Below are 72089 nucleotides of genomic sequence, written 5' to 3' on the forward strand. Positions count from 1 at the left end.
CTTTCTAAAAAATAACGCGTTAAAATATTTTTTAAAAATTTTGTAATTTGCGGTGTGCGGTGCAGTGTCAAAGTTCCAGATAAATTGCGGTGTGCGGATAGATGAGTCAGTTGCGGTGCGGTGTGTGGATAAAAATTTTGGGTTTGCTGCATCTCTAGTGCTTTTATCCGCTATTCTGCTTTTATGCAGTGCATAAGTTTGACTGTAATGCTGTATGATCGGTTGGTTTTGAATCTTTATCCTCGCTGGCAAAGTTTGGTGGGTTGTTCTTAATAGTTTCGCATACTTGTAGAGACTTTTGACGCAGGGCCGGTTACCATACTGGAATTGGCAGCTAGTGAAGTTTTCTGATTGTTGCTGGGGAATCATTCCATCTATGAGGTTTGATTGATTGAATCTTTATTCTCGGACTTGGAAAGCTTCAAACTACATAAAATTGATGCTTTTCTACCAAAAAATAAACTCTCCTTAAACTACTCTAAAAAAAGCTACATTATAATTTAAACAAAGTGCCAAAGCAAACCGTTGAAACTAACTTCAGGTTGTGTATAAACCAAACAGTGAAGTATCTGGGAATCCATGTCGATGAACATCTAACCTGATCATCACACATTAAACATTTGTTACTGCAGTTGGCTCGATATTCTGGAATTTTTTATCGCCTTTGTAACTATGTATTAGAAGAAACATTGCTCATGTTATATTATAGTTTAGTATATAGTCGTGTTCAATACGGTATTACTATATTGAGTACTGCAAGTAAAATGCTAATCAAGGAAGTAGACGTCAGACACAATTATATTATTTTTACAATCAGTAGAAGCATAGGCGTCGATTTTTTCTTAGAAGAATGGAATTCTGGGTGGGCGAGAGTTTTCAAACAGATTTCATTGAATGTGTACGGTGTTCGCAAATTCGCAATGGTTAGTCTTTCTCACAGAGACTGTGTTTAGCGTCGCTGCAGCAACTAGGCCTTAATAGGTTTGATGTTTGCTTTCTTGCGCCTTGCGATCTTATGAGCGCTGCTAAACTAAACAAACTTCTTTTATGTTTTCCTTTGCGACCTAAAAAGCGCGTGAATCATAAATTGTTATCTTTAAAGTGGCGCCTTCGGATTTGCCGCAAAATGTTCGGACAGGTGACTGCTGACTGAACCTTCCTGAGCCGGAAGCTAATCCGGCAGCATGCTAACGTCAAATGGAGCAGGTAGAGATCCATGGCTCATGCTGCTTCTGCAACTACCGGTGCATTGCCCGAGACATTCACTTTACCACTGTCCATCCTTGAAGCACTGCTTTCTTCATCAATGTCATCTCTACGTTCATTCGTTCTGGACATGGCTTCTTCAGCGTTATCATCTCGACGCCTTTTGGAAGCTGGTTTTAAGAATGCGCAAATAGATGTTTGATTTTGCTTCATGTTTAACCTTTCAATAATGAAATGACAACATCGCGCGGTGCCCCAATTTATACCCAGCAACATGTTTCAGTTTGTGAGAAAAGATTTGTTAAAAGCGATTGTTTCAGTACGTGTTTAGTTTGTATCGGTTATTTTATTGTTATGTTCATTGTTCATTATGATGTCATATTCATATTCCCTTACGCTGACCCGGAACTGAAGTTTGATTGTGACGTAACGAAAGTGAGACCATTCGGAGAAAATATCAAACATGGCTTTCTCTCACCAGGAATTGCCAGCGTGTGGCAGTTGCCGTAGCAACAACAATGCATTGAGTACCGCCTTTTTTTCAACGCAATGTTGTTGCGGATGCGGAAATGCTTTGTTCTGTCGGATACCTAGCGAGAGACATTGCGTAAAACAAGAAGTTGCGCTGCAGTTGGTTGGATAATTCAACGTTTAACAAAAACTGAAATAATTGTAACAAACACTTCATAAGTGTCATGAAAACAGGGTGGGCAAAACATATTTTGCCCACCCTCGTTTCACGGCCGGGCCCACCCTATTTCGACACCTATGACTAGAAGTACAAAATTCAGTCACGTCACTAACTTATACAAATCTTTGAATATTTTACAACGTGAAGATATTTACAAACTTGAAATTGCCAAACTTATGCATAAAGTTTCCAATAATTATCTACCACCTGTATTGCAAAATTGTTTTATAAAACTTGATAATATTCACTCGCACAACACTCGACAACTAAATAAAATGAAGTATTTTCTTCAACAAATAAACAAATCCGTGGCACCAGGGTTGGTTGATTTAAATCAAATGATTTAAATCAATCAAATGATTTAAATCAAATTAAATCAAATGATTTAAATCATTGATTTAAATCAAGCAAGAAAAATCAAAAAAATTAAATGATTTTTTATTTGATAAAATAAAAATAAATACATCAACAAACGTTTCACTGCTTAGTGCTTCTCTGTAATACAAAAGTTATATTTAAATACTTAAGGTTATAGGCTATGCATGTTTTTAAAGGCAACTTAGTTTACTTGGCAGTTCACAAACAGTGTTGTTCACTAAACATAGTTTTTGAGCGAGTTTTTTCCACTTTTGGTCTGGTTCAATCAGAAGTTCGAAATCGATTGGGCACTGCAAAAGCTGGCGAGTTGTATTTATATATAAACTTCTCAATGCAAAATAAACTGCAATTTTGTGTCATCCGAACTTTTATTGTTTTGGTATGGTACGTCGGTAACATATATTACACACTTAAACTTTCTTTGCAAAAAGTCTGGTTGTAGGCTATGCATCATATGAATCACTGACGCAGGCCAGTCACCGAGATTGACAGAGTAAAGTTTTCGATTGTTGAAGTCTTGTTGCATGGGAATTATTCCATGCATTAGATGCAGCTGAATGGAGATTGGAGAGCAAACCTTAACATGCGTTGCTCAAGTGCACACTCCGAGAGTCAAACCAGTGCCGCTTGATCTTGAAGTTTCTTTGTTGTAGAAGTCACGCGCTAACCAACTGAGCTATCGGGGCGGGGTAGAGGTGCTGCTTCCGACAGTACATTACGTGGGTGCAACCTAATTCGTACCATGAACAATTAGTACCGTCAGTTCGTAGCTTGAAAAGATCGAGAGAAAAAATTAAAAAAAGCCAAGTCACTGATCGCAGTTTCCGCAAACATTTTAAAAGGGTTAGGGTATCGGAGTATCAATTAGGTATCAGTATCCGCAAACAAACTGAAAAGAACGAGAGAAAAAATAGAAATTCGCTGATTGCAGTTATCGTTTTTCCGCAGTTTCCGCAAACATTTTAAAATTTCCGATAATGCACCTAAAGAGTTTGCCGAAGTCGCTGATCGCACTCGCAGTTTCCGCAAACATTTTAAAAGGGTTAGGGTTGATCGGAGTTTCCGCAAACATTTTAAAAGGGTTAGGGTGTTTCCGCAAACAAACTGAAAAGATGGAAAGAAAAAAAATAGAACAAAGCTGAAGTCGCTGATTGTAGTTTCTGTTTTTTCGCAGTTTCCGCAAACATTTTAAAATTTCTGGTAATGATCCTTGGAGTTTGCCGAAGTCGCTGATCGCAATTTCCGCAAACATTTTAAAAGGGTTAGGGACAGGGTTAAGGTTGATCGGAGTTTTTGCAAACATTTTGAAAGGGTTAAGGTTGATTGGAGTTTCTGCAAACATTTTAAAATTTCTGGTAATGATCCTAAGAGTTAAGTTTTTGTTTGCTTGCGGAAAATTTTAAAATGTTTGCGGAAACTGCAATCAGCGACTTCGGCTTTTGTAATTTTTTCTCGATCTCTTCAAGGTACGAACTGACGGTACGAATTGTTCATGGTATGAATTGGGTTGCATCCACATTACATGATCTACAATCCTTAGGTGCTGCTGAATAAAGAGTAGTCCTTAACATGCGTTCCTCAAGCACACACATTGAGAGTCGAACCAGTTACACTTGATCTTGAAGCTTCTTTGTTCATGATGCTACAATAAATCTTTGTTGTGACATTCATCATTGAAAATACGGTATAATATAACGGTATATACCATATATATATAGTATTTCAAAATTTAACTGCAGCAGTTTAGATTGTGTGGTCACTCAACCATTTTGTATTTAGTTTGTTATTAAAGCAGGCAATTTTTGTGCTACAAGTATGCTCAAAACAAAAAACCCAGAAAAACAGGTAACTGATTGAAGAAGTGATTTAGCAGCATTGTAGCCTACAATTTGCAAGTAATTCATTTACATGTTGTTTTACATATTGTGGTTTTCAATCCTTAATGTCTGTTGAAGTAGACAATTTTTCTCGCTGGTATATTTTAAAGTCCGGTAGCAAGTCTGCAATTTAGAAAATGAGATTTTTTTTCACAATGTAGCTGGTTTCTTTTCATACAAATAGCTTGGATATTAAAGATGATAATTTGAACCTGCTTAAGAGTAACAGTACCGTATCTATCAGAGTACGTCGCATTCCTGTATAAGTCGCACCCCAAAATTTGGCTCAAATATTGGTACAAATTTTTTTAGCAAATTTTATTGAAATGGATGGAAATATCAAGAGGTGTTCAACAGGGCTGTGTCATGAGCCCAGATCTCTTCAATTTGTACAGTGAACTCATCCTTAGAGAACTGGAAGATATTGATGAAGGAATTAATATAAATGGAAAACTTATAAATAACATTCGATATGCAGACGACACAGTCTTGCTTGCAATGTCACAATGTGGTTTGCAAATTTTACTAGATGCAGTTCAAACATCCAATGAAAAATATGGACTAAAAATAAACATTAACAAAACTAAAACTCTGGCAGTCTCGAAACGTCTTCCTAAACCAACAATTTGCGTATACTGCAATGATAACAAAATTGAACAGGTTCAAAAATTCAATTATTTGGGCTCAATACTGAATCCAAGCACCCGATGTGAAGAAGAAATTAGACGACGCATTGCATTATCAAAGTCGAGTTTCAACACCATGACAAAAATCTTTAAAGATCGAAAGCTCTCCAAAACTTTAAAAATTCGTTTGTTAAAATGCTTTGTTTGGTCAATTTTGATGTACAGATGTGAAACCTAGACGCTAACAACAAAAACCCGAAAAAAGCTTGAAGCTGCAGAAATGTGGTTTTACCGAAGAATTCTTAAAATTCCATGGACAGCTTTTCGAACCAACAGAGCAACAGAGAAACCAACAGAGAAACCAAAGAGAAACCAACAGAGAAGAATGCAGGAGGAATACCGAGAGAAGCAGAGAAAACTATATATGTGTTTCGTCGACTTAGAAAAGGCATTTGACAGAGTACCAAGGAAAGTGATGGAGTGGGCAATGAGGAAAAGAGGTATACCGGAGGTATTAGTGAGAGCTGTGATGTCTATGTATGAGGATGCAAGAACAAAAGTGAGAGTTGGATCAAATTATTCAAACGAGTTTTTTGTGAAGGTTGGTGTACACCAAGGATCAGTTTTGTCACCTCTGATATTTGCTATTGTGGTTGACGTTGTAACTGAAGGAGTGAGGGAGGGCTTATTGAGTGAAATTTTGTATGCAGACGACCTGGTCTTGACAAGTAATAGTATGGAGGGACTGGAGAGAAAGTTTGAGAAATGGAAAGAAGCATTTGAAACCAAGGGTATGAAGGTGAATCTTGAAAAAACAAAAGTGATGGTGAGTGGAGCAGAAGGAACAGTTGTTGAGAGCAAAGTAGATCCCTGTGGAATATGTGGCAAGAGAGTGATGAGAAATTCAATGCAATGCAAGGAATGTGGAAAGTGGGTACATGCAAGATGTGCTAATGTCAAGAGAGCCGCAACAAGATTGGCGAAGTGTTTTGTTTGTGGGAAGTGCAGTAAAGGAAGGAATGAAGTGGAAGGCCATGATGATGAGTTCTGCCATGGCATAGAAACAGTGACAGACTTCTGTTATCTGGGTGATCGGATTAATGGAAGTGGTGGATGTGAAGCAGCGGTGACAACAAGGGCAAGATTGGGCTGGGCAAAGTTCAGGGAATGTGGGGAAATGTTGTATGGCAGAAAATTCTCACTAAGGATGAAAGGGAAAGTATATCAGAGCTGTGTGCGGCCTGCAATGCTATATGGTAGCGAGACATGGATATTGAGAGAGAGTGAACTGGCAATCCTGAGAAGAACGGAAAGGTCAATGGTGAGAGCAATGTGTGGGGTGAAAACGAGAAGGGAAAAAAGGACTGAAGAATTGTTGGATATGCTAGAGATGAGAGAGACCATAGACCAACTGGCAAGGGCAAATGGAGTAAGATGGTATGGACATGTGATAAGGAGGGAGAAAGGAAGTTTTCTTAGAAAGGCACTAGATCTAAAGGTGGATGGGAAGAGGAAACGCGGTCGTCCAAGAAGAACGTGGAAACAACAAGTCAAGGATGAATTTAAAAAAGTCGGACTGAAGGAGGAAGATGCAAGGGACAGGGTGAAATGGAGAAAAGGGATTAAAACAATTGCTGCGCGGAAACAATCGGCCACCCCCACTAGTGGGGAACAAACCGACGATGGATTATGGTGATGATGATGAGAGCAGTTCTCCAACAGATGGGCCAGGAGCAGCAGATAATAAGATCTAATAGAAATGAGATCTATAGAATGCGATGCTCGCATTCCTCGCACGCAAAATACAAACGCTTAATAGCAGCACTAACGCGTGATCTGTAGCATTTGTTTGTCAGAAGTTCAGAACCTTGTGTATAAGTCGCACCCCAACCTTTTTGGGCAAGATTTGGTGCAAAATTTTGCGACTTATACACAGATGAATACGGTATATATATTTTAGTGTCTTGACAATCGGTTCTGCTTGTTGTTGCGATAAAATGGAGTGTTTGACTGTCATGGATGACAAGACCATCCGCTGAGTGTTCTTTATTTGTCTTATTGTAATATAGATAAATATTGTTTGTTTGTCGTATCCAGGCTTTCACCCGGTGGTTGAAAATTTAGATTAAGTGGACCGGAAGGCAAGGAAGCTGGTTTTTTTTTTTGGGGTCATTTTTCGGTCATTGACCGATTTTTTAGCAAAATGTCCGAAAAAAATATAGTCAATTCGGTCAAAATGTCCGAAAAAATGTATAGTCAATTGACTATATATGACCAAAAATGACTAAAAATGACCAAAATAAATAAAAAATGACCGAATTTTTTCAAGTTATTTTGGACAAATGACCGAAAAGTCTCAGCGAAAAAAAAAAAACCAGCAAGGAAGCCAATCTTCGTGTCCACCTTCAGGCATGCCTTAAAGTGTCCTGCCACAGACACAGCCGCATGCTCTTGAGCGGTGTCGAACCGGCGCCCTCTCGATTGCCGTTCCAGTGTTCTCACCACTCGGCTATGCAGCCGACATAGATAAATATTAACAATCTAGGTTGGTAAAAAACCTTGACCCCAGCAGGGTTGATCTCTAAGTGGTCAAAACTGGGTTTTGACCACTAAGCGGTTTAAACCTCGTTTTAACTGGTCAAAACTAGGTTTAAACCGGTCAAAACCCTGACCTGACTGGTCAAAACCCTGACCTGACTGGTCAAAACCCTGTTATGAGTTGCTTGATCGTGTTCGCCAGAAAATCACTGAAAATGTGAGGGAGATGGTAGAAGGTGAGGGAGGAGGGAGAAGGTGAGGGAGAAAGAAAAGATGAAATTGACTGGTGAATGAAGCATTTGAATATACTGGAGAGACTTGTTAATTCCAATTGTTCAATTGAGGTGTTCTACATAAAGTAGATAGGCATAAGGCATCACAACTTGTTCCTTTTCCGATAATCCTTTCTTGGCTTGACGTGTACTTTGCTTCAAAGAACGAATCATAAACTATCCTGTCTTTAATTTTTAAAGCATCTTAGATATGCATTCGCATTGTTTTCTTTTAACTGGATAAAATTTGATAGCAAATGTTTTTCATAAAAAAAAAAATTGTTGGAATAAATTCTTGTACTTCAGTTGGCTGTGCAAATTGTTCATCGTTCTACCAAGCATTTTTTGGTTCATCAGAAACTTATTTTTAGAATTTGAATTTTCTCAGTAATTAAAATAACCAACTGATTGAAATATCAAAAACAAACAGAGAAGTTGAATATTTTTTGTTCCAAATCCAGCACTTAGGTTATGTTGATCAAAACAAAATATAGTTGAACATCATTACTAATAACATGGAGGGTAATACTTTTAATTCAATTGAAAAGCAACTTGATTCATACACTAAAGGGGTTTTGACCAGCAATAGGTGGTCAAAACTGCCTGGTTTAAACCAGGTTTTAACCGTTTTTTACCGGGCAGTTTAAACCGCCCCGGTTTAAACCGATCAACCCTGGACCCCAGAAGTTAAAATAATAAAAAAATTTACTCCAAATTGAAGTATTCCTGTTCTTTTCACATTTTTGTGTGGAGTATTAAAAATTTACTTTATAGAACTACATTTTAATTGTTCTACTCCAGAAGGGAATTGTGCCACGGAATGGCTCGTTTCGGCTAGTTTGATTCGGCTAGTCTGATTTGGCTAGTCCAATTCGGCTAGTTCCCTATTCGGCTACAGTTTTGAATTGCAATATATTTTGTATTTTATTTCACAATATCGTTTCTTTTGCATTCCGACAAACAAAAATAAATTGAAATGAAGTTTAGCGCAAAATGTTTGAACTATTAAATTGAAATGTTTGCTCACATAAAATCGACATGTAGTGTTTAAAGATAAAATACTTTGCGAAAGAGATTTAGATCATTAAAACGAACTTAAAGAACGCCGAAAGCGAAAAACTGCCTACGTTGCTCTTGCCCGCAAGACAGCAGTTGATTGCACGGCTTTCTCTGGAACGTGAATTACTGCTGAGATGCGCACGCTCACAGCCACACACTGCTTATCTTCCCGTGCAACTTCAAAGGAGCAACTTCAAAGTCAAAACGCGTGGTAGTGAAAAAGTGAATGCGAGGTTGAATGTTTATTCTCATTTCACGAGATATCCAAACGTCCTTTCAATTTTTTTTGACTTCAAGCATGAAATCGATTTTAGCAAGCTTTATTGAGTTGAAACTACGACACAACAAACAATTACGTGAATACAGCTTAAAGAAAAAAATGCATTTTTCAGAACTGTCATCTGTGTTTTGCTTCAATAAGCACTGTATTGATATAGTGCAAATATATACATTATACATCTCATACACTCATCAATATACACTTATCTATATACACTTATCTATATACACTCCTGCACTACCGTAGCCACTACCACTACCGTAGTATAGGTCGATCTCGTGTATAAGTCGAACACCTACTTTTGAGCTGAAATCGGCGATATTTCCTTCTCCCGTGTATAAGTCGAATAGCTTAATACCGACACTATCATTCAATGGTTCATTTATTGGCATTAACATATGGTGAGGAAATTTCAAAGCAGAGCGTAGAGTAACTTACGCTGCTGGAATAGTCACGTAACTATTCACGGTAATATTAAATAAACCAGCTAAATTAGACACGATATTTTCTACAAGGTCTTCCCGCTGTGAGATCAATTATGATTCCACAGAACGCATTGTTTTGTTCGCAATGTTGTGAAAATTAAATCGAAAACCGATAAAAGAAAAGGTGTTTAATGGTCTTGGTTGCAGATATTGCTTGCATTAACGACATCTTTTACCGCTATTATCACCTAGCCATCCTGACATCATTGTTTTATGCAGCCGCTAAGGTTTGACATCGACTTCAACGATCGTGGAATGTTACGTAATAAGAACGATTCTATCCTACACGCAAAAATAAAATTAAAATTGATCTCTTAAAACAGCTCTTCCTGCTGTTTTGTCTGATAAGCTTTGCATATGGCTCAACAAGTGCATAAAGTTTAGAATTGACAAGAAATCATTCAATTTAAAAATTAAGTTTGAATCGTTGTAAATAAACGTATTCAAAACTTTTACTTCGGCCGATAACATTTCACACTCTGTAATCTACAGTACGTCGACGATGATTTTGCCGCAGCAAAAATGCGTTCATTTTGAAAACTGCCGAGCTGGTGACAACAGCTTGTCCCGTGTATAAGTTGAACTTGTTTTTTTTTGAGGTGAAAATCACTTGCGAACATCTCAACCTATACTCGAGTATCCGTTGTTAACGCTTTGAAGGTAAGTAATTAGCAAAACGAGGTTAATAAAACTGAAAGCGTTTTTCAACTCTGCTTGAGATCATGATTTTTTTGTGTTTTATTTCGATAGCTTCACTGTCTTGATCATTGTTATCCACTCGCAGGAAAAGGAAATGAATCGGCTTGTTTTCCAACTGTTCCAATTATGAGCTAACAATATCAAATTTTTTACGACTAGGCGTACTGCATGCGCAAAACTAATCGTTTCAAGCAGCGGTCTTAATAAATTCGGTTTGCGACCTAGGTGTCAATATAAACAAGACAGAAAGCTTAATTAAAGACTATTTTAATTGAGTAAAATAGCGTTATGGTTATGATGTCATCACCTTTTTCGCCCCCCAAAGTTTTTTGAAAAATCGGCGCCCATGTATCCTACGTCACCGTCTGTATGCAAACTTAGAATATATTAGAATCCTCAACTATTACAAAATTCCAAATCCAACGACGCCTTCTGTTTATTTAGAGCAGGCCTTAAAACTCGTGTTTTTTTCAGACAGCCTTCGTGGCCTACCGAGAGCTCCTTCTCGGCGGCCAAATCTGCATGCTTGGAGGCCAAAATACAATAACGATAGCACAAGTAAATATCATTAAACTTGCAACAATGTTAAAATGATCACTTAGTGAACTTGTTGAAGTCTGGGTGACGTCCTGCAATAGAATCGTTGTACCACGCATTAAATGCTTTATTGGGATTGTAATCCGGTATTGCGGGACCATCTAACGACCCTAAATTGTTTTCACTGCTTACATTTCAGTAAATTGTTTCAACTGCATACCGCCTTTCATAAAACCTGACCATTTATTCCGTTATGATGTCACCATTGAGGGTGTGAAGTCACTAACCCACAGCGTTCTCAACTATGAAGACACGTGTTTTACCCACGGATGTCAACTAACCTAGTTCTCCTTTTTAACAACAATTCAATGTCCGACAACATTAAATCGATATAAAAACGACAATATTGCCAGCCGATGTAAATTAGCACTTCGGATTACCACTTCGTTATTGAAACATCAGGATTTGCAAACAAGACTTACAGCGCTGGTGATCGCAGCTGGATATATTCAATACAACAGTAGTGACTATGATGCGCTGACCAAATTCTGCGTCACTCTTTGATGCTACATATTTTCGACATTTAATCCACGATCATTCTATTGCAAAATTAAATAATTGGCTAGAAGAAACCATCGGCCAAACTTGGCCGACGGAGGAGGTAGCACATGTGGTGTGATGGCCGCCGGCTGCTTTAAGGCTTGTAGAGAATGTTGTATTTTATTCCACAGTATTGTTTCTTTTATGGTTGAAATTATCGAAGCTTTAGATGAGTGGGGTTTAGACCTAACCATTGAGATCTTAAAACTAAAAAGCAAATTAAATTTATTTTTGAACTATTAATATTTGCTCAGATAAAATTGGCATGTATGCTGCGTCGCCGTCTGCATGCAAACTTAGAATATATTAGAATCCTCAACTATTACAAAATTCTAAATCCAACGACGCCTTCTGTTTATTTAGAGAATGTTGTATTTTGTTCCACAATATTGTTTCTTTTATAGTTGAAATTATCGAAGCTTTAGATGAGTGGGGTTTAGACCTAACCACTGAGATCTTAAAACTAAAAAAGCAAATTAAATTTATTTTTGAACTATTAATGTTTGCTCAGATAAAATTGACATGTATCCTGCGTCGCCGTCTGCATGCAAACTTAGAATATATTAGAATCCTCAACTATTACAAAATTCTAAATCCAACGACGCCTTCTGTTTATTTAGAGAATTTTGTATTTTATTCCACAATATCGTTTTTTTTAGTTGAAGCTATCAAAGCTTTAGATGAGTGGGGTTTAGACCTAACCACTAAGATCTTAAATCATATTTATGACACCGGAAACGTCCCTAGTGATATGGTACCTATCATGTCGATTTTATGTGAGCAAACATTTCAATTTAATAGTTCAAACATTTTGCGCTAAATTTCATTTCAATTTATTTTTCTTTGTTGGAATGCAAAAGAAACGACATTGTGAAATAAAATACAAAATACAATTCAAAACTGTAGCCGAATCGGACTAGCCGAATAGTAGCAGACCCACTGTGCCATACTATGCCAACAGCAGAAGATATAAAACGTTTTCTTTATTAGGGTGTGAAGAGAAAGCATGTTGAAGATGAAGACGATGCTTTAATAAAAAAATCTGCACTTGGAGATCTTGGTGAGGAATATGCTTCTGGAGATGATGAGTACTCTTATGACGATGGACCTCAACAAGATCGCAGTCGGACTTGTCCATACTTGGATACAATTAACAGGTTCTGTATTCATAAATAGAATCTATTTAAAATTCAAGAAATATATAAAGAAAACAGAATACAGTACTGCACTGCTAACCACTAGGTTTCATGAAAACATTTAAAACAGCTGAAGTGTTTTCATAAAACCTTGGTTGTCAGAGCAAGGTCCGGCAATCACCAGCATATTGAGCTATGTGTTTCACTAACGGTATTGGCACATTGTAGGTTGTAGCTTTCATACTGGTTGTGAGATTTGTATATTCATTCTATATGAGTATACAAATTATATAATATATACAAATGAAGAGCCCATTTCCAAAACCACTTACATCCACTTTCAGTGATTTTGAGAAAACCACGAAAAACGTTTATGACAGTTTAGCTTGGTAAATGTAACGCGCTTTTGATTTCTGATGATGTATAACTACCTACTGAATTGAGACATGACGTTTGCCCAGATCTAAGGAATATTGGATTGCAGGGCTGCAACTAGAGAGAAAACTAACAATTATTTGTAGAAGTGGATATATCACAGTTAGATTGTTAGAATATTAGCTTAGTGTAAATTGACAGCGCAATAATCCAATTCTGTGTCGTGCAAACCGACCTTTTTCATTCTATCTGCGCTTGCTACTCACTATCAAAAAAAGTTTCTCGCGCTTTCGAAAGTAGGCAGCAAATTGTTTGCTCTCCAGGCCCACATTTTAAAAAGTAGTCCACACAAGCTTAGGGCCTGGATACACGTCAAGTTTGACAAGATTGTAAAGAAAATTTAATTGCCGTCTTTTTGATACCAAAATTATAAAATTGGTTTAAGAATGTGTGAAGTTGTGACCATACAAAGATTACAAATCAGACTAGCCTAAAGCCAGCTGCAGTTTCGTTTTGTGGGTTAATAAGGTTGCATCCTGAGTAGGGATGCCCAAAGTAGAATTTCGAATCCTTAAGATTCGAATCCATCAAGAATCAAATCTAAAAACCGCTTTTTTATCGGGTAATTGCATTCGGAAATAATACGGTAAAAGGAAACAAAATTATAAAAAAAAATTTTGAAAAAATGCTCCGCCTTCCGCAAAACGCCTGCAAGTCACGTGCGTTGTACAGACGTACGTGCCAATTCGTTTCTGCATGTGATTAACAGAGGTCCCTTACGTGTGTGTGTGCGCGTGTGGTGTTTTCAGAGAACAAAAGCAAGAAGAAGAAAACGATTGAACTTGAGAATGAGAACTTGTTAAAATGATGGCTTTGTAAAGCTTCTTTTTCATGCCGTTGTAAGCGTAAAGCTGAGCTGGTTTCCCGCACTTCAAGTTTTGCTACCCTGAAAAGTCAGCCATTTTGTTTTTATGACATCATATTGCGTGAATAAATGACGGTCTGTAAATATTTTGTATTGCGCTTAAAGGGGGCTGTCATGCCGACGAGACAGCCCCCCTAGTTGCACCCTTGTTGAATTGCTTAAAATCGCCTTTTTATAAAATTAGAAGTGTGGATATAAGTGGTTTTGGAAATAAACTGGAGAATAAAAATTACCAGAATGAAAGAAACCAACTCGTTTATTCACCAAACCAACGAAAGTAATCCACAAACCATACGAAATCAAAAAACAAAGAGTTTTTCGTAATAAAAATGTCACATTTGTGATCTTCTACCACCTATCTTCATTGAAATTCGATGGCATCATCACAGTCACTCCCATTTGCTTCACTTCGAGTTGTTTCACATACAGCCTGGTAAAAACCCACTACTGGAGTTTCCCATTCTGCCTCATTGCCTGCAAAAGCTGAAGAACATCTCGCTTTTTCATCACTTTGACGTGGTTTGTTGGAGGAAGTTCTTCCACTCAGCCTCATTTCTTTTTTTTTTGGGGGAGGGGGCTTTCCAAGTTGACCACCATTTAAATCATCGAATTCAAGAACTTGCAAGCTACATTTGATCTTGATACTTTTGGGAGAACTTTTTACTAAAAGTAAAACAACTTTTCTTTTCAAACACTTTTTTGCATTGTTGTGTGTTATTTTGAAGTCAATCTTGACAACATTAAATAGACGAGCTGAAATTGCCAAAGCACAATCCGACTTTTGCCACATGACGTTTGGCGACGAAGGCAACTTGCGCATTCACGTAAACAGTGCAAAACCGGCAGTTTCTTGACAAAATTGTAATGCTTTTTTAAACAATATGAGGATTAGACGGCTCGCCGCTCTCTGTCTCAGAGAGTACGAGAGTACGCCTGCTTCCGCATAATCGACCCCTGTGTTCATTTACATGTCCTCTGGCTCTGTCGTAGCCAGGGTTGTCGGTATTTTACTCGACCCAAAAAAACCCGGGTGGGTTTTTTTGAAAAAAAACACTTAAAAAAAACCAAAAAAACCCATAAAAAACCCAGAGCATCATATTTGTCCAGTTTTTATTAGAAAATTTAAAAAAATGAACAAAAACACTACAAGGCACTTAAAACAAACTTTAAATTAGGACTTAACCCTATATGGACAGATTTATCGTTTAATGAAAAAAAAATTTTTTTTTCTATTTTTTGAAAATATTTTAGTCCAGTCAAAACATGTTGTATTTAAAAATTTTTTTTTTTCGAGTACTTTAATTTTTTTTCAAACGTAGCAAATCTGTTACGTCAGGCACATTCGCACTACCTACAGAATTTTGAAACGTAGCAGATCTGTAACGTCAGGCGCTCTAGCAACAACAGAGCGGATAATGCCAAACAATGCATTCATTTTGCACCTATGAAAATAAAACTTTATTGATTACAAATCTAACAAAACAAAAGTTTTGAGGTCAAAAAAACAGTTGCATGATGGACGAAGTCAACAGATTTGTTACGTTTGAACTTAGGATGACTGTAGCATATATAAACATCATTTATGAAATATTTTGTTATCAACTACTCCAACAGACGTATTTTCAAATAAAACAAAAAATCCAACGCACCTGGGTGTTCTGAAAATCCAAAACTTTATGAGAGAACATCTAGGCTAAGCTGCTGTTGCTATGAACCTGACTCAAAGAACTTTGTGTTCGAAAAAATCAGTGAAGCGAGACCGCAGTGTTTCCAAAATGAAATAGCACTATAGTCAGATGCCATAGAATCAAATTCTTCAAAATTAAAACTTATGAATGCTTTTACAGTAAAATAAACTGCGATAATTTGAAACGTAACAGATCTGTCACAAATGTCCATATAGGGATGTGATTATGAAGTAAATTTCCAAGAATAACCTGAAAACGCAGTGGATATTGTACAGTACACAAAAATCAAGTAATGCCACTTTGTGTATGTATACTACATTGATTGATTGAATTTTTATCCTCGGACTGGGAAAGCTTCAATGCAGAGCTTAATCCTGGCAGTTTTGCAAACTTGTAGAGGCTTTGAATCACTGACACAGGCCCGGTCACCGAGATTGACAGAGTGAAGTTTCCGACTGTTGAAATCTTGTTGCCGGGGAACTATTCCATCCATTAGATGTCGCTGAATGGAGAGCAGTCCCTAACGTGCGTTGCTTAAGCGCACACCCCGAGAGTTGAACCAGCGCCGCTTGATCTTGAAGCTTCTTCGTTCCAGAAGTGACGCGCTAACCAATTGAGCTATCGGGCGGACATTAAAACTCATTCATGCAAGAAGGCCTTATAGTTAAACTGGTGAAAGTACTACTCTACTGTAGTCTGTATATATGATGTGAAATACAATTTAGGAGGCTATTTACCAATTACAGATTCTGGATTCTAACGCATGGCTGTTTCAGAGCATTTGCCTAAATGGCCAATGGCCACGCAATCGCTCAATTGCTCATCCATTACTATATATAATATATATATAAATGATAAAAAATATTTAAACATGATGGCATAAATGCTCCTTGCCTTCAAATCTAAAGCAAATGATGCAATAATGTGATTTCTACCACGGTAGCATCAACTTGGTATAGAAATCAGTGGATGATGCAACATCCAACTTGATCTTGAAATTAATGGATGATGCAACATTCAAGCAACAACAGCCCTAGTGCATTATTTTATTGAGTTATGCAAGCATGTACTGTGAGTGAAAGGCACTTCATTCGTAAAATGTAGTTTTGAGGTGAAATAAGCATGAATCCACCTTTTTTTGCATCTTTTTAAAAAAAAAACAATAAAACCCAAAAAAACCCGGGCGGGTTGGGCTTTTTTAAAAAAACCCGAGTTTTTCTCAACCCTGGTCGTAGCAGATATTGAATGTCACTGATTATACTTTTGGAGAATACAATTTACGAAATTAGATATACCGGTGTACTCATTGAAAAGTTTGTTGGGATGTTACCTTTTATTGGTCATGAATATTGAACATTATTATAAACTATAATCTGGTTACAATAGTTTGCATTTTCCAGTGTCAAAAACAACAAAACGTCAACCTATAACTAATACATGCTAATACTTTTGGTAGATGTATTCTATGACATGGTGTTTATCTTTTTTGTCAGTAAAAATCTCGGTTAAGTTTACACTTTACAGTTAAAAACGATTGTACCCACCAAACCATGCACTGTGGTGCCATAGTTGCCAAATGCACTGTGAAACATATCTTCGGAGTACGGTATGTATAATTTTTTCAGGAAATAATGGAAAGTCATGGCATGGTTTATAACTTCAATTGTTATTTTAATTGTGGTTTGATGACAATAATGTCTATTCGACCGAAGTTTCACAATAAATTATTTTTTCGTTTTATCACTTTGTTGTGATTTATATTCTTCATGATGTTGGATTGCAAACGTTTCACCATTCATCACTAATGAGATCCAAAATTTAATTGATTGAAAATTGCTTTTTGTTTTATAGAAGCCTTTTGGACTTTGATTTTGAAAAACTATGCTCTGTGTCGTTATCACACTTGAATGTTTATGCTTGTCTGGTGTGCGGAAAATATTTTCAGGTATCGTATATTTATTGTGTTTGTGCCAATAATTTGACATTGCATAGCCTAGCTTTTAGATTTGTACATTTCATTGCAAATTTAGATGTTATTAAATTAATAGCAAAGTGAAATAAAACATAGTAACTTTAGCGGGTTTAGCATACTTTATTTTCACACAAAATATAACATAATTAAAATAAAATAAACTCAAACGTTTTCGACACGTACGTGTGTCCTCATCAGGAATTAAATCTGCAATACATAAAATGAAAAATCGTAAGATAAATTTGACTATGCACTGTCACTGTAACGACACTCTGGACTGAAAGCACAAACTGAACAAATAATACGAGAATGATTGCGAGTAAATTATGCGGTGGGAAACAGATCACATGAGGTGTAGACTACAGGCATTGGACAAAACAATTAGAACACACACAAAAGGAACGATAAGCCACAGGCGAATAACTGCCGGTTGAGAGATGGATTGTTACGTTTGATTATTAAGGCTTCCATTATCTTAGTCTGAAAATCAGATCTGCCTCGAGAGATGATTTTAAATTGGTCGATTGAGACATTGTCAGTGCACGTTTCACAAGAGGCGATGTGCTCTTTAATTGCACTTTTCGTTGTTAGGTTTGGGTTTAAGTGCTCACCGGCCCTTGTCAACTTATACAATTTATACAGGCTTGACGTAGCCAACTTATACAACTTATACCTTTGTCAACTTATACGTTATATATACAATTTAATTCCTGATGAGGACACACGTACGTGTCGAAAACGTTTGAGTTTATTTTATTTTAATTATGTTATATTTTGTGTGAAATAAAGTATGCTAAACCTGCTAAAGTTACTATGTTTTATTTCTCTATGGTTCAACAAAGCAAACTCTCTACCAAAGCTTTAATAGCAAAGTAAAACAAAAAATTGTATTATTATAAACTATGTATTAGGTTTGTGTTATACTTGATGTTACTGTGGCAACTATTTGATGTTTGTATATATATCATATGTTATTAAACGTCCATGTTTTTAGGGCCGAGGACGAAAATCGTATGCTTACACACATAGTGTTGAAGTGAATCACCATGTCTTTCTCAATCTTTATTCCTTGAAGTTTTACTGCCTCCCGGATAATTATCAGATCATTGATTCATCACTAGAAGATATTACCGTATGCTAATTTGACAATTTGATTTTTTTTGTATCAAATAATAACATTCATTTTTTTAGTTTTGTGACATGCAATTTTATGTATTTGTCTCTGTATTTTTTCTTGTTGTGTTTTAGCCTTTTGTGCTGTGAGATAATATCATGATTTAGTGGAACCAGATGCTCTAAATGGATTTGTTTTGCATTCCATCAGTACGTCCTCAATCCTACGTTCACGAAACAGCTGATTGCACAGTTTGCTATAGAATCAAAACTGTCTCGAGCATATGATGGGACAACATATCTTCCTGGAATAGTCGGCCTGAACAATATCAAAGCCAATGATTACTGTAACGTCGTGCTGCAGGTGAGGTATATTCACGATTCGGAAAACGACGTCTTTTTTTTAATTCCTCGAACAAGCATAGGCCTAATTATATCTCCTTGATTTGGTGGCAAATAAAATCGATGGTACACTTTGTACAGGGACTTACCAATGTGGAACATTAAGAACGTTTCAAAGTAGGCTACAAATTTATTGTCTTGTCTAGATTTAAAAATGTGCTCCCGCGATGGTGGCTGATAGACGGACCAGGGTCGCGGACAGTGTTCTGCTGCATGCATACTTGTTGCGTTTCAAGTTTCTTAGACGTTACCAGAAATAGTAGAGATTTTGCTGTTAGCAGCTGCACTGGTGAACTGCTTTGCAATTTTGCATCAAATAAATGTTTTATTTCAAGGCGCTGTCTCACGTCCCCCCACTGCGCAACTACTTTCTACGCGAAGAGAACTATTCTCACTTAAAACGACCGCCCGGTGACATCATGGTGCTTTTATCACAAAGGTTTGTGACGTACGATTTTTTGCATTTTGATGCAGGATATTTCTATTAAAATTTTCTCGATTGGCAGATATACAGGACATAGCTTTAAACGCTACGTACTTAAGCATTTTACTAAGCACAGCATACAACAACGTTGTCATTATCGTGTTTAGATTCGGAGAATTGATACGAAAACTCTGGAATCCCCGTAATTTCAAGGTACGCTGTTTTAAAATTTTGTTGCACTAGCGGTTTTTTCTCCTTGCCTAAGATATGTTGTTTCTTGGTTAAATATTTCACTGTCAATGAAAGGTAACTTTTAGCGGATACTGTTAACTTGCTCTTGTAGCACAATAATTTAAACACTCCTGTAGCAGTGTAGCAGCTCAAAATTGATATTTTTGATAATCAGTTTATTGCTTGTGTTTTTTTCCAAACACCTTCCTATTTTATGATAATTATGTTGAATGAGGTCTATCACCGTGAACTACATTAGCCATTTTTATGTACTTTTTTTACTTTCACACATGAAATACTTTAAGTTTTGTAGATTTTATCGAGATCCGCCACACAGAGTTGATTATATTTCCCTTGCACCAGGCTCATGTTTCACCTCACGAGATGCTGCAGAGTATCGTGCTGTGCTCAAGGAAGCGATTTCAAATCACGAAACAGGGGGATCCTCACGACTTGCTAGGGTGGTTTCTAAACTCGCTTCATATCTCTCTGAATGGGACAAAGAAGATGAACAGCAGTAAGTTTGTAGGGGACCAGTTATCACAATAACTTCTTTTTTTTTTTGAAAAATCTGCATCGGTTGTCGTATTTATTTTTTTGTGGTAAGGTTGCTTGTAGTGCCAGAAGCGTCGCGCGCTTTAAATTAATCAATCGCAATGTTGGCAAGGCGTATATATAACATTTTTTTTCTATTCAGGCATCGTGACGAAGACTTTTCAAGGAGAAATGAAGATATTTTCGAGAAAAATCCCGAATCCCGAGTTGGTGAGTATTGACGGATCATTTGTGTTCACAACTATTGAAACCCTGACGCGTATTGTGTTCATTCAAGCAAATATACTGTAAACTTATGTTTCATTTTTATCAAATTTCTGTCCCTTAGAATTTGTTTGCGTTCTTCTGACTGACCGCGCAATGAGCGCGGTAATATCTTAATCATTCTTCTTTTATGTTTAATTTGTTACCTTTTGTTGAATTGAAATTACCTTTTTCTTTGGCTGCTTAGTGCTTGATTGGAAGGCCCTCTAGGTCACTTCGCAGCCTACCGTTGCAGTATCCACACATTCTACGTGATCGTTTATTTTATATGACTTTGCTTTTTGAATGTGTGTTATTTATACTTGCAACAAAATAAACATCAATCTAATCTATTAGTAAACCTTAATTTCAATACGAAATTTCATTGCATAAGCATTAAAGCAATAATCAACTTACCTATTGTGGTGTATTCACAGTCCGATGAACAAAAAAAGAAGCTGCTTGAAACGGAGGCATACCAAGAGAAGATGGTGAGGTCACCTTTTCTCTATCTGACTTTAGACCTTCCCTCTGCACCTCTCTATAAAGATGAAATGGAACATAATATCATTCCGCAAATTCCCTTGAGTATTCTTCTTGCCAAGTTCAATGGAATGACAGAAAAGGCAAGTAGTCTTGTGAAAGCCTATGAAACTTTTTTGGTGCAGTTTGGTTTTTTTTTTCTGTCAATGATAGTCGGTGTAATCAATACAAAACCCTAAAGTCCTGAAATAATAGAAGCTACAGAGTGTTCAAAAATAAGACAAAAGTGGAATTGCTGTCGTTGATGCGTACACGAACACTGCTGAATTCCACTTGGATGTAGTTTGCTTAGAAGTTTTTTTTTATCGATACAGGAATACAAAGGAAAACGTGACTCTACAATGAAGCGATTTGAAATCACGCGATTACCACCTTATCTCATCTTCTACATTAAGCGCTTTACCAAGAATCTGTTCTTCACTGAGAAGAATCCGACCATTGTCAATTTTCCCGTCAAGTAAGTAATTATCACAAACGGCGTCTTAAATTGTTCGAGAAATTAACTACCCAGGCATCAAATCAATTGTTTAGCTATCTGGGTAATTGTCAATTTCTGCGTTAGAAACATCGATTTGGAAGAACTTATCGCTGCTGACGCCGAAGTGCCAAACACGTGCTATGACTTGGTGGCTAACATTGTGCATGACGGCGACCCGAACGAAGGGAAAGGTTCCTACAGAGTTCACATCTTGCACCAGGTGAATCCACCATACTTTGTATTGTTGTAGGTTTGGATTACTGTTGTAAATACCATTGTGGGTCGAGATCCCCCAGATTAAATTAATCAGTTTTTTTGTTGTTGCTTGCTCTCATTTGCTTACATTGTTTTATAATATTACAACATTTGAAACTTATTATTAACTTGTTCTGCAGTAATTTTGATCTAAAGCTCTGGATAGGAAAAAACCACCTTCATGTTGACTATGCAATTAGTTCCACGAGCCAGTGCCGGTCTTGGGGTATTTCGGGCCCTGTGCGGAATATGCTTTGCGGGTCCCAATGGCAATGATCCAATTCAGTAGCGTAGACTAGGTATTTTGAAAGAGGAGGGGTGTGGTTTGACAGTCGGCGGGTGAAACCAAGTGGCGGGGGTTTGGGGGGCCCCCAAAAAATTTTGAAAAATTACTTCGAATTTGGGGCATTCTGAGAGCATGTTCAACAAATATTTGGGTATAAATATTACTGTAAAATGTTGCTGTCCGGTGGCATATCAAAAGGATAAAATCATATGCTTTCATAAGCATTTTTCGGAAATAAAGCTATGTCTCTATGTTGAGTCTGGATGCAACCTATTTCGTTCCTTGAAAAATTCGTACCCCGATTTCGTACTCTAAAATCGGAGTAACAAAATCAAATTTCGACCTATTTCGTCCCCTGAAAAGATCGAGAGAAATTTTGAAATGTTTGCGGCAATTCCGATCAGCGACTTCGGCTCTGTTGTTTTTTTCTCGATCTTTTCAGGGTACGAAATGTTTAGGGGACAAAATAGGTTGCACCCGTTGAGTCTCTATGCTTTCATCATCATCATCATCAGCTTTCTTGTTGCTAATTCCTTTGTTGAATTTTTCTATTGGAAATGACAAAATTACTTCATTTTCTGAGTAAATTGCGGGCCCCCTAATTTGCGGGCCCTGTGCGATCGCACGGTTTGCACACCCCAAAGACCGGCACTGCCACGAGCATACATAAAGTTTTTATTGGTTAGTTAATAGTTATCCCACCAGTTTGGGATGCTAACTTATTCAAGCATCTGTAACTTAACCGCTCTTTCTATTTGCTGTCATATCAGTTAATTGAAATACTTATATGTCATGAATATATCTCAGGGATCGAATCTATGGTATGAAATGCAAGATCTGCATGTATCGGATGTACTTCCCCAGATGATCACTCTATCTGAAGCGTACATTCAGATATGGGCTTTAAAAACCGACAAGCCAAAGAGTGAAGGAAATGGGCGCGTCACCTCCATGGAAACTTAAACGTCAGTAGAAAGTCGCTGGACAACTTGCTAGACTGGGTGGAGCACTATGCAGGCAGCACATAAACCACTTTCAATTCTACCGTTGAATTGTATCAATGTTTATTGAAATGTTAGGCCATGAGAAAAGTTAGCATGCTTTAACTCTACATGTACTGTATGACGTGTTAGCGTTTTTGTGGTCACCGTCACTTTGACATAAAACGTGACTCAAGGTAAGTTTGGGTGTGTTTGGTGACGCATTGACTTCCGCACTTTTATGTCTGTTGTTCGATTCTATCAAACGGCGGGTAGTCAATTAACTTACTAGGATTGCTAGATCAATTAACATGAACTTGTCTTAAACTCACGTTGGTTTGTGCTCACTACGGCAAACATGCCAATAAATTTTTTTTATATCCATACATTTGTTTTCAGTAGGCTATAGAAAAGATTGCTTAGAAATCCCTTAGTTTAGCCTACACTTTCCTGCTGAGAATTACTTTTTAGGAGAAGCGCTATGATTTCGTCTTATTTAGCCTACATATAAAGGTCGATAATTCTGTATGTTAACAAGGTAAAAGAACTTGATTTGTGATTTAAATAAAGTTTGAAGTAGCCTTGCCAAATCCATAATCCAGACAAATGACGGTAGAACAATAACCTAACGTCCTAAAGTGTAGCGAGCGCACAGGGGCGTAGCTAAGACAAAATTTCAGGGAGAGCAAATAAGTACAGTATTTATTGCACTTGTCCGCTATGATGTTGTAACAGAGGGTATGTGTGTTTGACATATTTAGGGCAATTTCCGCTCCTGCGACAGCATAAGGTTGCTTCATTGGCGCAGTAAGAACACTTTGGCCCGCGAAAAAACTAGTTCCGCTCGAGTAGGCCTACATCGCATTGTGTTAATGTAGGGCCTTGTAGGCTAATGATTTAGGCATTTTGTCGACAGCAGTGGCCGAGTGGTTAGCGTGTTGGGCCCGCAGTCGAGAGCCTGCATGTTCGACTCCAGCCACCCGTACTTGCTGTTGTTTCTCTGGGCAAGAAACTTTACGATAATTGCCTCTACCCAGTGATCGATTTCGAGTAACGGGTACAGTAGTACCAAATTTAAGTCATAAGTAGAGTAGACAACCGGAAACAGTCATTGCCGTCGGCTGCAACGTGGGTCAGGTGTACGTCGGAAGGCGTACACCAATGCATAGCGCTCAAGTCCGCTTTCCCACAATGCAGGGTATAGATATGAAGAAAAAAAAACTAATGTTGATACATATATGGCAACTTTTGTGCTATGGTGCGTTGGTTCCGTGGTAGGTAGGCTAATCAGGCTAGTTTCATTTCTTTTAATTTTTGTTTCTTACCAGTTAATTCTGTGATCTTTGAGCTTGTGCGAACAGAAAAATACCTTTTCATCTTCAATATCTTTGAAAGCTCTGCGATGTTCTTCAACCCGGAAATTAGGCCTATGCTACATTCAGTCTAGCCAACTGTGGCATAATTTGCACAAATGACAATCACTGCAAAGAATTTATTCCACGTAGAACGTAACCACTTTCATATTTTCGGTCACTGAAGTTATGTAGTCTATGTTTCACTTTTTCTCTTGCCTTTAATCACACTTTAGTGTATAACATTGGAAATTTTATTTCGTAAGCTTGGTCTACCACATCATTCGCTCCGAAAATACGCATTATCGTGGTGCGCGAAACGTTAGTGATGCAATAACACAACTCATGTTTCTGCTTTACTTGCGCATTCATCAGAAGAACGTTGTCAGCTACTGTAAGAAAAGATTATAATCCTTATTAACATCCAAACCTTTTGGTAAGTTATTCTGAACACTCATAAAAAGGAAATTTATCTATGAGAAATCAATCATGCAAAATTGTTAGTATTTCAAACCTTTGAATCTGTAAACTTCACCTGTCTTGCTGTCTATAAACCATTGTGCTAGAAGTTCTTCTCACAATGCGGAACTCGAGCGGCACATCTGTGGAATGAAAATTTCGTGCTCAATACGATGCATGTGAAAGAAAACGAAGAAAGTGTTGCTGAATATAGTTTGAGATTCATCAAAGGAGTGTCATGCAAGAATATTGTTTGTCTGTTTTTAGCTTTCACGTGACAATCTTCAAGAAAAATGATGCCAGGCTTTCCATGCAAGTCTCACTGTCGATTGCAATTCTCTAGAACCTTAATGTTTTCTTCAAATTTTGGAAATAAAGTTCCTATCTTGCAACACTAAGATTAATTTAAAGCTTTTCAATTCCAGGGGTGTACGGGACCTGGATCTTACTTTTTTGAATCACTATTTAACCGGTTCCAGTCTTTCAATCTGAAACCCTATTTGACCGGTTCCAGTCTTTCAATCTGAAACCCTATTTGACCGGCTCCGGTCTTAAAAATATATCTTTTGTAAAGCTTATCTTGCCTAAAAAATCACTACCGTACGGACAGTAGGCTACTACCGTCGGAACTTCCAGTCATTTAGTTGGGGGCAACCCTAGATATATTGCACCAACGCGAAAAACACAAACTGGAGGTGAAAAACACCGAACCAAGTGAAAACACAAAGTCAGTAGGCATTGAGAAAAAGGTAAATTGTCGCTCAAGCGTGACAATGTATTGCAATGATGACATCACAATCTATGTTGACAATAGCGGGTCAATAATTTCGTGAACAACTCCAGTAATGTAGGCTAGGCTATATGATGCCAGTCATATAGTGTTTCAGATTAAAAGATTTTCAATTAAAAGTGTTTCAGATTAAATTACAAAATCAAAAATTTGAAATACTAACGATTTTGCATGATTGACTCCTCATAGAGAAAGTTCCAATAAAACTATTCAAAATTTTACATTCCCATACTTTTTTGCTTGCATTGTGCAGCAATAAATGTCCTTTTTATGAGTTTTCAGAATAACTTACCAAAAGGTTTGGATGTTACTCAGGATTATTATCTTTTCTTACTGTAGCTGCAGTTCAGTTCATTTATTTGTCACAAACACAAACATGAAAAGAATACAAAGTATACAATAATCGGTTGTGTGTCATATGACGAGGAGACTGCGAAAAGACCAAACGGTCATCTAGTCAGCAGCCACCGCAAGCTTGGTGATGTAGGCCTAAATAACATATATACAGTAAATACACAAACACACATACAAAAAAAAATCAAGCATTTGGTGATACAGATACACATGTTTTCATTATGCAGCGTTCTTCTGATGAATGCGCAAGTAAAGCAGAAAAATATGATGTACCGATTGTATTTGTTTGTTTGTCAGAACAGACCCCCGACCTTTCTAGCTCGTTTCGCTCGTCGCTCCTTCTTCTTACCTTTCCTAGTAAATGTCCCCACCAATTTTAGAGAGTGATCGGTGTCCATGCCGCCTTGCCTATATTCGATTCCAGGGGGACGATATCGCCCACTTTGAGAACCACTGGTCTAAATTGTCTAACTTTGTACTGAAGCATAGCAAGACCTACAAAACCAAGTTTTTGCTTTTGGAGCTCTTCTCAAGCCCCCACATGAAAGATGCATACAGGACAGACAACTGTCACAGCATATCTGGTCGCCGTTGAGTTCCGTCTTGCAAGCATCACAAAGCCAGGCCATTTTCTGCACATTACGCATTACAGAAGCGACGGCATTCCACCCTTTAGCAGTGAAGTATTTTGAAATGCGTGTTAGGCTTATTGTGCTGTGTCGACAAGCATGAACAACTTCATGGGGTTTGCAAATGTCAGCTTTTGTCAAAAGCTGACCGGAGTGCAGACACGCATGTATTGCCTCCTCGCTGACGAACCACGAAAGCATACCTGAAAGTAACACATAACTTACATTAACAACAACGAAAACTATTAATACTACAAAAAGTGCTCAATGCTAAGCAAAAAGGCAAAGCAAAGCGAATTAAATCAAATATAGTTATTACTATCTGAAGCCTTTACAAATTGTTTCACCTTACGGATCATCAGAAGGTCTTATTCAAATAGAATCTTCTATTTGATTCAACAACAATAGAATCTTCTAATAAGATTCAACAATGATTCTATTTGAATAAGATTTCTACTAATGATTCTATTTGAATAAGACCTTCTGATGATCCCTTAGGTGAAACAATTTGTAAAGGCTTCAGATAGTAATAACTATACTTGATTTAACTTACATTAACAATGCCTTGTAAAACTATGTTATAATACTTTTGTGTCTCTGCTGCGTGTGTAAGTCCGCGATTGAACTTGCAGCAGCGTTATATTTTGGTATAATGTTTGAGGTTACCAAAACGTGGCACTTGAATTGGTGTATAGAAATGGATTACATACATTTATCTTTATCTTGAGGAAACTTTCTATGAAACGGCAAGGGCCTTTGGCCGGCTGTTGTCTTGCGTCTTTTAGGCAAGCCGATTACTGTAACCAAGCGCCCTTTGGGTCGGCCTTTCCGTTTCAACATTGGAGGCAGTTTCACTCCAGAGAACTGTAACACAAAATATATGTTTATGTATGACAAATGATATAACATTTGCGCGGGGGGTTTGCTGTCTAAATTGTACAGTATAGTATACAACAGTAAAGTTCAAAAATCTTTTGAATGATTTAGGTAAAACCAGGAAGTGCGAATAGTAGCTTTTTAAGTTCAAAAATCTTTTGAATGATTTAGGTAAAACCAGGAAGTGCGAATAGTAGCTTATGATATTTTAATATTAAGCTACTGCAGAATGAGAATTGCTGGCTGACTACATCTTGGTAAAATTAGAATCAATCATTCAGTAAGCATGACAATGTACTAGTTTATACCACTTATGGTAGCCTACTTACCGCAGACTCATAATTGCTATCTGACGGAGTTACTTCTGATCCAACATCATCAGAATTCTGTGTAAATATGCAAAATTAGTCCAATTATTGCAGAATAATAATAGTATAGGAATATTATTCAGTAGACGCGATAATGTACTAGTTTATACCCTACTTACCGCAGACTCATAATCTCTAGCTGACAGAGTTACTTCTGATCCAACATCATCAGAATTCTGTGTAAACATGCAAAATTAGTTAATTATTGCAGAATGCTTTTGGTAAAATCTGTTGCCATTCAGTAAGCACGATACTAGTTTATACTACCTACTTAATAGCCTACTAAATCGGGTCTGCTACTATTCGGTGAGTCCGATTCGGTGAGTCCGATTCGGTGAGTCTGATTCGGTGAGTTCCTAACCTCTAACCCCTAACCCTAAAACGGCAATGATAATTAGGCTACGGTACCCGATAATTAAAAAAAAAAATTTGAAAAAATCCCCCGTTAAGGGATCGGACTCACCGAATCAGACTCACCGAATCGGACTCACCGAAACGGGCCATTCCGACTAAATCAGTAGCATTCGGCTGCGTAGCCGTGTGGTGAGAGCCCTGTAACGGCAATCGAAAGGGCACTGGTTCGACACCGCTCAAGAGCATGCGGCTGTGTCTTTGGCAGGACACTTAACGGTATGCCTGAAGGAGTGAAGGTGGACACGAAGATTGGCTTCCTTGCTTTCCCGTCCACTTAATCTAAATCTTCAACCACCAGGTATAAGCCTGGATACGACAAACAAACAGTAGCATTCAGTAAGTACGATAACATACTACTTACTAGAGAATGAGTATACGTCGTAGCAAATTGAGGTGAATGATCAGCACGTTGAGAACTGTCAATGTTTGCTGGCTCGGCCTCAGAAACCTGCAACAAATTAATAATGTTATGGTTTTTATAAATTGTCGCTGTACAAATGCTAAGGTGTTTTATAAGAATTGCTGGCTGACTATATCTTGGTAAAATTAACATCATTCAGTAAGCGCGATAATGTACTAGTTTATACAACTTGTGGTAGCCTACTTACCGCAGACTCATAATTGCTACCTGACGGAGTTACTTCTGATTCAACATCATCAGAATTCTGTGTAAACATGCAAAATTAGTCAATCATTGAAGAATGCTTTTGGTAAAATTAATATTAATCAATAGACACGATGATGTACTAGTTTATAAAACTTATGGTAGCCTACTTACCAGTTACCACAGACTGATAATTGCTGGTTGACGGAGTTACTTCTGATTCAACATCATCAGAATTATGTGTAAATATGCAAAATTAGTCCAATTATTACAGAATAATAATGGTAAAATCAATATTATTCAGTAGACGCGATAATGTACTACTACTAGTTTATACCACTTATGGTAGCCTACTTACCACAGACTGATAATTGCTAGCTGACAGAGTTACTTCTGATCCAACATCATCAGAATTCTGTGTTAACATGCAAAACTAGTCAATTAATGCAGAATGCTTTTGGTAAAATCTGTTGTCATTTAGTAAGCACGATAACATACTAGTTTATACTACTTAATAGCCTACTAAATCAGTAGCATTCAGTAAGTACGATAACATACTACTTACTAGAGAATGAGTATGCGTCGTAACAAATTGAAATGAATGATCAGCATGTTGAGAATTATCAATGTTTACTAGCTTGGCCTCAGAAACCTGCAACAAATTAATAATAATAAGTGTTATGGTTTTTATTTATTGTTGCTGTACAGTGTACATTTTGTACAACAGCTAAGGTGTTTTAGCGACAGGGTTCATTTTTCAATGTATATCAGGTTTACGATGTCATCACATTATTATCCGGTTTTTTCTTACTGCCTTATGCAAGAAACAACACAATCAGTACTGCTTTTTAAGTCTTTGGTATGACCAGACCTGGAATCGATCTCACATCTACCAGAACTGAAAACACTCGGCCTTTGAGCCGGTATGTAACCAATTAAACCATTCATGTATGAAGAAATAAATTACATGCCTCAAAAGGAGTAGGCCTACAAAGCGCTGATGTGAATGGAATGCAGCACGAGTAATGAAATCAGACGTTTGTCGTTTGTACCTGTATACTAAAATACCACGTTAACTAAACGTAGGCGACGCGGCGTGGTGTGAACAATGGTCAAGCAGCACGTCCCCACTTCGCCAAGTATTCAGATCCCCGTCCGAAAACCAGCTGGGACATGGCCTCTCTAGACTTGCCTCATCAAGGTGTAACCGTTTGCTCACTGGTGTTGGACGCTATGGTGCAGACATGTTGCGTTGGGGCTTGGCAGAGAGTGCTGCTTGTGAGTGTGGCAAAATGCAGACGGCGGCCCACATTATCAAGGATTGCCGGCTATATAGATCACCCCATGGTATGGAAGGCCTAATTTCCATCGATGACGACACCAGGCAGTGGCTAACCAACGGATGCCCTGACATATAGCGACAATACGAGAGAAGAAGAACTAAACGTAGGACTAGAACATTAGCTATGATACATCTTTTTTAACATACGTACCATAACTTCTTTGCCTTGAGACCAATAGGATACAAGTTTTTTTATAACCTCCATGCGTTGATTGAAGATGTTCATGGATGCTTCACTGACAAGCTCACTGATTTGCTTCCATTTCTCAAATGCAGTGTTATACTTTTGTGCCTGTGTCTCAACCTGCTTGTTTCTGGTAACATTTGAAGAAAGATTGTGTAAATCCTTCAAGGTCACTCGTTTCCCGTAGGCATGTTTTATATGCTGTTGCAGTAACTTGTTGTTCGGTTTAGTTTTTAAGATTTTTGAAACTTCATTTTTTTCAGATTCCAGAAGTTTGCGACATTTAGGGAGGTACTGGTAACTCTCCTAAAAAATACAACCAACAGAAAGTAAGCCATTTTAAAGTGTTTTGTTACAATTGACCATAAAAGTCACATTATATAAAAACTTGGTAATAGCCTACCTTATTCAATGTATGACTGTGTTCTTCCATGAGCTTATGCACCACCAGCTTCTGTGCATCTTTTGAAGCTCTCACAACAACGCAGGCTTTACAACCTGTTCGGTATGTTCTGTGAACACAAACCATTTATCTAGGTCAGGGGTCACCAACTGGCTGCCGCGGCGGCCACGCTGTTTATGTGCGGCCCGCGAAAGGTATCAGCGTACAAGTATAACCAAAAATATTTTTCTTGAGGAGTTAAAGAGCGAAGGCAAAAATACTTTCCGGGAAGCAAATTTTTGCTTTGCATACGATTCCACAGACCGACCAATCAGATTGTAGTTCTAGTTGGGGGTCGCTTAAAGTTATTTCAATGCGATGTCAAGCCACACTGTCCCAGTGGTTAATTAAAACGTCTGTTTTTGAATTTCGAAATTGTCTATGAGCATAGGGTTGCTTATTTTAAGTTTGCAAATGTCATGTAAACACTAGTGTGCGTTTCACCGTTATTGTGTTTCATGACATCACGAGCAGTGTTCCCTTTATGCAAGTTTTTCTTGGCAAAATAGGTCGGTGTGCCAACTCAATTTATAATAAATTGGAAATATATTACATAAAAATTAAAGACTTTTTCTGGTTGTGTTATGAAAATGTTTAGTTTAGTACTGCAAAATGTTTTAATCAACAATTCTTGCCATGCTGATAAGCACCGCAAGTGACATTTGTCTAATAATAATCAAAGAAAGACGGTTTTATAGACTCTCACAAAAAAGATGAAGAACCGACTCATTGCTTTTTTAGAGGGAAGACTGTTCAGTGTTCATGAGTTACGATAGAAACGTTTTTGCGTTGATTTCCACAAGCGTTTGGTTTCATGGTGCCTGGTTTCTTTTTCCCTGTTATTGGAGCCTATTTTTCGCTGATATGTTTGCAGGTGACTATTGTTGCTTGTATTGCGATGCGTCTAACATTTCTTGGTTTACTGAAGCTATTAATTGCAAGATATCTTTTGTGAAGAGAAGTGACAACACCTCTCTTGCTTGGCGATAAATATTCTGATGAAACCGCTCGCCTCGCTATAAGTGCGCAAAACAAGTGGCCTCGTTGATTAGGCATTGTTAAAAAAGTCAAAAGTGTTCTAAAAGGAGCTTGGCCTGGCACTCTGGCAGTAGCGTTGTTCGATTAATTTTGTTGCTGCGGTATTCTAACATAAATATGAACAACATGTAACGCTGGATACTGGGTACGAAATGCGTTCTTTTCTAGCATAAGAGTCAACCTACCTAACATTTTATTAGTGCGGCCCGCCACAGCTCTCCTTAGTGCCAAAGTGGCCGGCATGCAAAACAGGTTGGTGACCCCTGATCTAGGTTGTTTAACAAAACCGGAAACCTATATTGAGCATAAGCCTATATACAATCTCAGGGTCTGCTACTATTCGGTGAGTCCGATTCGGTGAGTCTGATTCGGTGAGTTCCTAACCTCTAACCCTAACTCCAAACCCCTAACCCTAAAACGGCAATGATAATTAGGCTACGGTACCCAATAATTAAAAAAAAAATTGAAAAAATCCCCCGTTAAGGGATCGGACTCACCGAATCAGACTCACCGAATCGGACTCACCGAATCGGACTCACCGAAACGGGCCATTCCGACAATCTCAAACCAGCAACGATCCGAAATATTAGGGGGAATTGCTGTGAGCAATTGTTTGTGACAAGTGTAAAATAATAGCATGTACTTACTGCTGAAATGGTCTTTTTCCACTACTTTTACTTTTGTAATTCCGACCACCAAAATTACAAGCAAAAGTCAAAGAATGGAACATGATATTTGAATTTTCAGGAATGTTAACACCACGCTTTCGAGCATTTGTTAGCGTTCTTGAATCACGACGCCAATAAGTTGTTTGGCTCCTGTCTTCATATTGTTTAATTGCAGCAAGCAATGCATCAAATGACAAAAACTCTGATCCAACAGCTAATTTACCCATTTTAATGAAATAGTAGAACTTAATAATATGAAGCTGAAATAACATTACTTATCAGCAGGGCTGCGATTTTTTCTTTTTTGTTGAACAACCAAAAATTCTGCGTTTGTTTGTCGAATAGTAATATGAAGTCACAAGAGTTAGATAAAGTGTTTTGCTGCAAATTACCGCACAAGTTGTGTGGATGTACGTCAGAGTCACATACGTTTTTAATCGCACACTGGTTGAATGATTGCAAAGGAGTAATAAGTGCTACGTTGTGTGAATGTGTAGGCTATCTACCGGACGTGTATATTATTTGTTTTGCTCCAGGAAGAGAACTGTTGTAGCCTAAACGCGAAACCAAGGATCACAAAAGAAAAAAAGCCCTTAGGCTATCATCGTCGTTGTAGGTTCCAGCTCATGTCTGAGCATTGGTTTCGTCTTCAAATCGAATTTGGCTTTGGATGGTGATGTCTTTTGTGGCTTTGGAGGCCCAGTCTATGACAAAAAAGACGAGGGCAAAAGTCACATTGTATGGAGGGTGGGGGACGTGGTAGTTTTAGCTTTTCTTTTCTAGTGTTTTGTTTTTCTTGGGCTTTTTGTATCCTGGCTTTTTTTTACGAATTTCCATGCTTTCCCTAGTTCTTTTTCTCCAGAGTTATCTGTCACTAGCAAGTTGTCCAATGAATCCAGATCAATGTTTGCATGGTTAAGGGAGACTTTCAGCTGATCTTTGTATCTCATTTTTGGCTTTTTGGGGTCTTTTCCCTGTCTTTAGTTCAGTTCACCATAAAGCATTATTTGCAAAAACCTTGTTGGGTCCATTCGCACGACATGTCTTGTCCAGCGAAAGCAGTGTTGCAATATGGTGGTTTCTAAACAGGGCAACCTGGCGCGACCAAGGATTGCATCGTTGGTGAGACAATCTTCCCAACGAGTGCCTAGAATTTGCCTCAGTCTCCTCTGCTGGAAATTTTCAAGAAGTTGGATGTCATGGCGGTATAATGTCCAGGTTTCACAAGCATAGAGATTAGAGAAGGGTAGATGGAACGACTGCCCGGAAGACCATAGATATAGCATGGTTGTTGAAAACACGGTGGTTAAGTCATCCATGGGCACAATTTGCTGCTTTTATACGATGTTCAATATCCTCTGCACATATTGGTGCTGTTAAAAGTATGCTACCAAGGTAGAAGTAGTCCACTTCACCTCATTTTGTACCCTGAAAAGATCAAGAAAAAATAGCACAAAGCCGAAGTCGCTGATCGCAACAAAGCCGAAGTCGCTAATTGGAGATTCCGCAAAAAATTGTAAGTTAGGGATAGGGTTAAGCGGAAACGTTAAGCGGTGTAAAACTACGATCTGTATGCTATTTTGGCTTTTTTTAATTTTTTCTCGATTTTTTTTTAGGGTACGACATGAGTGTACAAATTGTTCAGGGTACGAATTAGGTTGCATTCAAGAGGAATCATGGGGCTTTTTTTTGGTGACTTCACATCACCAATCGAAGTTCCTGACAAAGTTTCAGCTTAATACAGACGAAATCGGTTAATCGAATCACCTATTTGCCAGACGTTTTGATACGATTGATTCATTTAACCAATTTACTAAAAAAAAGGTTTATTGTGAATGGGTGTAATTGTTGAGAAGATGTCTGTGCTGTCTAGGCTGCAACGCACAGTACAACTGATACTTCCTACAACTCTGCCGTCCCAAGGTAAAGCGACGTAACTACAGATTTTTGATTTTTCCACTTTTTATTGTTAAACGTTTCGCAAAGACTACATTTTTCTTCCAGCAAAGACTCAACAGCGTAACTGCAGTAGTTTGCGAGATATTTGTTGGTCAAAACGACGTAACTGCATATAAAGATCATCTATGCAAAGCCAAAGCGACGTAACTGTCAGTTACTTCGTTTTACCATAGAATCGGCGTGGTGTGAACAATGGTCAAGCAGCACGTCCCCACGGCGTGGTGTGAACAATGGTCAAGCAGCACGTCCCCACTTCGCCAAGTATTCAGATCCCCGTCCGAAAACCAGCTGGGTCATGGCCTCTCTAGACTTGCCTCATCAAGGCGTAACCGTTTGCTCACTGGTGTTGGACGCTATGGTGCAGACATGTTGCTCTGGGGCTTGGCAGAGAGTGCTGCTGGTGAGTGTGGCGAAATGCAGACGGCAGCCCACATTATCAACGATTGCCGGCTAGATCATCCCATGGTATGGAAGGCCTAATTTCCATCGATGACGACACCAGACAGTGGCTAACCAACGAATGCCCTGACATATAGCGACAATACGAGAGAAGAAGACCATAGAATCCAGAGCAAATAATCTCAGTTACGTCAATTTACAATAGAATCTAAAGTTAATCCCAAATTCTCAATGGAATGCCAGTCTCTGCCAAACAACGCCAGCTTCGTGTTGCAAAGATAATTACGTAGCAAAATAATAACCTAATTTTGTAGATAAAATTCTTATTAGCTTCTGAAGTGAAAACATTAGTACAGAAGCTGCAGAGTCAACACGCAACAAAATATTAACCTCATTTTGTAGATAAACTTCTTATTTGCTTCTGAAGTGAAAACATTTGATCTACAAATTGAGGTCAATATTTTGTTGCGTGTTGACTGCAGCTTTTGTACCCAAACACTCTTCATAAAGTGTCTTGTAGCATCCTTTTAGTGAACAGAATCAGCAGTTAGCTTTAACGCAGCTACAAGTTGAACGTGAATAATGGCAAAAAATAGACTTGCATGAAGTAGTGAAAACGCTTATGAATGATACTGAGAACGATAACGCTGATGACAGAGACTACATGGTGACATACTAAGCAAGCTATGCCCGCTTATGCCGGAAAATCGACCACAATTTTGGGAACAGATACCCACAAACGACAACTCACTTGACTTAATTGATGTTGACTAAAGATGCTGCATTGTACTTGAACCATATTACATATTTTGTGTGTGAATTCAATGCATTGCGTCAGATACGCCGGTTTGCCTTTGCAGCACTGTCAGAAACACAATCAGGTTTACAAAGGTAAAGCGACGTAACTACACTAATTATCTTAATTAACGAAAATTAGGACAGCAAGCAATGCTTTTGTTCCCATTGAAACAAAAAGTAGACAAGGTCTTTTAGTTAGAGGCATCAAATGTTGAATTGCGATTAAGATGTCGTTATGGTTTACGATTAACTTTAAAGCGCTTTTTCTCGGTTTTAACTTTTCTGTAGTTACGTCGCTTTACCTTTGGACGGCAGAACTGTTTACAATTCTGGTTAAACTTTGAAGAGATTACTAGTTCTGTGTTACATAGCACTACCCAGTATGTTCCAGCCAGCAAAACTGGTGCTTTTTACATTGATTTATTGTCTGCAAAGTGCAAGACCAGCTTTGCTGTCCGTGAGAGCATGTTGTACATTGTACAATCAAAGCATTTTTCTGCAAACTGCGGCAATCGGACTTCTTACAATCTCGCCGATCTCTGTGACGTCACAACGCGAACTTTGACAGTCGAAGTTTTTGATTGAAGCGTGCTATTTTTAGCTCGTACCAGCTGTGTAGTTTTGAGTATGGAACATGGCCTATGAAAATAGTGGTATAGTAGCCTAGAAAAACACGTCTCACACTCATTGTTTGTTTTGAAATCGCAAAAATTATTTTTCATGTCTTTTGCGCTGTCTGGTAAAATAATTAATTTGCAATGTTCTTCAACTGAACGAAACTGCACAAATGAAATTACGCACTGCGTTTCACAACAGTAAGCTACTTATTTTAAACTTAGTTTAAGCATTTAAACTTTTCTCTTGGGATGTGTGATTAAGCTGCGCCCTTTTGGGGCAAATTTTTAATTTCAATTGGGGGGATATCTAAATATCTGTGTATGCCTGAAAAATGAAGGCATGCAAAAAAAAATTTTTTTTTGTCAATGTTTAGACCCTGCTGTCGGCCCCGGAACATTTGCAGGTTACCGGAATTTTGAAATCTTCATAAAATCTTAATCTTTTGTGCTAGGTAGGGCATGTTGGTATTCATTTCTATTGTTTTTGGATAATTAATCCATTTATTAAGTTTACAGACAAATTTAGACATGTTTTAAAATTTTAATTTTTGCAACAATGACATATTTTCTTGCATTTTATGTAAATTTTTGTGGTTTCTGAAGGTTATGATAGTAGCAAGTTGGATTTACTGGTTCCGGTACATTCTGAAGCAATATAAATAGACTCATTAGTTAAACATTTTAACAGAAACAATGGCTAAGGAAGTCCAGGTGAAAAAATAGTATTATTATTCTTATTTATGTAACAATTTACATCACAGGCATGTAAGTAATCTAAGTACCGTATGCTGTTTCTCACCCATTAACTTGATTCCAATTATACCTTTCAGGAAACTACGAAATATACCTACCTGACTCATTCTTTTGAATGTATTGTAATAGCTGAGTGTAAAAATGTCATAACGATCTTCAATAAAAGATAGTCCTTTAGAAATAGAAAAGTATGAGTCACTGAAAACATCTGAACTTCCGCTTCGTTTGAATGTACTCAGACATTTTCTCTATCTCCGCACATTTCAATTTATGAATTCCACAACATCTAGTCAACTGCACAATCAACTCTACGAAGACATCATCAATATATATTCATCTGCATCTATAGCAGCCACAAATTGCAAGAAGACCATCATAGACCAAGTAAAAGAGCTTGAAACCAAAAGAAAGACTGTGAACAAAAACAAGAATAACCAGCAGATTCTTAGGTTCAATAAGTTAGAGTTAACCAACGCGAGTGACACAGTGGGCCAATTTTTTTCTTGATTAAACTTTCTGGAAGATTTCCACTAGTGGTCGCCTTGCCCAGCTTATGCAGGTGCTTTGCATCATTTGAGAGATTCTGCTAACTTGAACCGAAATTTCAGGATATTTTGGTATATATATTATTTAGTGGTTCAAATAGTAGGGGCTCCATTTCTCATACATTTTTGGCAAGCATTTTTCCGATTGGGCCATTAAAACTGTTTGGCCCTGAAGTTGATCCATCAATGTGTTTAAAAAGTTTGCGAAGTGATAACTCGCAGTGGTGAAGTAAGCGAACTACATGCTGACAAGGTCTTCCTATACTTCTTTCGATATGGGCCATTGAACCATCCTTCCAGCTAGTATTAGAGTTTGTACCATCTCCTCAAATAACACATATGTTACTGGTAGATATGTTAATTTTCATTGAGGTAAGATGATCCACGACACCTTCAGCAACACATTTTCCTGTAGAATACAAATTTTAAAGTTAAGACTTCCTAAAAAAATTTTATTGAACTTAAGAATCTACTGGTTATTCTTGTTTTTGTTCACAGTCTTTCTTTTGGTTTCAAGCTCTTTTATTTGGTCTATGATGGTCTTCTTGCAGTTTGTGGCTGCTATAGATGCAGGTGAATATATGTTGATGATGTCTTCGTAGAGTTGATTGTGCAGTTGACTAGATGTTGTGGAATTCATAAATTGAAATGTACGGAGATAGAGAAAATGTCTGAGTACATTCAAATGAAGCGGAAGTTCGGATGTTCTCAGTGACTCATACTTTTCTATTTCTAAAGGATCATCCTTTATTGAAGATCGTTATGCCATTCTTACACTCAGCTATTACAATACATTCAAAAGAATGAGTCAGGTAGGTATATTTCGTAGTATCCTGGAAGGTAAAATCGGAATCAAGTTAATGGGTGGAGAAACAGCATACATACTTACATGTCTGTGATGTAATTTGTTACATAAATAAGAATTATAATACTATTTTTTCATCTGGACTTCCTTAGCCATTGTTTTTGTTAAAATGTTTAACTAATGAGTCTATTTATATTGCTTCAGAATGTACCGGAACCAGTAAATCCAACTTGCTACTATCATAACCTTCAGAAACCACAAAAATTTACATAAAATGCAAGAAAATATGTCATTGTTGCAAAAATTAAAATTTTAAAACATGTCTAAATTTGTCTGTAAACTTAATAAATGGATTAAGTATCCAAAAACAATAGAAATGAATACCAACATGCCCTACCTAGCACAAAAGATTAAGATTTTATGAAGATTTCAAAATTCCGGTAACCTGCAAATGTTCCGGGGCCGACAGCAGGGTCTAAACATTGACGAAAAAAAAATTTTTTTTGCATGCCTTCATTTTTCAGGCATACACACTACACAGATATTTAGATATCCCCCCAATTGAAATTAAAAATTTGCCCCAAAAGGGCGCAGCTTAATGTGTGATTATTCCTTTTGTCTGCTCTTTTGTTTTAATGAAGCCCAGCTGTGCGAAAATTGGTTGTTTGTAGTGCGCTGTCTAGCACATAAGATTATGGCCTGGGATTACAGACACTTGTCTTTGTTTTGATCAAATGCGTCTGTCTCATCTTTGCTTCATTTCGCCTTTGAACATTGCAGACAATTATGCGAAGCAAAAAAGAGACATTCTCTTTTCGCTTACGGGTACAACTATACGATTAAATGAATGAAGTATGCAAACGAGAAGCAAGTCCTGATGCTTTTATCCGACTTACCGTATTCTTTTAAGCGGTATACGTTTAACCGATGTTTTTACGTAACATTAGATTGGATTTGGTTTGGGATTTCAGGTTTTGATTCAAATAACCGATTGATATTTTTAATTAAGAGGTATACTATTAACCGATTTCGTCTGTATTTTTTTTTCCTGGTCAAATCATTCAGCAACTGGACTAATGGATGGGGCTCTGTTGGTACAAATTCCTACACATTTTTTGCATGTCAATCCACTTTCTTCCAAACACTTGTACTTAAAGTATCGAAAGCATTTTGACCAGTCGTCCTTTCCTTGAGTTCTCAATATGGTATCATACCAGTACTTGCCTCAACACTAATTGATGGTAGCTTAAACCAGGGCTTCGCAAACTGGGGGGCGCGACCCCACAAGCGGTCGCGTAACAAACTATAAGGGTCGCAGAAAGTGTACCAATTTTTCACAAAGCAGCCTACTCTATATTAACACGTCTGTGCAAGTTGTTGACTTGGAGAGTCGAACACTCAATACTTCTATTTTTAGAAAGGCAGTGGCTATTTGACCGGCGCCGGTCTTTAAATCTGAAACACTATTTGACCGGTCATGACGTCACTATACAGTCACTTTTTTCATTTTCTCTTTCAAAGCAAAAGACGAGAAGCGCGCATATAAGTTCTAAATCCAACCATTTCATTCAACTCGATACGTGGCGCGTGCGATACGTCGCCGGCTCCTATTCTAGAGGGACTGAGTTCGATAGCCTACTGCCCGGAAGCGTTCCTTTTTTATTTATTTTTTTTTAACTAAATTTTGACACGAAGTGCATTTTTGTAGTCAATTTTTAATTTGAGTTGCCTACAGCCCAATTTTTTATGTCTTTTCAAATGTGAGTAATAAAGTTAGAGTTTTTTTAAATTGCTGGAATTTGAGAATTTCTTTGGGTAATTTTCTGTTTGTGGCCATGCTAACTACTGATATATAGCCTACTACATAATTTTTCATTCAGGCATGTTTTAAACCTTTCAAGGTTTTGCCACCTTTTCCCGTTCATTAACGTGCTGGTAGGTCTATATCGATTTTTGTAGTTAGTATCTTTTTCGTCCCAAACGCGTTAATGACGAAAAATAAAATGATTGATGTGACTGTGGTTGCCGAACGAAGCATTACATTTTTGCTCTCAACAAGTTAGTTATATACAATGCTTCTTTTAAAAAAATGGTAAATGGTATGTAAATGTAATGCAACTCAAATTAAAAATTGACTACAAAAATGCATTTCGGGTCAAAAATTTAGTTAAAAAAAAGAAAAAAAGAACACTTCCGGGTAGTATCGAACTCAATCCCTCTAGAATAGGAGCCGGCGACGCATCGCACTCGCCACGTACCGAGTTGAATAAAATGGTCAGATTAGAACTTATATACGATTATACGCGCTTCTCGTCTTTTGCTTTCAAAGAGAAAAAGAAAAAAAGTGACTGTATAATGACGGTCAAATAGTGTTTCAGTTTCAAAGACCGGGGCCGGTCAAATCAGGCTATGCTATTTATCAAATTTGCTTGAAACACTGGACGAACTTAACTCTTCTAAGAAGAAAACATCAATGTTTTTACATTGAATTCTAAATTTGAAGCGTTCATCAAAAATAACAAAAAATTTTAACATCTGCTTGAAAATGAACACCAGATTGGAACAGGTCCATTTGAAATGTTCTCATTTAGTTTTTGGCTAACAATGGTGTAAAATCAAATATTATTAGACCTCTGGTTATTAACCATTTGTCAAATCTGTTGAAACAGTTTCAGAAGTATTGTCTACCAAATTGCGTTGGATCCAAAACCTAATTTATTTGCAATGCAAAAACAAAACACCGAGCACCTCTCTCAAGAAGAACTTACCGTACTCATCTATCTTCTGATTTGAAATTTAAAGGGATACCTACTAAAGGAAAAACCTGACTTGGCAATTTTCCAAGTTTTTTGTGTTTAACTTGCTACCATAAAACGATTTTCAATTCTTTTTTCCCGCGCTTTTACAAAGTAAGCAGCAAAGATTTTGCTCTCCAGGTCTAAATATATAAATTGGATTAAAGAAAAACTTAGGCCTGGAGAATAGTTAATTTTAGACAAATTAAGAATGGAATTTAATTGTGGTCATTTCAGTCCAAAAATTTTCGAAATTGATAAAGAATTCGCAAAGACAGAACAATTCAAAGAAACCCATATCAAGAATCCAAGTCTGCGGTTGCCGCATGTAGCAAACAAGCAATTGACTCGCCAGCCTCAGCTTTGAAAGAATAGGGATGAGGAAAGTAAATTATTATCCAGTGAAGCAAATGAAGTACAGAACGGTAGAAAATTTATCAAACAACGATTAGTAAGCCATGTGGATTAATTATTGTACATTCTATTGTGTAACATCTTGTTTGCTGCCCATTATCAAATCGGTTCAAAGTTTGTCCTAAAATTTTTTGTTTTAAATTCAGTTGTTTTTTAAACTTTTCTGGATTAGTGTGTGTTGTATCTGTATAAATCAATTTAATTAAACCAGCGCAAGAGTTTTTAATGATAAATTACTTAGTTTTTGACAGGGTTGCCAGATACTCAAGCTATAGTAAGGCCAAATCCATTATAAAATAAGGCCAAAAAAAGGCCAAATTTTTTATTTACTTCTAAGGCTAAATAAACGCTAACAACTTAATTGAAATAATTTTTTGAAAATGCCATTTTACGATTAAATATGACAGATAATAATTTAGCACTGTCAGAGCATAATGACCGGTTCGTTTGCATAATTTGATTAATGAAAAATTACTGTAGTAGCAGATAAACTAGAAACCACTATTACTTCAATTCATGAACAGTGCTATTCGGAACATCTAGCTAAGCAATAAGCATGAATTTGTCTTATTGAGTATATGTACCAGGCAGTGCCGGTCTTTGGGGTGTGCAAACCGTGCGATCGCACAGGGCCCGCAAATTAGGGGGCCCGCAATTTACTCAGAAAAAGCAGTAGTTTTGTCATTTCCAATAGAAAAATTCAACAAGTGAATTCAACAATAGAATTAGCAACAAGAAAGACTCAAGGGGTGCAACCTATTTCGTCCCCTGAAAAGATCGAGAAAAAAAACAACATAGCCGAAGTTGCTAATCGGAGTTGCCGCAAACATTTCAAATTTCTCTCGATCTTTTAAGGGGACGAAATTTGATTTTGTTACTCCGATTTTAGGGTACGAAATCGGGATACGAATTTTTCAGGGGACGAAATAGGTTGCATCTAGACATAACATAGCTTTATTTCCGAAAAATGCCCAAGAATGTATGATCTTATCCTTTTGCCATGCCACCTGACAGCACCATTTTACAGTAATATTCATACCCAAATTTTGAACATGCTCTCAGAATGCCCCAAATTCAAAGTAATTTTTCAAAATTTTTTGTGGGAGGCCCCCCAGACCCCCCGCCGCTGGGTGTCGCCTTCGGCGATCACACTGTCAAGCTTCGCCGCCGACCGTGAAACCCCCCTTCCCCTTTCAAAATCCCTAGCTACGCTACTGAATTGGATCATTGTCATTGGGGCCCGCAAATCATATTCCGCACAGGGCCCGAAATGCCCTAAGACCGGCACTGGTACCAGGGATGTCTACAACTACAGGATTGGAAACTATTTTCAGGGCTATATATGACTACAGAAGAATTATTAAAATAAAACACTGTTTGTATCAACTAAAGAATGTATAAAATTCAATAACAATATAAAATATAGCCTTCACTCACATCAAAACTTATTTGCTGGGTTTTTTTTTTGGTCATTTATCGGTCATTGACCGATTTTTTAGCAAAATGTCCGAAAAAAATGTAGTCAATTCGGTCAAAATGTCCGAAAAAATATATAGTCAATTGACTATTAATGACCAAAAATGACTAAAAATGATCGAAATAAATAAAAAATGACCGAATTTTTTCAAGTCATTTCGAACAAATGACCGAAAAGTCTCAGCAAAAAAAACCCAGCTTATTTGATGTATAGAAGTTTAAAACCACGAATCTAAAAAATCAAAAATAAACGAATGCAAAGATTTCCTGTCGTTCTGTAGCATTTTGCGTATTGCAAACCGGATCAGAAGTAAACGTGGAGTGTTCAAAAATCAGTGAAATGTGTTGTCGTAGGCTTTTATAATAAACTTATTCACAGACCAACCCAGTACGAAATCAATACGTTTAAGATGTCATAAGAACTAAAACTAATACTCGGTTTTAAAATTATTTAGCAGCAAACAAAATACGACAAAATTGCACAAATGGAATGCAAACACATCACATTAACAAACAAGGCAAGTGTATACTTTACGGTTTACGGCAGGTGCAACTTAATAGAACCGCCCTGTCCACCGCTAACACATACACATTCTTTACTCTCTACCAATGTCTCTACTCACTAATTAAAATTAAAACGAATATAGGTCAGGCTCTAAGTGATGATAAGTGACACTTTTATATTACAATTGAAATTGAATTTCCTTAAAATAATACTTTCTAAACCGGTCAAAACTTGCAGCCATAAAAAGGGCCAAATAAGGCCAGATTTTCTGGCCTTATTTGCATCAATTTTTGTAGGCCAACTGCAATTTAAAAAGGCCAGTTTTCTGGAATTTGGCCTAAAAAAAGGCCATCTGGCAACCCTGGTTTTTGACATAAAAATCGAACGTTGGCCAGCAATCAAGCCTAGTCAGTTTTTAAGAAGGGCTGCCAGACAAGTTTGGGTCAATCGCACTAAAATCGACAAAAATGCTTTTTTTTCTTGCTTTTATTTCAATGCGAAGTGTTTGATTTTTTTAATTGAATTTAAATTTTGTTGCTTTATGTCAGTGACAAAAATTGTCATAAATTGTTATTTTGGGCTCAAACTTTGTAATGATACGTTGCCTGGATTTGATTTGTTAAATTTCGTCTGAAGAAAACATTATTGACCTATTGTGTTATTCGGTTACACTCAATTATTTCTCATTTACATTCTACTCAATTTGTTTGTCAAATTATACGGTCACATCACAGTCTCTGGTCACATTGCGCTAGTTTCATGCAGCCTAACAGGTCACTCTGAGAGTCACTCATAGCTCAATTGGTTAGCGCGTCACTTCTGGAACGAAGAAACTTCAAGATCAAGCGGCGCTGGTTCGACTCTCGGGGTGTGCGCTTGAGCAACGCACGTTAAGGACTGCTCTCCATTCAGCGGCATCTAATGGATGGAATAGTTCCCCGGCAACAAGACTTTAACAATCGGAAACTTCACTCTGTCAATCTCGGTGACCGGGCCTGCGTCAGTGATCCGAAGCCTCTACAAGTATGCGAAACTGCCAGGATTAAGCTCTGCAAGAAGCTTTCCCAGTCCGAGGATACAGATTCAAGCAATCAATCAAGCCTATACCTTTTTTTAAATTGTGATTTGTATTTTTGTTTTTGTAATACTGTTACTGAAAATGTTTTTACTCGTAGCCTTGTATATACAGTACTATTTATTTTATTGGCTTGAACTTTTCTTGGTTGCACTGAAGTTTAAACGCCCTTGCTACAAGAGTTTATTGATTTCAAAAGTTTTTCCTATTTTTAATCACCCGGAATAAAGTTTATATTTGAATAAAACCACAGGACTTCACTTGAGGATCGCAGCAGCACATGACTTATTTGCTTTCATTAATATTACTGAACATCAGCCTATCTTGTTTCAACGTAATTTGCCGATGCTTGACATTTGTCACATTAAGAACTGGGAAGCAGCTGACTCGATGACTGATATAGTCTTTCGCTGCTTCCTGTCTGTTGTGGTATTTAGATAGCTATGGTACTATTTTATTCGTATTGTGTATAATTGTACCGTACTATTGTCGCAACAGACAAAATAAAAGGTTTCTCTCTCTCTCTCTCAATAAAATTTTGCCCCATTGCGATCTGACCATCATTGCGCGTGCTTTTGTCAGAGATTTCAAAACCAGAATGGGCCTGAGCAGCGAAGCGTGCGACTGTACAGTAACAAAAGACGTAACAAAAGACGAGCAATCAGCTGATCACGCAACAGTTGTTACTGCCGGCGATTTAACTGTAGGCTATGTATGTATGTACATCAAAACATCAGATTTCAACGTCAAAACATCGAACAGTTTGCTCAAAACCTCAGATCTGATGTTAAAACATCAGATGTTGTAACGTGGCTTTTGTTATTGTTGGCACTTTTTGGTCATTTTGAGAAAAAAATGAAAATAAATGAAACATTGGACTTTGGGCCTTGCCAGCGCCATTAAAAACAAATTTTTTTTGGTAATTTTTTTTTGAAGTGTATTCTTGAATGTTCAGTTTACGCATTTTAATGCTGAATTCCCGTTTGAAAATTTCATTTAATATGCCTTTAAATTTTCTGGAAATTTATGAATTTTGTGCAAAAAAAGCTTCACACTTTTTGGCTTTGCGTTAAAGCGGAATACCTTCCATTCTATGATTGAGCAGTACGGCTAACCTCACTCCTACCGTTTGTATCGACGTATTTGTGTTGAAAATTTTCAGCCGCGAAAACTGAAGCAAATGCTAAGCACTAGTCGGGAGGATCGTCCCACCAACAATTTAATTACAAAGATATGCTAAAGGCTTCCTCAACCAAGCAAACATTGATGTAGAATCGTGGAAACAACTTGCCAGTGACATGTGAATCTGGAGGAAAAAAACTAGTGAAAGCTCGGAATTTTTTCGAAAAAAAGACAAGCTAAAAAGATGACGTTTCCTACCCTCCATACATTGTGACTTATGCTCACGTCTTTTCCACCATAGACTACGTATCCAGGGCTGCGATTTTTGCCTTTTTCGGTGACGAGGTCACTCGACACGTGCCATCACTATTCGACAAACGCCGTACCTCACAGAAAAAAAAAAAAAGGAAAAAAAAAAATAAAATGGAAAATCATAAGAGTGCTGACTTACGTAAACTTTCTTGCGCCAGATACTTCAAAGCAAGGTCTAAAAGCGGCGATTCACACGAGAAACTCCTAAGGCGTCAGCGCCGCTATTTTGAACACTGCGGTAGAATGCTTTGATCGAAGTTCCAACGCCTGGCATCAAACATTTCGCAACACACGTTTTGTGCTATTCGACACAACGGTTTTCTTTTATACTGTAGATGAAATAACCTAGGCTACGTTGAGTTGACAACGTCTATGCCAGTTTGTATTTCGCCGTTTGAGCCAATTAACAATATTGCTCTGGTAAAATGACTGCTGGATACTTGCTATGAAAGTTTTTGACATGTTTTAACAGCCTAGTTTCCGACCAGATGTTCAGAAGTACAGATGAAAAAAGCTGCTATTTTTATGGAAAGGAGTTCTCTTCCAGAACATTTTGAACACTGCGAGTAAATGCTTTGAACGAAGTTCTAATGCCTGGCATCAAACATTTCGCCACACACGTTTTGTGCTATTCGACACAACGGGTTTCTAACTTTCTTTTATATATAAAATAACCGGTGCTGGTTAAGCATCGGCCGCCTTGGTTAGTGACGTCATAAAAATGTGTGACGTCATGCAAAAAAACGCAACTACTTTTAGGAAGGGTGCAAAAACGCGGAATAGAAGTAAAAGCGGAAAGGCTATTGATTTTTGAATAGTGCCTCCACCAAATATGCTGTAGCTTTCTCATTTCTGCTCGGATTTTAACAATTTTACTATCGTTGGAAAGCATAATGCCTCATCTACTCGAATGGATTAATTGCCAGTCTAAAGTAGGCATTACATTTATGTAGCGCTAACTTAAACTTTACTATTTTGTACCAATTCTTAGCAATTCAATTTTTAAAATAAAAATATCAAACCAACACAAATTAAAAGAGTATGTCTTGCTTTATTCACCTAACAAGTTTCACGTTTATTTTTCAAGGCGATTCGATCGTGGTTCAGTATAAGCCGCCCACAGTTTGCTGTAGATAACATATAAACGTGAAAGTTGTTAGGTTAATAAAGCAAGACATACTCTTTCAATTTGTGTTGGTTTGGTATTTTTATTGTAAAAAATGAATTTCTGGGAATTGGTACAAAATAGTAAAGTTTAAGTTAGCGCTACATAAATATAATGCCTACTTTAGAATGGCAATTAGTCCATTCGGGTAGATGAAGCATAATGCCATCCAACGATAGTAAAATTGTTAGAATCCGAGCAGAAATGAGAAAGCTCAGCATATTTGGTGGAGGCACTATTCACTGATCACATCAAACTGTGGGCGGCTTATAATGAACACTCGAAATTGGTCGCTTTGTGTTTGCATTGTTTTGGTAAAATGCTTCGTCGAGCGGTTACGTTTGAACAACGATTGCTCGTTTTGTGGAATAGATATTGTTACGGCCAATCTCTGTACAAATCAAACGTCATATAAAACCGTTCAGGTCTACTGAATCTTACGTCATGGAAGTTGCTAGAAAATGTGCCAAAATTGCACCATCGTTCATGGACTTGTGTCAAACCTGTTTAAACCTGTTTCAGTTTGAACCCTGTTCAAACATGAAATATTGCATAAGCCTCTGGAGCAGGTGTTTGAATGACTTCATAATTGTCTTGCATTATTGCGTCACAGTACTGCATACGTGAATTATTCTGGTCATTCGTGAAATGGTTGCTTGAGAGTTAGTCGCACATTTAACTGTTTGCTTAGTGCTTGCTAGCTGGACAAAAGTTCCGTCTTTTATCCAAGTAATCTGTTCTGTAGTGACAGTTTTTAGAGGTGTACGCGTTGCATCTCGATTTCGATAGCCGAGGGCTAATTTTTACAGAAATACAATTTTGAATAGACACTTCAAAGGCGTGTTTCTTGTTCGGTCATTGCATGCAGACAAACGGATTTGGGAATCTTATGTTACAATTTTCCCAAGAAGAGATTATGGTTTACCGCTGTGACCAGATATAAATGTTAAAGTTAACATATGAATAAACCAAGACATACTCTTTTAATTTGTGCTGATTTGGTATTTTTATTGTAAAAAATGAATTGCTGAGAATTGGTACAAAATAGTAAAGTTTAAGTTAGCGCTACATAAATATAATGCATACTTTATACTGGCAATTAATCCATTCCGGTAGATGAAGCATAATGCCATCCAACGATAGTAAAATTGTTAAAATCCGAGCAAAAATGAGAAAGCTACAGCATATTTGGTGGAGGCAGTAGGCTATTCATTGATCACAGCAAACTGTGGGCGCCTTATAATGAACCACAATCGAATCGCCTTGAAAAATGCATTGGAAAAAAGCTTCGTCGAGCGGTTACGTTTGAACAACGATTGCTCGTTTTGTGGATTAGATATCAATGTAAAAGTTAACATATGAATAAACCAAGACATAGCCTACTCTTTTAATTTGTGTTGGTTTGGTATTTTTATTGTAAAAAATGAATTGCTGAGAATTGGTACAAAATAGTAAAGTTTAAGTTAACGCTACATAAATATGATGCCTACTTTAGGCTGGCAATTAATCTATTCGGGTAGATGAAGCATAATGCCATCCAACGATAGTAAAATTGTTAGAATCCGAGCAGAAATGAGAAAGCTACAGCATACTTGGTGGAGGCAGTATTCACCGATCACAGCAAACTGTGGGCGGCTTATACTGAACCACGATCGAATCGCCTTGAAAAATGCATTGGTAAAAAGCTTCGTCGAGCGGTTACGTTTGAACAACGATTTCTCGTTTTGTAGATAACATACAGTATAAACGTGAAAGTTGTTAGGTTAATAAAGCAAGACATACTCTTTTAATTTGTGTTAGTTTGGTATTTTCATTTTAAAAATTGAATTGCTAAGAATTGGTACAAAATAGTAAAGTTTAAGTTAGCGCTACATAAATGTAATGCTTACTTTAAACTGGCAATTAATCCATTCGGGTAGATGAGGCATCATGCTTTCCAACGATAGTAAAATTGTTAAAATCCGAGCAGAAATGAGAAAGCTACAGCATATTTGGTGGAGGCAGTATTCACCGAACACATCAAACTGTGGGCGGCTATAATGAACACTCGAAATTAATCGCTTTGTGTTTGCATTGTTTTGGTAAAATGCTTCGTCGAGCGGTTACGTTTGAACAACGATTGCTCGTTTTGTGGATTAGATATTAATGTGAAAGTTAACATATGAATAAACCAAGACATAGGCTACTCTTTTAATTTGTGTTGGTTTGGTATTTTTATTGTTAAAACTGAATTGCTGAGAATTGGTACAAAATAGTAAAGTTTAAGTTAACGCTACATAAATATAATGCATACTTTAGATTGGCAATTAATCCATTCGGGTAGATGAAGCATAATGCCATCCAACGATAGTAAAATTATTAGAATCCGAGCAGAAATGAGAAAGCTACAGCATACTTGGTGGAGGCAGTATTCACCGATCACAGCAAACTGTGGGCGGCTTATACTGAACCACGATCGAATCGCCTTGAAAAATGCATTGGTAAAAAGCTTCGTCGAGCGGTTACGTTTGAACAACGATTTCTCGTTTTGTAGATAACATATAAACGTGAAAGTTGTTAGGTTAATAAAGCAAGACATACTCTTTTAATTTGTGTTAGTTTGGTATTTTCATTTTAAAAATTGAATTGCTAAGAATTGGTACAAAATAGTAACGTTTAAGTTAGCGCTACATAAATGTAATGCTTACTTTAAACTGGCAATTAATCCACTCGGGTAGATGAGGCATCATGCTTTCCAACGATAGTAAAATTGTTAAAATCCGAGCAGAAATGAGAAAGCTACAGCATATTTGGTGGAGGCAGTATTCACCGAACACATCAAACTGTGGGCGGCTATAATGAACACTCGAAATTAATCGCTTTGTGTTTGCATTGTTTTGGTAAAATGCTTCGTCGAGCGGTTACGTTTGAACAACGATTGCTCGTTTTGTGGATTAGATATTAATGTGAAAGTTAACATATGAATAAACCAAGACATAGGCTACTCTTTTAATTTGTGTTGGTTTGGTATTTTTATTGTTAAAACTGAATTGCTGAGAATTGGTACAAAATAGTAAAGTTTAAGTTAACGCTACATAAATATAATGCATACTTTAGATTGGCAATTAATCCATTCGGGTAGATGAAGCATAATGCCATCCAACGATAGTAAAATTATTAGAATCCGAGCAGAAATGAGAAAGCTACAGCATACTTGGTGGAGGCAGTATTCACCGATCACAGCAAACTGTGGGCGGCTTATACTGAACCACGATCGAATCGCCTTGAAAAATGCATTGGTAAAAAGCTTCGTCGAGCGGTTACGTTTGAACAACGATTTCTCGTTTTGTAGATAACATATAAACGTGAAAGTTGTTAGGTTAATAAAGCAAGACATACTCTTTTAATTTGTGTTAGTTTGGTATTTTCATTTTAAAAATTGAATTGCTAAGAATTGGTACAAAATAGTAACGTTTAAGTTAGCGCTACATAAATGTAATGCTTACTTTAAACTGGCAATTAATCCACTCGGGTAGATGAGGCATCATGCTTTCCAACGATAGTAAAATTGTTAAAATCCGAGCAGAAATGAGAAAGCTACAGCATATTTGGTGGAGGCAGTATTCACCGAACACATCAAACTGTGGGCGGCTTATAATAGGGGGGTGTGTTATTTGACGAATTTCACGATGGCAACGTGGTACGGTGCTTAAAATATGTGGAGTAGTATCCAAATCCGGAATATGAAAACAATTATCATATTGGACCACCCTAACCCCCATGTACATGCCCCCTGAAAAGGGGGTATCCATAAATTCACCAAAATATGAGTTTTTAAGCCTTTTCACCAAACGACGTGTATTTTGGCGGTATTTATGGTGCTCCTATAGGGGTTTTCGGGGTCTGTGAGTTCAAATATGGCATTAGAAATTACCTCCAAAAATCCAATATAATGGTAATCCAATATGGCGGCCAAAATGGCGCTTAGAATGGGTACTTTCGTAAAGTATAACCAAACATAGTCATGTAATATGTCGAATTATAGGTTTTCGGGGGCGTAGAATACGAATTCATGATTAGTTGATTCATGATTTGTTTTCGGGGGCGTAGAATACGAATTCATGATTATTTCAAACGAAAAATAAGCTGATAACAACATATTTTCAAACTTATGACGAATATGTAATTGAGTATAAAACACAGTATTCAGCTCTTTGTTAGATTCATGCCGTCAAGAACAGAATTTAAATCAGTCATCGTAACATCCGCTTTGCAACTCAAATTACTCAGGTAAGCTCTCAGATTGGCTCCATAAACAGAAGATGGCAACTTTTTATGGTCTTTCAATAAACGAAAAATATCACTTTGTGTTAAAACTGAGAGTGCAGTGTCACGGGCGTATCTGATCTCGAGGTATAACCGCTTCTGTTTCTCAATCTCTGTTATATTACTATTTAGAATCTCATCCACATCAGAGTCCTTCGTAAAAAGACCGCCTTTTTTTCAGTTCGTTTAAGTCATTATTTCGTCTTTTATCAAGTGCTACATTAGCTATTTCTTTGTCGGAGAGGCCCTGTTGTTGCAAATGCTTCTGTTGATCATCCCAGGCTTTCATTACGACGGGAATCGTAAACTTTGCAATGTTGCCATATTGTCGGAATGAACCAGAAGATTTGGATTCCATCAAATCCTGTGATTTGGCCTTTACTTGAACAGTCGACGCACACTTTAAGTTCATTTTCATAAATATTCTAGACTTTGATACTGCTCCACAAATTTTTAGCAGCGTACGGTATGAATCGACAATTAACACACCCCCCTACTTATAATGAACACTCGAAATTAATCGCTTTGTGTTTGCATTGTTTTGGTAAAAAGCTTCGTCGAGCGGTTACGTTTGAACAACGATTGCTCGTTTTGTGGATTAGATATTAATGTGAAAGTTAACATATGAATAAACCAAGACATAGCCTACTCTTTTAATTTGTGTTGGTTTGGTATTTTTATTGTAAAAAATGAATTGCTGAGAATTGGTACAAAATAGTAAAGTTTAAGTTAACGCAACATAAATATAATGCATACTTTAGATTGGCAATTAATCCATTCGGGTAGATGAAGCATAATGCCATCCAACGATAGTAAAATTGTTAGAATCCGAGCAGCAATGAAAAAGCTACAGCGTACTTGGTGGAGGCAGTATTCACCGATCACAGCAAACTGTGGGCGGCTTACACTGAACCACGATCGAATCGCCTTGAAAAATGCATTGGAAAAAAGCTTCGTCGAGCGGTTACGTTTGAACAACGATTTCTCGTTTTGTAGATAACATATAAACGTGAAAGTTGTTAGGTTAATAAAGCAAGACACACTCTTTTAATTTGTGTTGGTTTGGTATTTTCATTTTAAAAGTTGAATTGCTAAGAATTGGTACAAAATAGTAAAGTTTAAGTTAGCGCTACATAAATGTAATGCCTATTTTAGACTGGCAATTAATCCATTCGGGTAGATGAAGCATCATGCTTTCTAACGATAGTAAAATTGTTAAAATCCGAGCAGAAATGAGAAAGCTACAACACATTTGGTGGAGGCACTATTCAAAAATCAATAGCTTTTCCGCTTTTACTTCTATTCCGCGTTTTTGCACCCTTCCTAAAAGTAGTTGCGTTTTTTTCATGACGTCACACATTTTCATGACGTCACTGACTAAGGCGGCCGATGCTTAACCAGCACCCAAATATGATGCTCTGGGTTTTTTTAAGCGAGTTTTTTTTTAAAAAACCCACCCGGGTTTTTTTGGGTCGGATAAAATACCGACAACCCTGCTTTGTACAGTAGCAAAAAGCAGTCGCATCCATCACACTGAATAAATGTGTTTGGATTTCAGTTTTTTTCCCAGTAGGCTACACTGTAGGTCTAAATTGTAAGACGTAAGGAAGTGGCTGCTTTTACAGCGCCGTAAATACAGCTGTTCCATGCCTTTTTTTTAATCTTTACGTCGCTTTTATTGCGCATGCGCGCTGTTGCTGGAAAAAAAGTGTGTAGCCTATATAACTTCTAAATTCAACTGTTTTTGCCAAGTGAATCAGAGGCGCGTGAGATCTTTGTCTGGCTCATACTCGCAAAGATAGCCTATGAGTTCGATTCCACCGAAAGGTTTTTTTTTTTTTTAACCTAATTCTAACCCGAAGTGACTCAATCGTTAGGCTACGTATTTTTGTGGCCGTTCAGTTTAGTTTGTTTTTAGTTCTGACCATCACAACGAAAAATCAGTATATGACAAACATAACAGAGAAGAGGTATAGAAAAAGGTAGAAGCGACAAAACGCGGACGTTATAGCGTGCCGTGTATGATAGCAAACAAACTATCTAAGCACGTAAACACTTGAAAGCATTAATCGAATCTGCAAATGGCGAATTAGCCCAACAAAATGCTTTTCGGGGATATAAATATAGTTGACGAGTTGAGCGAATTAGACGATGACAAATTAAACGAACTATCATGTAGGCTACTGAAAAAGATAAGAATTCTGCCAGGACCGAATAAAATGTGACAAATAAGGCAAACTGACGAATTAAACGATGACGAATTCTACTTAACGTGATAGGTAAATTTCCTTTGTGAAAGTATTGTAGGCTAATCAAGATTGAAAAAAAAGTCCAAAAAAACTTAATGTGAGATTAAAATAAAAATGGCTTTAGCCTACTACCAATGTGGTAATCATTCGGTGAAATATTAACGAAAATGCAATATACGAAAACAGGTTAGGCCTTCAATATTTAAACACATTTTGCAAAAACAAGAAAAAACTATCCTTCGTCAACCACCAGTTTAGGCAGAAAATGTGAACACGAAGAATTACAGAACAACATTTATAGTCAGGCATAGGCTAGCCTATATCATTCTGGGATGCAACCTAGTTCGTACCCTGAACAGTTCGGACCCTCAGTTCGTACCCTGAAAAAATTGAGAGAAAAAATTAAAAAAAGCGGAAGTCGCTGATCGCAGTTTCCGCTAACCCTAACTCTAACCATAGACTAATCTATGCTCTAACCCTAACCCACGCTGATCGCAGTTTCCGCAAACATTTATCCGTAGTTTCCGCTAACCGCAGTTTGCGCTAACCTTTACCTTAACCATAAAGTAATCTATGCTCTAACTGTAACCCTCGCTGATCGAAGTTTCCGCCAAACATTTTTCCGCAGTTTCCGCTAACCTTTACCCTAACCCTAACTATAGAGCAATCTATGCTCTAACCCTAACCCTCGCTGATCGCAGTTTCCGCAAACATTTTTTCGCAGTTTTTGCTAACTGCAGTTTCGGCTTACCTTAACCCTAATTCTAACCATCGAGTAATCTATGCTCTCTAACTCTCGCTGATCGCAGTTTCTACAAATATTTTTTCCGCAGTTTCCGCTAACCGCGTTTTCCGTTAACCCTAACCCTCGAGTTTGTTTGTGGAAACTCCGATCAGCGACTTCGGCTTTGTGCTATTAAACTGCGATCAGCGACTTCGGCTTTTTTTAATTTTTTCTCTCGATCTTTTCAGGGTACGAACTAGGTTGCACCCATCATTCTGCACATAAACTGTCTAAGAACGATAATGACACTGTTCAGGCCTTTTACGTTTTCTCTGCCCTGGCTTTTTACCACATGAATTGGGAGGAGGCACTGTATGCAGCCTTCCATCTGTCGAAATGCACGGTTTTACCGCTTTTGGAGCAAATGCCATGAAGCATTGAAAATGACTTCTCCGATCTGTCAACGACCAAGAACACCAGTTTTCGTATGACGTTTTATATGTCATATAAGGTTCACATAAACTATAAGGCTCAAGACCAATCACTGCTTTTTCAATTTCTTTAAATTGTGATGCCACTTGTTCATGAATAACTTGTATTAGGTCAGATAATTTCATTTGTTTCCAATTTGTTTTGATTTTGATTACGTTATTCATGCTTTCAGCGTAGTTGTTGCTCCATTCCATGTCCAGTTGTCCACTGTATGTCTGTTTTGCCACACTTTGTCTTTCAACAGTGGTAGAAATCTCCCTTTCAAATATGGTGTGACAGTAGAACAGACGTGCAATGTGCAATATTCCAAAAAATTCTTCTCTTCTTCTTCGTATTCTACGTGATCTTTTAATTGCAATAATGAAAATGCACCATTCAATACTTTGTTTCTGTAGAATGTGCCTAAACCAATCTTATCAGCTAAATGCTTATTGCAAATTTTGTCTCAAATGTCAACAGCACAACACATGAGTAGCATTTGGAAAAGCATTCAAGATTGCCTGATACATCGCCTTCTCATCGTCAGTTCCAAATATCAAGCAATCTCCTTTCAAAAAAAAACTTAAACTACAAAAAAACTCTGCAAACGTCTGTAAATCAGATTTGGCATGCAGAAACGATGGTCCTAAAAAAAGAGGAGCCTTTCCTGATGTACTTCTCAGCACTGACACGTTTTGATATACCGTTGTGGTGAGAAATGTTTTCCCCAAATTATACGTCTTGTAACACACAATACCACATTTTGGTTGCAGAAAAATCGTTCGATGTCCAAAATTTGATCCTGAACGAACAAAATGATAGAAATTGGCATTCCTTTAGAATGAGATACTTTTTGGACAAATGGATGTGTTTGAGTCATGTCTATGACGCAGGCCCGGTCACCGAGATTGACAAAGTGAAGTTTCCGATTGTTGAAGTCTTGTTGCCGGGAACTATTACATCCATTAGATGCCGCTGAATGGAGAGCAGTCCCTAACGTGCGTTGGTCAAGTGCACACCCCAAGAGTTGCACCAGCGCCGCTTGATCTTGAAACTTCTTCGTTCCAGAAGTGACGCGCTAACCAATTGAGCTATCGAAGGACGTTTTCAGAAGAGTATTTTTACGTTTCAGAGCCATTGCATACAGACGAACGGATCCGGGAAATTTATGTTACAACTTTCCCACTATAAATAGGTATATTTATTAACTACGTTCCCATTAAGATATTATGGTTTACCGCTGTGACCAAATATTCATATTTGTTGATGTTTTATGACTTTTAGCGGGTTTAAATAAATTGTAGCAAAAATATTTCTGAAATAGCCTGAAAAATAGCAAGTATAAAAGAACTGAGATGTCACCACTGGATGGCTTAGAGTGTGAGTGCAGTCTGACTCGGCGGCCGGCACTGGCGTCATATTAAGAGTTCGAGTACAGTATTAAACATTTAAACAATCATAGAACATGCATTGAACAATGGTGAAGATGGTTTTCATCTGGTAAGGTTGCGATATATGAGAAATATTGATTATTATGCATTTTGAAGAATAAATTAAAAAAAGGCCAAATGTATAATTTCTAAGGCCAACAGACGTTAAAAAAGCCAATTCGAGAAATTTGGCCTTAAAAAGGCCAATCTGGTAACCCTGGTCCGTAACAACTATCAAAGATTTGCTAACATGCACAAGAAAAGATCCAGTAACATCATCAGCAAAGATTTTTGGCAAAATTTCACAAAAGTTATTAGATCATTTGCAGAACAAAGAAACCTACATTATAAGCCACTCACAAACTGAAGTTTTATGCTTCAAAAGGTTTGGGTGGCAGATATTAAAAAACATGCTCTATACATTACCGGTATTTTAAATAAACTGTTCAATATTGTCTACATCAGTAGAGCCAGCATATTATGTCAACAGTAGACGTATTGTACATGTGATCTGAGTTGAACAGTTGCTGCATTTTGCCTACTTGTAGAGGCTTTGAACCATTAATGCAGGGTCAGTCACTGAGATTAACATAGTAAAGTTTTTGATGTTGTTGAAGCATTTTCTGTATATGATTCCATCCACTTGGTGCTACTGAATGGAGAGCAGTCCTTGAAATGCGTTGCTCAAGTGGATACCCTGAAAGTCAAACCAGCGCCACTGGATTGTGCAGATTGTTTGTTTGTAAAGTCAAGCGTTTAACCAACTGAGCTATTATTTTGAATTGAAAATTTGTGCTAGTTTTTCATGGTAATTGGGCTGAGAATTTCAAAACAAAATTAGCAACCTTGCTAATCAAGTCATCAATCACAGAGTTGCTAGGTTGGCATTTTTACCATCAAGTTGGAAGTTGGGCTCCTTGGCTACTGTTTTATTTTTGATTTGTCGGGTGGCGGTTTTTAAGCTCTTTTTGAATGTGTTATTTGTTTTGTGTTGACATTTTTTTCTTTGCAAAAAAGTTGCTCTTTTTTATGAAAATGCAATCAAAGTCTCTTTTTTTGTTTCAGTTTAAATGCGTTTAAACCCCTGGTTTTCCTTGGTCAATATTTTAGACCGAGCTTAAGTGAGTTCATTGATCGCTGGTTCCCTAAAACCAAATTACCTTGCTTTTTTCCATAGGGTGGTTATATACTGGTTAACTTTAGTTGGCACAAAGTTGAAAAATATCGAGGTAGTCTCTAAAAATATGGAATGCTTGTCTAATGTCTATTGTTAAAGCCTTTGCAACATCTAAAATCTTAATAGAATAACTTCAGATCAAAGAATGGTCGATTACAACAAAATACAATTTTTAATTTTTTCTGGCAAAAAAGAATTGATAAAAATACTCTGGATTTTCAGGCACCTTGCAATCCCCCGAGAAACAGCTCACAAACCTCACGGGGGTTGCACTCCCAGGTTGAAAACTCCTGCTGTAAATAAAACAAGGTTTTTAACTATTTTCATCAGTAGCATATTATATAAGGTTAAAATCTATGAGCTACATGTGTACAAATTTGATAGTTCATCTTTTCATTGTCTATACAAAACTATATGTTTAGGTGGTATCATTATGTTTGTCAAGTATTGTTCGAGATTATCTCATAATGTTCCAGCTTTGCTCTCAAGACCAATCGCAAAGTTTTCCTCTCAACAAAATAAACATCCTCATCAAGTTGTAAAAAAATTTAATCCATCATTAGGTGCAACTGGGGAAGCTTCAATCACACAAAGCATAACAAGAACTTCTCCCAAAAAAATTAATATTGAAGAAGTCATTTCTGAAAGAAGAAAGAAGGAAGCAGAAGACACTAGAAAAATTAGGAAACTTAATATGTTTGACAAGTGGATTCTTGTTAAATTGGGCAAATATTCTTCAATGAAGGATGTTCCAGATCAAGTTGTATATAAAAACATTCAATTCTCCAAAGAAGATCGAGAAAAAGTGAAAGCAGATATGTATGAAAAAGGATTTAAGTATTTTATATTTGCAGATTACACATTATGGATTTTATGTATTAGTGTTTGTGGTCCTTTGTTTTATTTTTATTATTTCAAACAAGATAAAATAAGTAAGGCTGATACTGGTGCACATGAGTAAATTGCATTACCTCATGTTTTTGTGCTTCCAGTGCATCTGACTGTTGATAATTAATGTATTAAACATTGAAATTTACAGAACTGCAATTCTTAGTGCAGATCTGTAATTTTAGATGTATATACTGTAGCCTATCTACAAACAGCTGTGTTCTAAATCGATACTAGTGAAGTTTTTAGGAGTGGCCTACTTTGCTAAAAAAACTGTAAAAAGTATAGTAGCCTGCGGTATATATTTAAAATTTTAAATCCTAAGACTCTGATGATATTTCATTGCAAAAAGCTGTTAAAGTAATGTTTTCATTGTTGAAATCTTATTGCACTGTATTTACTGTTAATTACGAGTTTATTGTTTTCTGTGCAAATACTCTCAGTATAAAGTACTCTGAATAGTGAAAAGTTTGGGTGTTTATCAGGACAATTATCGTTTCTAGCACTAGTTGCAACATTCATCTGATAAAATTGAAAGTAAAATTAACAACAAACAAGATGGTTCATTGCTTCACTGACGTTTCGCGCACCATGACAATGCGCATCCTCAGAGCGAATAACATACAAAATAAAATTTCACCAGGTTATGATATATACTGCACTACTGCAGTGCGATTGAAGGCAATCGCACTGCAGTATATAACCTGGTGAAATTTTATTTTTATAAATATGGACCAAAACAAATAGTCATACGTGATGGTAGCATGCTTTTGTTTTACCACTTTTAGGCATAGACTACCCCTGATAGAACTTTAATCTACTTTGATAGCCTATAATATTCTCTCTGCAATTTTTTTTTATGTAATGATTTTACCAGCGTGCAGAAGATAAAGCGTATTCCCGTTTCGCAAACAAAAGAATGTCTGCATTCAATTTGTTTTGCTTGAATTGTCACTCTGAAACACGTGGAATCCATAATTATGGAACCTGCGGCTGTCATTGAAATTTTGGCTTGGTTTGCTGCTTGTTTGAAAAGTTTCAGTTGAGTAATGCAGCAGTGCTAGGTGTATTTCTAACAGGATAGACTTAAACTGCAAAGATAGTGATTGTAGATAATATTCAAAACAATTGTCTCATTTTTTACAGAATTTATTGGTAATTGAGAATAATAAGAAATGTATCAAGCAGAAGAAGTATTAGTTCGTGTGTTGGAGCCAGATATTGAGTCTGAAATGGAAGATTTGGACGAAAGTGACAAAGAGGAAAGTGTTGAGTGTTTAACAGTTCCACAAAGAATCGTAGATGATAGTGGTCCAAATATTTTAGAGCAAGAGTCTGGACAATGTGTAAATGCATATGCAGAAGTGAATTAAACAGAAAAAATTTTCCAAGCACACATTTCGATGGTGAACAATGACTCCTATGATTGCATCAACTTCTGCACAGAATTGTTTTAGTCTACCTTCCACAAACATAGATGAAATGACCCCTCTGAAATACTTTCAGATGTTTTGGAAGCCAGATTTGAACAACCACATTGCTTACCAAACAAATTGATATGGGATCATGCAAAAAAGAGGGCTATGCTGTTGAGACATTTCAAGATGAAATTGAACAGCTTGTGGGAATGCAAATGTTGATGTCTGTTGTTAAATTACCGGCTTGCGACATTGGGCCCAGGAAACGCGCTACGAACCAGTTGCAAGCGTAATGAGTGAAAACAGGTATAAAACACTACGGAGATTTTTACACGTGAACGACAACACTTTACTCGACAACAATGAAAACAAGAAAAACAAAGCAGTTTTAGACCATGTTCAACAAAATTGTATTGCTTTGGAACCTGAAGTAGAAAACTCCATTGACGAGCAGATAATTCCTGCCAAGACAGTTTACAGTGGGATTCGACAGTACAATCCAAAAAAATCCAAGAAATGGGGATTTAAAAACTTTGTGCGGTCTGGCACTTCAGGAATAATGTACGATTTTTTTTTATACCAAGGACCTACACTGTCTGGAGATGGACAAAAGTGTACTGGATCATATGCGATATTGAAACTAACAGAGAAATTACCTCAGCATCAAAACTTTAAGATTTTTTTTGATAACTGGTTTTGCTCTTTGCAGTTATTATTACAACTAAAAATCCTATTTGGTCACTGCCACATTGAGATCAGATCGGGTTAAACAGTGTCCTCTGCCCTCTGAAAAGGAATTAAAAAAACTCGGTCGAGGGGCTCATGCCTACAAAACTGATGCAAACTCAGGACTTACAGTTAGAAAGTGGTTCGATAATAAATGCATCCAAATGGCTTCTACGTACTGTGACCCAAATGCTGGTGTTCCCGTCAAACGATGGGACAGGGTCAACAAACATTAAAATCTATCTTTCAGATATGCTGATATCTCTTTATCGCACGCAAATCAAATCTAAACGATGGTATTTAAAAGTATTATTTCATTGTGTGGACATATCGAAAGTCAATGCTTGGCTGTTGTACCGCCGACATTGCGCTCAATTAGGCATCCCTAAAAAAACAGTCAAGTTTACTCAAATTTACACTAATACACTGGAAATTGCTTCTGCACTGATTCATTCTAGAGCCATTGTTAATGGAGTTGGCCGGCCCTTGAAACGAAGATTAAGTGGCATGTCTAGCACCCCCAGAAAAGCCCCTGTAATACCATCTCCGATTGCAGACGTCCGCTTTGACAACGTAAGTCACTGGCCAGAATAAAAATGTGACAAAATAAAATGAAAGCTTTGTAAAAGTGGCCAAAGCAGGGTGTACTGTATGAAGTGTCATGTTTGCAATGCTTGAGCAATGATAGAAATTGCTTTGTTGCTTACCACACAAAATAACTAAGCAATGTTAAGTGAAATTGTCAGTTTGGACACCGTGGTTTTTATATCCTGCTATGCCGTCAGTTGCTATGTTGCGTCACATATATTTACAAGAGCAAAGTAACTGAAAGAAATGAACCACTTTCCACAATTTTGATGTAAATGTAGTATTTTAACAAAAAATATATAAATAAAACAATGCCCAATTTTCAAATTATGTATGACTGGAATAAGCCTGCTCATTTTTGTTATTTGTTTTGTTGTTATTTCAATGATTTTGTTTGTTGTTGGTGATGTTTTTTACAGGGCTGTGCAGTCGAGCGAAAAATATACGACTCGGACTCCTCAGTTTATAACTTGCTGAATCTGACACAACAAAATCTTTCCAACTCTGCAGCCCTGTTTTTTTTTACTTCAAGCGGTGTGGAGTTCATATGTAAATTTTTACTATCGTAAATGGCTGCATAATGTGATAGGCTGCATACACAAATGGCTACACACCAATACTGATTTTAGCGAGAGGTCTTCTCTGAAAAATTAACATATTGGTAGAACGTCTGTGTTAAACGAAAAATTAAACACTTAATTAAATTTAACAAGCATAACATGAAATAAAACCAATAAAAAAACTCCAAAAAGTTGAAAAAATAAATTGTGTGATTTTGCCGTAAACGCTGAAGGATTCATATGGATCCCTCCAATATTTTCTTTGTTGATGACGTCTCCATTTTTTTTCAAAAAGTGAGTTTAGTATAGCATGAAAACAGTTCCTACCAAGTTTGAAATTTTTTTCATCAAGTAATTCGATATGCGGCCTTTAAAAGGTTAACCTTACACGACTACACATATTTCATTAAGTCTTTTTTTCGAAGCTGGGAGTCCTTCCACTATCAACACAACATAGGCTTCAGAAAGGTGGCGTAGTTCTTCTCGGATGGCGTTGGCGAGTCTACATGTGATCTGGACAAGGTGTCGGCAATAATTAACTCTATGCCTGGGATGTGGAAAATATAGGTGAATTTGATCAAACGCAGTTGAATGCGGGCGGGCAGTTTGTTGATACATTTTTTTCCTAGAAGAGAGACCAAAGGCTTGTGGTCTGTTTGAACAAGAAACTTCATACCGATCAGATAACTGGAAAACCGCTCACACGCCCATGTGATGGCTAAAGCTTCCATGTGATGGCTAAAGCTTTGATTTGTAAATTTTCCTAGCTGATTCACCATGCACATAAATCGACGCAATTCAGAAATGTTACTGGGGCTCTGCATTTTCAGGAAAGCACTCACTTTGTCAGGGTCAGTACGGGTGCCGTCGTTATCGATAATATGACCAACAAACTTATTAGACGTTTTTGCAAATTTGCATTTATTGTTTAGTGTCAGTCCACTTCAAGACAATACTTCTAAAACATCAGCTAATCGTCGATCGTGCTCAGCGTGATTTGCTTCAAACACCAGAATGTCATCCATTTCGCACATAACGCCGTCTAACCCAGAAAGAATGTCTGACGTCGTTCGCTGGATGTACTCTGGAGCGCTGCATAAGCAAAATGGTAGACGATTAAAACAATATTGTCCAAATGGGGTTATGAATGTGGTTAGGATTTTCGAGCTTTCCGGCAGAGGTATTTGCCAAAACCCAGATATGGCATCTAGTTTAGAGAAACTTTTAGCACCACTCAGCTAGCCTAGAACCTGGTCAACGTAAGGCAAAGGGTGTTTTTTTCTTTTGACGCTTTTGTTCAATATTGTGTAATCCACACATATTCTTACGCTGTTGTCTTTTTTGGGCACTACAACCATTGCGGCACATCAATTAGTGGGATGTTTAGCTTCTGATATCACTCCTTCTTGCAACATACGGGATAGTGCGACTTCAACTTTTGAGAACAGTTCAGCTCAGCAGCAATGCAACATTGCAACACGTCTGGAACAGCATCATCACACAACGTTATCGAATGTTCTCTTGACAGCTTGCCAAGATTGCAAAGCAATTGGGGATATTTGCTGTAATTTGCGCTTTCACTGCTTCGGAACTAGAAGCAGAGTTGACGAATTTAACGATCTGTAGGCAAGTTATAGCTGAAAAGTGTAACAATGCATTATTAGCGTTGTTAACAACATAAACGTTTTGACAGAACTGTAATTTTGTCTGTACGTAAGTCTACAGTTATATTTGCCCAACACATTTAAAAGATTGGCACCTGGGCCTTGTAATTGTCTGTTCGTTTGGGGCAACTTGAATTTACCCAAGTGCTCCCAGATACGAGCTGGTATAATTTTGACTTCCGCACCCGTATCGACTTTAAAGAAAACTGGAAATTATTGATTAGAACATTCACAAACCAGGCAGACTCATGTGATGTCGTTTCACATGCTTCATTGACGTTTTTGTTTGTCTGATTCTTACAATGTCAAGCAAAGTGTCCTATCTTTTTGCATTGGAAACAAGTGACTGTCTTTGCTGGACAAGTTTCTCCATTGTAATGAACTGATCGACCACAATTCATGCATTTCTTTGTAAACCGCTGTCCGTTGCTTCTATTTTCTTCTTACAATGGCTTCTAGTTTGCCGCTATTTTGTTTTGTAGTTTCTTTACAACGAATGCTATGTTACTGTCTCGCGTTGCCGAACAAGGTCGATTGCCTTATGAAGTGTGCGGTCTGTGCGACGCAGATCTGATTTTCCTTTCAGTGACGAATACTCAAAATATCTTTTGCGTGGAGCTTTTTTACAAATATCAATTAGCACTTGCTATGATGGTTTCCCAGAGGTACCATTTCTTGAAATGGCTTGTTTTGCGAGCAGTCTGTTGGCAACTGTGGATGCATGCAGGCAGTTTGGTTTCTTGGTTTTGACCATGTTTACTTGCGAAAACAGTCGTTCTACACAAGTAGTTGAATGTGGCAACACCAACAGGTTGCACATAAGCTTTGACAATACATTAAACCTCGATTTTCCAAGGCCATTCTTCTTTGACTTTAGCTTCTGCCAGAACTCAGGTGGGCTGAGTTCTAACAAATCATTTAAGCATTTTTGGCATGTGGAAGTGCCAACCACTCTTCAGCCAATTCATCCATTTCGTCTAACGAGACCAAGGATGGGAAGCTGCAGGCAAGTGGTATATTGATCTCACACTTCCTGTGGCTGATGTAGAACGTACAAAAATCTGACAAATCAGAAAAAATCTCTGTTTAATTTGCTTACACAGTTCCACCAAAAATGAAAGAATGTCTAAACAAAATTACTCTTTATTGTTTTTGAGAGGTTCTTGTAATAGCAAAGCTTCACAGCTCCCACCAACAACAATATCTTCTGTTGATTTGTAATGGTTAGACTGGCCAAGGGTAATATCATTTAATGTGATGGAATCCATAACACTTTTTTCAATGAAAAGGTTCAAGATGCTGCAGTATTCATCTGGAATTGACCTGTGGACTTGATGCAGCCGGCATTGTTCGGATTGAAATTCCACATATTCAATTTGTCATTTTTTTTTGCGAAATAAACTTCAGAAACAAAAGCATGTGCTTAGTTCCTTTATTTACCATTGCCTTGTAAATAGACACTGCCCCGTCAAGTTTGTCAGTTTTAGACTCTTCAAAAAAAACTGTTTCAATGGGACCCACTGTTCCAAAATTCGCTCAATCACTTGTCTACGTGATAACCAACGTGCTTGACTTAATTTCAGCATTTTATGTTTTACCTGGCCACAGGCTTCTTGCAAATTGAAAAAGTTTTGCTGTCGCGACTAAAATAACAACACACATTTCTTATGAATGCTTCCAACCAAGAAGGCAGTCGACTGCAAGCATAGTTTGTGCAATGTGCAAAAGAATGGCATATGCATCCCAATATAAAAATATCAGGAGCATCTTCAAGTGAGTCTGGAAACTGCTTGTTGCTCCAGTCATCGTTGCACAATTGTCACTAGCGAACCCAATAATGTTATTGGTCACAGCGGTAAACCATAATCTCTTTGTGGGAAAATTGTAACGTAAGATTCCCGAATCCGTTCGTCTGTATATAATGACCGAAAAAGAAACACTCCTTCGAAACGTCTTTTCAAAAAGTGTATTCCTGTAAAATTAGCCCGCGGCTATCGAAATCGGGATGCAACGCGTACACCTCTAAAAACTGTCACTACAATACAAACTACTTAGTTAAAGACGGAATTTTTGTCCAGCTGTCAAGCACTAAGCAAACAGTTAAATGTGCGACTAACTCTCAAGCAACCATTTCACGAATGACCAGAATAGATATCAATATCTCAAATTCACGTATGCAGTACTGTGACGCAATAATGCAAGACAATTATGAAGTCATTCAAACACCTGCTCCAGAGGCTGATGCAATATTTCATGTTTAAACAGGTTTCAAACTGAAACAGGTTTGACACAAGTCTATGAACGATAGTGCAATTTTGGCACATTTTCTAGCAACTTCCATGACGTAATATTCAGTAGACTTGAACGGTTTTTATATGACGTTTGATTAGGTGAACAATTGTCTGGAACAATTATCAAGTGGGATGTTATGTTCTTCCAACAATTTCTTCACAGCATTGTAAAGTCCTAGTCCAGAAGAGTCTTCCACCTCTACAACATCAAACAAGGAGTCCACAGTTTTAGCAGCATCTTCATCAAATACTGAACGACTATTTTCAAAACTTGTTGAACCGAAATATCAGTACTCTCGTCTCATCAACAAGAATTGAAAACTTTTTTTTGTAAAATATCCTGTAAGTCCAGCTTCTCTTACCATGCAATACCACATTGCATCACATAAAAAGCTTTTTTTTATGTAAAGTGATTTTTTTGCTATTGTACTATCTGGAAAGGCAGCTTTGAGTGTTTCAACCAAGTGGTCACTTTGGCTGAATGGTGTATGGTGCTCACACTGCTCAGCCATGAATGCCGTTAATAATAGTTCTGCTCTGGCAACTTTTTCATCCACAGAGCAGTTTTGAGGATGTTTAAGCAGAGTCGAGATGTTAACTTGACCTTTTTTTGTTGCCATGCATTTTCTATGCTTCGTGGTACTTGCATGCTCAGACAAAGCATCACAATTTAGATTTTTAAATTTAGTTTCGTAAACAGAATAGCGAATTTTCAATTCTTTTTATCAGGCTTGAGCCAGTCCTGAAACTGCGGTTCATCCTCTGGGTTCATCAAGCCACTTGTCATTAAATAGCTGCTCATACCAAACCTTGCTTTTCTTGCGTGGGTCATTGCATTTTCTTTTTCGTGTAACGAAATATCGTTCTCAATGTCCCTTTCCATCAGACTGCTCCAGCTCCACATGTCTGCTACTACAGCAGTATTTTTAATTCTATTATTAAAATATAAACAAATGACCTGTTCATCTTAACTTGACTAAAAATCACTAGATTGCACCGAAAACAGCAAAAAGTAACCGCGTCACTAGGTCAGTCTTGAAATCACTAGATCTAGTGAAAATCACTAGACGTGGCACCAGTGTCTGTGTCCATCTGCAGCCGCTCTGATATAATCCTTTGTCTCGAATTCCTACGACGATGCGGTCACGCAACAGTTCATCATGAAGCTCGCCGAACTGCAAGCCTTTCGCCATGTTGTAGGCTACAGGCAAGATATGAAAGAACTTACCGACTCAGTTTCGCCTTGGTTTCTTGTGTTAAAACTGGGCGCGCTCAAATATAATATTGTGTCTCTCAAGAAAATGTTGTTTGAATTTAGTTTTAACTACTGAGTATTCTTTAGAATTTTCTGGTGAAAGCTTAAATGGCGGCACTATTTCTTCAGCTTTATTGCCCATGCGTAGATGAGCGTATTGACTTGTAGTTCGCCATCTTTCTCTGCTAAACCTGAGGTACTTCTAAACCGTTCAACTCACCTTATCCACAGGGTCCAACCGCTTGTATTTGAGAAATCGAACTCTGCTAAAGGATTCACTTGAAACATAGACAATAGACATGCTTCTTACGCTGACTAGAACTTTAACTTAACGATTGTTCAAATACTGCACCGCTGCCACCATGTTGTAGCCTATTATGCGCAATCCGTATCGGGTAGCCTACGTCTCTTTTGTTTCGTCTTTCCGAATGCCAGCACAATTGTCCCTCATGTTTACTCCGGGACGTCAAGCACGAGTGACCACAGTGTTAGCATTATACCGTACTACACCCATGGCCAATTGGCCATCGATTTCATGTAAACATAGCACAACATCAATGCCGTACTGTATGTAGGCTAGGGTTGCCATATTTGAAAAAGCAAAATTCCGGACAGTGCATGACTATTTTAATGAGACCATAAATATGCGCTACCGAAATGCTAAAGCTGCAAACGTTGTACGATACTCATGCTAAAGCGCCAGCTACCGAAATGAAAAATATTGTGTTCTGTCACAAGCAGAATCTCACACCAGGCAGGGTAAGCACTCTCTAAATATAGCTACAGACCGTCACTGAAAAAAAAGCTCAACTTCAGAGTGAAAAATAATAATGAGAATTAGGTTGTGCCGAAAAAGGAAGAACAGCAATTATATGCTTAAAACAAATTAAAGACACGCGTGTAAGTCAAGTCACTACAAATTTACTCTTCTGACCATGCATATTTTTCTGAAGATCTAATTCTCTTCAATAGGGCTTTGTGTGATTTCAAAAATGAGAAAAATTCACTATAGCACATATCTTTGAAATTATATTGAAGAGTCAATATGCCTTTCATAGTCGCAACGCTCAACTTGTTTCTTTGTTTAGTCCACTGACTTTGCATAAGTGAAAAGAGTCTCTCTACATTGGCATTGTGGGATGTAACAGCAAAGAAAAACTGTACAATCCTTAACATTTCTGAGTGGCATGTGATGTTCGTAGACTGATCGAAATATTTGCACCATTTCTTATGCGTTGGCAATTTAATAAATTCTTCGTCCTGTAGGTAACTTTCCACAAACCGCTTCAAGTTAGAGATTTGGTCAAAGCACTTTGCATAGTCCACATCAACCCCTATACCAATCAGATATTCCAGTCAAGGCTCTAGCCTACATCCTTCCAACTTGGTATCTCGTTCAAGGTCATCCATTTGAAACAAGCAAACTCTTCCATTGGTTTCATCCATTTGCACAGGTAGCCTACTCCAAGCATCTCTCATAGAGGTTTGCAACTTCGAAAAGAAAATTTTTACATTCATCTTCATATCCCTCTTCTCCTTTTTCAACTAAAAGCCTTTTAACTTTCAAGGACATAAAGTTTTCATTCTTCCTTTCCACAAGCACCTTATGAACCAACTCCAAATTTTCTAGCACTTCTGCAACGGAATTGTTTTCTCTCTCAACTACTTGAATACGTCCATGAAACACGGACATTAGTGAGTGCATATGCCAAAGGTATAACTCGCTCATTTCATTCTCAAAGAACCGTTTAATAACTATTGGTTGTGACAAAAAGTAGGACTTTAGGGGTGAAAACATTTCTAACAATCTTGAAATTTCAGGAAACAAGGAGAGCCAGCGAGTCTTGCAATGAGAGAGAAGTCCGTTTAATAACCGTTTAATAACTATTGTTCTTGTGACAAAAAGTAGGACTTTAGGGGTGAAAACATTTCTAACAATCTTGAAATTTCAGGAAACAAGGAGAGCCAGCGAGTCTTGCAATGAGAGAGAAGTCTCTTGTATTCACAATTTGCAAATTCACAGTATTCTTTCAGTTGTTCAGTTCTAATTGTGTAAATAGAAAAATATTGATATATCTTATTGATATTATTTTCAATATCGATGTTTATTCTTTCAGCCCCAAGATGGATACAATTGTTCAAAACTCGTGCTGAACAGCCAACCCCAATCAATGATGGGTTTAACATTTTCTTCAACTTTGCAAACACATTGTTTCCTTGCTCATTACGCCGAAGTCCTCCAAACATAGTATTGCAGTTGTCTCCTGTAAATGCCACACATTTTTTCAAAAGCATCTATTTTTCTAAGGTGTCTTTTACATAAGTGGCTATTGTGTCGGCAGTCTCGTTTGCCTTGTTTGTAAACTCAATCAATTTTAATTGCAAACCACCTTTCCTCCAATCAAAATATTGAATAACTATAGGAAATACTATCAGTTCATCGTGATTGCTGCCATCTGTTGCAACACCAAAATACGCGATATTTTTTTCTTCAAAACTTTTCAGAGCAGCATCAATAGAATATTGCGCAAGTACGCTAGTAACAACTTTTTCTGTCTTTGTGCGGCCACTACTAAACTTCTTCGCTACATTAGAATCAGGAAAAATCTTTTTAAGTAAAGCAGATGTACAGTTCATGGACAAAAAGCTATGATGATGCTTAACAGCGTGAAATGCAAGAGTGCCTTCTGCGGCAGTGATTTCATCTTCGCATTTGCTTCCTGCTGTAACAGAATAATTTGTCATTTTCGTTGATGCAACAGCCTGCAGATGCAGTAAAATAAGCTGGCTGAGCGAATTTTCTAGGACACCCCTAATTTACAGGATTATTCCCGCAATTTTAATTCCCCCAAAACGCGCATCATAAAATTCCGGACATTTGAGCATTTTTTAAAATTCCTTCCGGACGCAAAATTTAACCCTAAATTCCGGACATGTCCGGAATTTTCCGGACGGTATGGCAACCCTAATGTAGGCTATTACTTTTATTTTCAATAGACCTAATGTTATTGGTCATCCTATTAGTCCTGTAGAATTTTCGGTCAACCTAGAAAAAATTCTTATAAAGACGAATTATATACCGTTGGAAAGATAATTTTATCAGCTTTTTAATGATGGGTTTTGTCATTTTTTTTACCTTGGGGAAAAAAAGTTGCGGTCAAAAACGTGCCGGAGGGGTAAAACACTAATTTGCTCAATATTATAATACAATTATAAGCTAAAATACGTTACCTTTGTAACAGAATACAACACCATAAATTGGAATATTACTATCAACAAAGCAAACTAACAATCGGAAAGCAAAAACATAACCTAATTAGGAGGTATTTATCACACGTGTGAGGGAGTAAAAGTTGACCGAGACGGAGATAACAGGATAGATTTCACCAAAATAAAAGGTTTTTCTTTTATAAGCAAGGATATGTAAGCAACACATAAAAGCTATCTAGGACGTAGTGAAGAAGGGTTTAGTTAAAATGCTATTTCATAGGGTATTTTGTTACAAAAACACTGTGTCCCCCCAGTCCTGGAGTGCCAAAAAAGCCCGGTCTTGCTAGGGTTAAACCAGTTATGAAGATGTAAAAACGACATTTACAGTTTTAACTTCTAATAAAATGTAAACACATTTCAATCAAAGTGATGCAAACGCATCCATAAAATTTCTCTCTTCTCCCAATGCGTCATCAAACACGACTGTAACATTTGTGCATGTCTGATGATAGGCTATACTCTGAGGCCGTGGTGGTATGCAGCTCGTGGTGATTGTGGAAGGAGAGCCGGATCAATGTGAGAACGATTAGACATGACCATTTCCTCGTACTTCTGTTTATTGATTTGTGGTAAAGTATATGTAGAGTAGACAAGTTGAAAAGTTCGAAGAACCGTATCCAAGCCCTGCCAACTTGGTGTGGAGACATGTCGTCTTCGTAGAAAACATCGGCAACATTTCGCAAACTTGCTTGATTTCAACTTCTCAAATAGACATCTTGCCGAATTTATGAACTGCTGAAGTTGTATCACAGCCACTCCAAAACAAGAACATCTACCTTCGCAATAACATCTCTAACTCTATAGCACTGTCTTTGCTGGTAGTTTTTCCCTCTTGTAATGTTTGGCAAGAAGATATCAGAATAGTCACGGTAGGCTACATAGCATGATGCACTAGTAAGCAAAGGACATCAGTATCGTCGGAGTACACAGTTACAGGTGTCCTACCTACCGAATCAAAGCAAGTTGAACGATTGTTGTATCTGCGACACTAGGGCACAAATGAACTTTGAAACCACTCAACTCTAGTTGTTTCGAACCACTAATCTTTGTTTGTATAGTTTGAGAAAAAGATGTTCCTTTCAGTTTGGCAAGAATTTTGATCATTCAATTCAACAGTTTGAGACGTCCTTACCAGAGCGTTTTTGATGGGTGGAGTCTTTGGTTGACACCGTGTCATTCTTTGCTTGACGATGTGCCTGTTAAGCCCGCTTTCCGACAAGACCAGCGTCTGTCACATGATCTCTTGCAGCTACATCGAAAGATTTTCAAGACATCTTCTGGTGCAGCAGCTACATCCGTCATGACTAGAGAAAACATGTCATCTTTCTTCTGCCAACCCCATGACAATGGCTTCGAATCTGAGTTGCTTAAAGTTCTCCAAACTTTCAGCTGGTGATATACTCTGAGGCCGTGATAGTAGCCTATGCAGCTCGTGGTGATGGTGGAAGAAGAGCCGGATCAACAGGTGAACGATTAGACATGACCATTTCCTCGTACTTCTGTGGTCGTTTCCCATGTGAGTCCACCCCGATAGCTTAATTGGTTAGCGCGTAACTTCGTGAACGAAGAAGCTTCATCAAGCTGCGCTGGTTCGACTCTCGGTGTGTGCGCTTGAGCAACGCATTCTAAGGAATGCTTTCCATTCAGCGGGACCTAATGGATGGAATAATTCCCCGGCAATAACACTTCAACAATCGGAAACTTCACTCTGTCAATCTCGGTAACCGGCCCTGTCAAAAGCCTCTACAAGGATGCGAAACTATCAGGAATAACCTGTCAAGGCTTTGTCAGTCCGAGGATAAAGATTCAAAATCAACCCTGTAACCATCAAAAACAATAACGTTGGCGCGCAAGTGCTGAAGAAAACTCATGTACTTTTTGAAGAACTCATGGAACTTCTCATTCTTCTTTCAGTCACAACACCACAACAAGGCACCGCCATCAATAATTTTAATGGAG

At 37.5% G+C, this 72089-nt stretch overlaps 2 protein-coding genes and 1 pseudogene across 2 annotated transcripts; 1 reads left to right on the top strand and 2 right to left on the bottom strand.

Annotated features, from left to right (window-relative positions):
• The first annotated feature begins 3886 nt into the window (after nucleotides 1-3886).
• LOC145779289 (ubiquitin carboxyl-terminal hydrolase 39-like) lies at nucleotides 3887-23466 on the top strand. Its single transcript, XM_082590832.1, has 13 exons — nucleotides 3887-4120; nucleotides 12239-12405; nucleotides 17224-17317; nucleotides 18339-18476; nucleotides 18669-18821; nucleotides 19195-19298; nucleotides 19451-19496; nucleotides 19878-20031; nucleotides 20212-20279; nucleotides 20750-20938; nucleotides 21170-21312; nucleotides 21418-21553; nucleotides 22682-23466. The coding sequence occupies exons 1-13, from the start codon at nucleotides 4091-4093 to the stop codon at nucleotides 22835-22837; spliced, it is 1578 nt and encodes a 525-aa protein (XP_082446958.1). The 5' UTR covers nucleotides 3887-4090; the 3' UTR covers nucleotides 22838-23466.
• An 882-nt stretch (nucleotides 23467-24348) lies between these two features.
• Nucleotides 24349-32601, bottom strand: LOC145780273 (uncharacterized). Its single transcript, XM_082591977.1, has 8 exons — nucleotides 32354-32601; nucleotides 30630-30738; nucleotides 30194-30532; nucleotides 29266-29352; nucleotides 29059-29115; nucleotides 27644-27700; nucleotides 27149-27302; nucleotides 24349-26641 (listed from the first exon to the last, which is right to left on the bottom strand). The coding sequence occupies exons 1-8, from the start codon at nucleotides 32599-32601 to the stop codon at nucleotides 26277-26279; spliced, it is 1416 nt and encodes a 471-aa protein (XP_082448103.1). The 3' UTR covers nucleotides 24349-26276.
• A 36143-nt stretch (nucleotides 32602-68744) lies between these two features.
• LOC145780274 (uncharacterized) lies at nucleotides 68745-69497 on the bottom strand (annotated as a pseudogene).
• Between the last annotated feature and the right edge of the window lie 2592 nt (nucleotides 69498-72089).

Source organism: Aplidium turbinatum, chromosome 11 (assembly GCF_918807975.1).
Source record: "Aplidium turbinatum chromosome 11, kaAplTurb1.1, whole genome shotgun sequence".
Lineage (NCBI taxonomy): Eukaryota > Metazoa > Chordata > Ascidiacea > Aplousobranchia > Polyclinidae > Aplidium > Aplidium turbinatum.

Bases quoted from the DNA above. Each gene is read 5' to 3' on its own strand.
- LOC145779289 (XM_082590832.1), top strand. From the start codon at position 4,091: ATGCTCAAAACAAAAAACCCAGAAAAACAG. The intron at 4,121-12,238 runs GTAACTGATTGA...TTTCTTTATTAG, and splicing joins CAAAAAACCCAGAAAAACAG to GGTGTGAAGAGAAAGCATGT. The intron at 12,406-17,223 runs GTTCTGTATTCA...TTTGTTTTATAG, and splicing joins TACTTGGATACAATTAACAG to AAGCCTTTTGGACTTTGATT.
- LOC145780273 (XM_082591977.1), bottom strand. From the start codon at position 32,601: ATGGGTAAATTAGCTGTTGGATCAGAGTTTTTGTCATTTGATGCATTG. The intron at 29,353-30,193 runs GTACGTATGTTA...AATTTGTTGCAG, and splicing joins CTCAAGGCAAAGAAGTTATG to GTTTCTGAGGCCAAGCTAGT. The intron at 29,116-29,265 runs GTAAGTAGTATG...ATGTTAACACAG, and splicing joins CGACGCATACTCATTCTCTA to AATTCTGATGATGTTGGATC.